Below are 71,745 nucleotides of genomic sequence, written 5' to 3'. Positions count from 1 at the left end.
AGAGATCGTGTATGAAAAGTTGCTGTAAAATGGCCCGACCTAAGGGAGAAGGGAGGAAGCCCACTTGCCAGGAGTCTCCTGTCCCCCTTGGCAGCCCCCGAGCTGTCCCCACCTCACAGCACATTGTGACAATGTGTCACGCTCCTCCTCCAGCCATCGGAATGTGCAACGAGAGCATCGGAAACCACACTGACCCCGAACGACGCTGCTTTACACCTTCACCCTGTCGCTTTCCGTTTGTGGGCTTAGACCCCCGGGAGAAGCCAGGTCCCCCGGCTCCCTGCAGGGCCTCTCACACGAGCCGGGCTGCGGCCATTTGATCTATGTACGCACATCCGACTTAGCTGATTCATCTCTGCTGTTTAATTTTTATGTTAACATAACAAGGTTATACAACTGAACACGAGAGGCCAGGGACAGAATTTATAATTTATAAGTGGCAGTTATGGTTTAAAAAAAATAGTTCCTGAAGGAAACTGGTAGAAAAGGCAAAATCTCAGACAAAGGTTTCTCGTATGCGCCCGGAAAGCTTTCAGCTTGATTTAAATATAAAATCAAAGCCATTGGCATTTAGCAACCTCTGTTTAAAAGTCAGGATTGACTTGTAAATAAGACCCGGGCTTGGGCAAAGGATTTCTCAGACTAAACACATCGCCCAGGCGTTATCGACGTGGGAAGGAAAGGCACACGTTCGTCAGGAGCTGGAGGGACAGAGGTCTCTGCTCTGGTGGACTTTCCACAGTGGACTGGCCTGTCCTGCCCCTCTGTCCTCTGATGCTTGCAGGTGGCGGTTTGTGGGGTTCTCAGCACCCTGGGCTCACAGAGCAGGCCGGACACTCCGGGTCTCCCTTCCCCTGGCACAGACAGAGGGACGCAGGTTCTCGTCCTGGCCGGGCCTGACCCCTGGGTCCTGGGGAGCTGCCTGCTGATTTGGGAGCTGGCTCAAGTCCTGTCACAAGCCCCCTGAGGGTCAACACTTGAGATGCCAAGAAGTGGCCTGAAGAGTGAGCCCTGGCTTTGACCTAGGTCAGTCAAAGGCTCTTACAGGGCCTCAGGCACCTCACTCCCCCTCGGGACCTTGGTTTTCCCAGTGGGAAATGAACCCTAAACTGACTTCCGTTCTCCCAATACTTTAAAAATTGTTTCTGTAATTTCGCTATGATGGAAGAAAGCTCAGCTTGGTCTGGAAAAGCATGGAAGTGTTGGCTCTAGGAGTGAGACCGAGCTTGGCTGCGTCCTAAGCTGTCCCCAGACCAGGGCAGGAGGCGAACTTGGCCCTTAGCTGGTAGTTGGATCAGGGGCTCCACATCCAGGAATGAGGATAAGGACAGTCCTCTTTTTCTCTCCCTCGCTGAAGCCACTTTGCAAAGAGTCCCCTGAGAAGCACCAGGCTGAAGAAGGCTGGTGTTTGAACGTTCCAGAGTGGGAGCGAGTGTTGTTATGGCAACAAATTGCTCTGAATCTCTGAAGAGGCCCAGCCCTGGAGAAACAAGGGAGGGGCAGGAGGTGCAGGCGACAATGTTTCAGAAAAGTCACCAGAAACAGAGGGAATCGCACATTTGCATTTGGCTGAGGGTCTGATGGGCTGAGCGGGACGGGGGGTGTTCGAGGCGGTACCTTTGGGGTGTCAGGGGACCTTGGCCGCCTGGACTCCCACGAACACACCTGGCACCGGCCTGCCCTCCTGCGGGCCTCAGGGTGGGGCCGCTTGGGGTGGCGTGTGGAGCTTTGCACCCCAAAATTCCCGGTGAGGAGGGGGTGGGCCGCAGGAGGCAGGGCCGGCCGAGCTCAGGGACGGGGCTCCATCCTTCACCCAGATTCTGCGGCCCTGAACCATCCCAGCGGCCGGCGCCCAAGAGAAAGAAAAAGAGGAAGTGACCACACCCCTCCCTCATGGAGTTACGAGAACACTGGAGGAATAAAAGCCTTTGCGTGTTTAATGGGAACAGGGCTTTGGGGGGGTGACACAACTGCTTTGGAACTTGGTAGAGGTGGTGCTTGTACAATACCATGAGTGTCCTCAATGCCACTGATTTATACACTTGAAAATGGTTCATTTTATGAAATGTGACTTCACCTCAAAATAAAAATTTAACTTAAGAGCCCGTGCAGCTGCGTGCCCGCCTGGTCTGCTCCGTGGCCCGGCTCTCCCGGCCTGTCCTCCCTGGGCCCCCCCGATGGGCCCTTCTCCCTCCCTCAGGCCCCACATCCCACCGTGTTCCCCAGGACCACCAAGAACCAGTCTCTGAACCTTCAGCAGCGTCCCCAGAGCGCCCCTCGCCGTGCTAAGGCTTCAGCGGGTGACTGGTGATCCTCGGCACTGTCCCAGGCTTGGGGTCAGCGCCACGCCCGCCCACGCTAGCTGCAGGGAGGTTAAGTGATGCGTGCATGGCAGGGGGCAGGTGGCACTCAGCTCAGGCTGCTCCTCTCCAGAATCTTCTCATTGCACAAGACCACGGTGCACCCCGTCCTGCCACAGCCTCCTGTGGCCACTGGACCCAGAGCAAAGTGGTTGAGTGTGGCCAGTTCCCTGTGCACTGAAGGGCGGCTGCCACACTTTGGGTGAAGACTCTGGGCTCTGCCGTGCCTGGGTGTGGGGTGCAGGGGGCAGAGCCAGGCCCGGCCGTCCTGGTGGCCACAGAGGGTCCGTCGGCACCTGGCCCAGCAGGAGTGAAGGGCCCAGGGTGCTGGACAGGCTCCAGAGGGAAGGGTCAGAGGGAGGAGGCGAGAAAGGAAGACCTACAGGGAAGGAAAGGATGAGAACGGACGGGGAAGGAGGGACCGGCGGTGGCCCCAGCATGGATGCTGCAGAAGCCCAGACAGCCCCGTCTGCCTTGTCTAGTCCAGCCCGAGGCTCGGGCAGACTGTGGGCTCAGCGCCTCTGTCTCATTGTCCTCACCTGTTCTGCAGCCGGCCCTGAAGCAAATCGGCACTAACAGACTCCGGGACAGCCACCTGGGGGGCCCTGCCCCGGAGCCCCCGGCCTGGGGGAGACAGCCCAGCCCTGCCCCCCTGGCCCTGGCTCTCTGGTGAGAAAACACACTGAGTTTCCCAGGGCTGCTGTGACAAGTTAACACACACCAGGGGCTTAAAACAACAGATGGTTATATTGTCTCACGGTTCCGGAGGCCAGAAGTCCACAGTCAAGGTGTCTGCAGGCCCATCTTCCCCTGGAAGCTCTGAGGGAGGATCCTACCGGCCCCTCCCAGCTTCTGGTGGCTCCAGCAGTCCCTGGTGTCCCTTGGCTCATGGCTGTGTCACGCCAGTCTCTGCCTGCCCCGTCACACGGCTTCTCCTCTTCCCCGTGTCTCTGTGTGTGTCTATGGGCCGTTCTGCTCCGTGTCTGTGTCCACATCTGCTCTGTTCTCGAGGACACCCGTCATCTGGTTGGGGCCCACCCTAATGACCTCATGTGAACCTGACTATACCTTCAAAGTCCCTATTTCCAAATAAGGTCCCGTCCGTCAGTTCTGGGCGTTAAGACTTGAATATATCTTTTGGAGGGTTTACATTTCAACCCACAACATAGGCCTTAATCAAAGAATACAAGATAATAACCACAAGTTTACACCTGAGAGAAGTGGGATGAGTACAGGCTGCCGGCAGAGAAACTGGCAGAATGGAAGCTTCCAACGGCCTGACCCCAGCGCAGGAGTTCGAGGGGTTCCCAGGAGGAAGGGGTATCTGGGTCTGAGCTGTGACCTGGAGGACCGGCAGGAGTCGGCCCTACGGAGTGGGGTGGGCAGAGTGGGGTGGGCTGAGCCCACCTGTCACGTTCCAGCTGGCGGGAGGGACGAGGAGGCCGAGGGCTGCGAGCCCTGCTCGGCTTTGGAGGAATGATCTGCACGTCCCACGTGGCTTCTCCCGTCTCACAGCCAGGACTGAGCCACCCGCCCCTGTCAAGGAGGAGGGATGTGGCCAGGTCCCCAGCTGGAACACGGAGGGTCCTCGGGGGAGAGAGGGCACAGGGGCAGCCAGCAGACCCCACTCAGTCACTGGGGGTGTCAGGCAGAGGGGCGGGGGGGCAGTGGGTGGGGACAGAGACATGGGGGGGGAATGGGCCCAGAATGGATGCAGGGAGCGGGAGTGCAGGGAGAGGGGACGCTAACTGGGTCCAGAGTGAAGAAGGACAGATGGCAGATCTGAGAGCCAAGGGGGCTGGGGGACTCCCAGCAGAGATGGGGGCCAGACGGTGTCCAGGGCAATGCTGGGCCTCCGCCCTGGAGTCTCTGGGAGGGGCCCAGACCCCTGAGATGTCAGCAAAGGGCCCAGTTTGGGGCTGCTCGGTGTCAGGCCAGGGAGGAAGTTCAGGACTCTGCATCTCCTTCCTCTGGACAGAAGCTTCCGGAGCTTTTGGACACACAACCTGCCCTCCAGGGCTCCCGTCCTCCAAATGCATCCTTGTCAGCGAGTTTAAGTCAAGGCCACCTCCAAGCCCCCAGTCCCCTAGGGCTGCAAGAGGGGACAAGGACAGGTAAGAGGGCAGCAATCCAACATGCAGGCGGTAATGCCCCTCTTTTAAATTTGGGGCAAACGTCTGCAGCGAACGCTCTGCCCTGACGGGCTCATCGCTGCTGTGCCACAGCGTTGACTCGCTCGGCACGTCAAGGCCTGGTGCACGGGGGCTCGTTCCTGCCGGGGAGCCACCCCGTGAGCTCGAACTCTGCCGCCCTCCACAACAGGCCGAGCCGCGGGCATCGAGCAGCCGTCGCCCGGAGAGCGTGACCAGGAGCAGCCGTGCTACCCGAGCCCTTTTCCTTTTATCTCTCCGCAAAGATCCATTCACGCTCATCGATCAGAAGAAACACAGCAGCGAGTTAGAGAAATCCAATAACTGGAGTGTAGCAGGCTGCAAACGAGTCCCTGTCCACTTCCCTCGGCGGTGTCAGTGGCATAATTAGGTTATTCCTGGGAGATGAGGGCTGGAGCGAGAGGGAGGGAGGCTGTGAGCACAGGCTCGGTCCCCGGGCACATGCTGGACACCCCCACACCCCGCTCTGTTCCCCCAGGGGCTGGGGTGGGGTCCTGGGGCTGTGGGTTTGGGGTCCTGTGGCTGTGGGTTTGGGGACCTCAGCTGCTGCATCCTCTCCCCACGTCCCACTCCTGGGGTGCTGACCACTGAGGCTGCTGCAGAGACAGACTGGGCTGTGTCCCCGGCCCCTACCAGTGGGAGGCTGGGGTCACCAGGTGCCAGGGGGACACCGGGCCAGGGAGGAGACCAGTGGACGGCTGTCACGGCCACCTGACTGTGCTCTCTGGGCTGCAGTCGGAAGGGGAGTCTGGCCCGGGGTCAGCACGACCCAGGGAACGTCAGAGCAGGGGCCCCACGTCTACTGCGGCAGACGACACTCGTGTTGGATGAGAGCCTCCTCCTGAGTCAGGTGCCAAGTGACAGCTCCAAGACCACAGCTTGGTTTATGCCCTTGTGATGATTTAGAAGCCAGTGAGGGTGCCCTCAGGGTGTGCTGTGAGTGATTTTCTGTGGCAACTTTCAAATTCTGAGTCTATGAATCCACCAACATTTCCCTGCTTCTTCCGCTCACCCCCAGGGCTTTTGACTTCTTTAATCAGCTTTAATTTTCAGAATTTGTTTACATTTTTAAAATCTATCTACCTGGCTAGAAAGTAAACTCCGTGGCAGCAGGGGCTTTGCTGGAGTTCGTGTCTCACAGCTCCAGGGTTTGGGAGGCCCAGGGCAGCTGCAGACTCATGTCTGGGAGGCCAGGTCTCTGCTTTGTGGGGGGTGGCTTCTCCCTGTAGCCTCACCTGGTGGACGGGGCCAGCCGGCTCCCTCGGCCCCTTCTATAACCCCGTTCACAGGGCTCTGCCCCCAGGACCCAGCCACCTCCCAGTACCATCACATCGGGAATTAGGTTCCGACATATTAACTGTGGGGGAGACACAAACGTTCGGACCATAGCAGAGTCTAATTCACCGCTTTGTGCCCAAGTTTCCACACCTGGAAATAGGGATAATTGTGCTTCACATATGTATATATTACATATACACACAGACACACATGCATACATACATATATACGCATACACATAGATGTATATACACACATACTTGTTAATTTATATGCAGATCTATGTAAAGTGAGAACATACTCAGCACTCAGCATGCGTGTGGGTTAGGATGATCTTTGCTGGGGGAGACCCGCTTCCTACCCACCATCTTCCATCCTTATCTGAAATACCTGTCAGGGAAAATATGCACAAAGTGAAACAAAATGAGTTTGAGGTTCTGCAATGGAGTTTGGGGTCAAAGACTCCACCAGTGGTGCTGAGTAGGCTGAACCTCAAAGGGACGTTTTCTCTCTGAGCGAGGTCGTCTCACATGGCCTAAGCCCCACGGAACAGGCGCCCAGTGCCCCGGGACACACCCTGTGTCCCCTCCTCGGAGTGGCTCCCACTTCCAGGGAGACATCACCCTTGACCTTTACCAACTGGAAGCGATGCTCTCCGCCTCGAATTCAATGTACCACCTTGTAAAAGCTTCTCTCTACTCTGCTCCATGGACTTGCAGTTTTCACCTCAAGACAGACGCTTAGAGCCATTTCTCAACATGCAGAAATCATGACGCGGTGACTCTTTCGGAAAATTTGTAAAATTTCAAACACATTTAGTCTCAGCAATAGTTCCTGGGGGCCATCACTGGCTCTGCTGCATGTCGAGACTTCGTTTTTCTTTTGCCTTTAATATCCTTCTCCATGTACAACACAACGTGGCCTCAAGCATATTTTAATTCTTTTGTGAGAGACTTTTTATAAAATCTGGTTTAAAGAACTCTGAAAATCTAAATTCTATCCACTGATTCCCTAAAAAACATGTGGCCCTGGGAAGCCCTAGAAGCAAAACAAAACAAAACCAAACCCCAGGCCCGGATCTTGGTTTCTAAATCCTGTTCCCCACTCACAGGGACCTGAGCTCGTTGGAGGAACGGCAGAGTCTGGGTCCAGGGCAGGGAGGACGTGGGGGCCCCGGCTTGTCCTGCTGCGCCCGACCACGCCAGTGAGTGGAGGGACACACAGCCGGCCTGACGGGGTCCTCCTGGCCAAACGTGGGACGACGCGAGCGCCAGAGAGAATGGGACGGTGATGGGTGATTAGACATTGAGATTAAAAAAGTCCCTCTGTCCATAAGGGTCCTCAAAAAGGTTTCTGGGAGGGGAGGTGGATGGACAGTTCTTTATAGAAACAGAGAGCTAGCAGGTGTCGGGGCAGCGAGGGGGTCAGAACCTGGCCATCTGCAGCCACTGCTGTGCCGCAAGACCCAAGCACGGCCGTCAACGGTGCTGAAGTCTCGGGGTAGAAGCTGAGGTTGTTATGGGCTAGACTGCGCTCCTGCCCCCAAATTCGTCTGTTGAAGCCCTGACCCTGCGACCCCAGAACGTGGCTATATTTAGAGACAGGGTCTTTAAAGAGGTGATTCAGCTAAACTGAGGCCATCAGGGTGGGCCCTAAGCCAATGTGACTGGTGTCCTCATACGAAGAGGAGATCGGGGACAAGGATGTGCAGACAGGGAAGACCCCGGGAGAACAGGGACAACTGCCTGTGGCCCCCAGGGGAACCAGCCCTCTGGCCCCTTGATCTTGGGCGTCCCCTTTCCAGCTATGTAAAAAAATAAGTATTAGCTGTTTAAGGCACCGAGTGTGTGTTATTGTCTATGCAGCTGCCCGAGCTGACGCACGGATGTCTCACTCTCGTGAAGTGCTGGCTTCCGGTGGCTGTGCTCACCGACAGCAAAGGTGCCCTTCGATGCAGTGGTAGGTGGGAGCCACTCTGACCGGTACTGGGACAACGTGACATCGCGAGCACTGGGAAGACTCAGTGTCTGGACAAAAACGCTTCACCTGAATTTAACGTTGGGAAAAATCAGACAGATCCAGTTGTGGGGCGTTCCACAAAACGGCTGTCTGTCCCGGATGCTTCAAAACGTCAGTCACTAACATAAATAAAATAAAAAACAGGGCAAGGAAGCTGTTCTGGACTAAACTAGACAAAGAGACCCGTTGACTAAATGCAACGCGTGATCTTGGATCAGAGCCTGGATTTCAAAAGTAAGCTGTAAAGGGCCTTAGGGGACAGACTGGGAAGCCTTAGATTAGGACTGTGTATAAGATTAATATTATTATGCTAATGCATAGAGTAAAAATGACAAATCAAAGCCAGTGCAGCTCTGGGTGGCCCTGGGTACTCCTGCTCAAACTCGAGTCACCTCCTCACACTCTGGCAGGCGGCATTTGCATAAGTGTTAATGACTCCACTGTTTATTTTAGGTTCTGCAACCTGCGGCTACAGAGGTGAGAACGTGCCTGTTACCTCCGCTGTCTCCTTGGGGACGGAGTCACCCACCCTCAGGCCAGCAGGGCATATCTCCAGGTTGTCACAAGGTGTCCTCGTGCTCAGTGGGGCTGCAGTTTCAAAACTCGAGGCAGATGGAGCCGACTGAAGCCGGTTAGTGCCACCGGCACCTCCAGAAGTGGGGGGTCCCCATCACATTCAGTGGGTGCAGTCCGGCCCACTGACCAGGGCCACAGACCTAATTCCCAGGGCTGCAGGGGACTGAATGCTTGTGTCCCGCAAATTCATATGCTGAAAGCCCAACCCCCAGGGGATGGTATTAGGAGGTGGGGCCTTTGGGGGTGATTAGGTCATGAGGGTGGAGCCCTCAGGAAAGGGATTAGTGTCCTTATAAAGGGGCCTCGAGGGAGCTGGCCAGCCCCGTCCACCACGTGAGGACGCAGGGAGAAGGCGCCGGCTGTGAACCAGGAAGGGGCCTCACCAGACCCCAACCTGCTGGCACCTGACCTTGGACTTGCAGCCTCCGGAACCGTGGAAATACATTCCTGTTGTCCATTAGCCAGCTCATCTATGGGACCTCGTTAGAGCAGGCAGAACAGGCTAAGACGAGGCCCGGTGCAAAAGGAAACCGCAGGGCCCTTTTTCCATCATTTTAAGAATTTCACAGTGGCCACAGCAGGGCAGTAAACCAGGGGCAGCTGCAGCCCTCTGAGCACGGGGCCCACAAGGGCGCAGATCTAGTGCCGTGGGGCCGGCTGCCACCCGTGAGCAGCTCCAGCCACACTCCTGGGCTGCTGGATCTCGTGACTTTGTCCCCACACCTCCCTGAGATGAGCTGGCAGCAGAGCAGTGTGTGGGGGGCTCGTTCCCTCCAGGGCTTTCCACCTTCCTGACCCTAAAGGTGTGAAGTGTGATAAGGAAAACAGTGACAAATAACAAGAGATGGAGAAAAGCCACTCAGCCTCCGACAGTGGCTGCTGGAGGACCCTCTGCGTCTCCTAAGAAACATCAGTTAACCTCCTCCTGCTACGGCGTCATTAGCTACCGCTCTCCCGAGGGAACCAGGAAAGCCTTGGAGACAGCTCTCCTCGGATGCCACGCTGGATCTAGACCATCGTCCCTGTGACAGCTTCGGCTGTGGGAAAGCACGTCCACGCTGAGGACGCCTGGTCCACGGGGGAGTTGGAGGAAGAGAGAGGGACAGCAGACAAATGGTGGCACTTTCACCTCCTGTGATTTGCATGTCATGAATATTCAGGCATCCCCTGAGCATTTATGCAGATGAGCAGAAGTGGGCGCCACACCCTGCAGAACTTGGGGGTAGCACAGAGACCCCTGGCTGCATGCGCAAGGTGTGCACTTCCCGATGTGCCACAGGTGCTCTGGGCTGACAGGTGCGTGCCCTCACCAGAGCTGCAACCTCACACTCTGGGACAGGTGGCCATTTGTTTTGTCAGTAAAGGAACATTTTCCTAAGTGAGTCCACACTGGACTCAGGTATTGACCAAGCAGTGTGGACCCTCGGAGGATCAGGCATTTCTTAACACGCGTGCTCCCGCTGGACATGCGTGTCTGTGACTCCCACGGCTGACCAGCCACGATGTCTGCATCTCCCAGCTCGGACTCCGGGGACAGCCTGGTGCTGGACGATGGCCAGGTGACCACCTTCAGATGCCTGCACCGAGGCAGGCAGGAGGGGCACAGGGCACATCTTGGGAAAGGCGAGGACAAGGAAGGCTGCCAGGACAGAGGGCGAACGTGCACAGCCCCCCCAGACGTTTCCATTCCAGGGAGCAGGGGCTTTGGGGCTTATCATGTCCGTGAGATGATGCTGACAGAAAAGACAGGAATTTAGAAAATATCTGAGATGAATTCATGGGTTATGAATTTATAATAAAATCGCAGGGAGACTAGGCCTTGTGTGGGGGCGAGGGGGACACGGCCTCAGTCTGGTGTTGATTTCAAAGAGCACAGCCTCAAATTCTCAAAACACTGCCCTTGCCTGGCTCTCGGAAGGAGAGCTGTGTTGATGTCGCGATCCTGCTATTTTTGCAGCCCTGAGCTGAGGGAGGTGTGAGAAAAACTATTGCAAACCAGCAAAACGTTCACACTCCGAGGACAGCCCCGGCTTCTGTGTGCTGTGGGGACAGAGGGCAGAGTGTGTGTCTTTAGCAAGGACCTGCAGACGTCTTGCTCATCAGGATCTGCCGGGCGCTGGTGATGGCGTGAATGCATCCGGCCCAGCCAGCCTGCTCTGCCCTCCGGGGTGGAGGCCCCTCTCCCCCGCCGCCCCCTACTCCTGCACAGTCGACATTTCTGGAAAAGGACGGAAGTGCTACAGAGGCCTGGACCACAGACGTGGCTCTGCCCAAGGTCTCTGTGTGCCCGGCTGGAAGGAGACCAACTTACTCCGAGGTCCTGTCGGAGCCCAGAGGGGCGTGTAGACCAGAGCTCTTCAACCCCGGTGCAGTTGACATTGGGGCAGGATGCCTCAGTCATGGGCGGTTGTCCTGTACGCTGTAGGATGTTTATCACCACCCCTGACCTCCCCTCGGTGTGACAAGCAAAAATGTCTCAGACACTGCCAAACTTCCCAGGGGCAGAAGCCGCTCTGGATGAGAGTTACAGCAGTAGACCAACAAGTCGCCTTCAAAATGGACTTAGAGGCAAAGGTACAGACTTTTTGTCCAGCCAAAAGGTGTGCCTTAGACAATCTAGAAGCTTCTGGGATTCCTCAGCAGTGGCACGACCACTTCTGATGTGTGGGAGCTCATCAGCCGGCCCATGGGTCCTGCGATGTGACAGAGGGTGAATGAGGACCACTGACCCTCCCACTCAGGCAAACAGTGAACCCAACTTCCTGACTCAGGCAGCACTTTAGTATCCGCCTGGTGAGGGGAAGAGAAGCCTGTGGTCCAGAGTGACCCCAGTCCCTGTTACTGGGAACCATGACTTCCCAAGTCTGTGTCTGTCCAGTCGAGAGGTCAGCCTTGCAGCTTCCCGGCCATCCTCTCGCCATCTTTCTCTCCTCAGACCTGCTCGATACCACCTGGCCCGTCAAGGTGCCTGAGTCCCCGAGGACACGTGGCGGCCCCTGCAGCCCCAGGCGGGTGGGATGGGGCAGATGCATGTCACAGGTAGTTAGTTGTCCCCGGCTCTGCTCTGCTGTCCGAGTGAGGCGGCCAGGCCGTGCTGACACGTGGAGACAAACAGCTGCAGCAGAGTCAGGTGGACACAGGTGACAGAGCTGCGGGATGCACAGTCCATGTGGCTGCAGGGACGGCAACCTCCCTGGGAGCCTCCTGTGGGGGCCACCGCCCTGGTCAGAGGTCAAGCAACACAGCTGTGGGGGGTCTGGGTGTGGAAGAGGAGAGCGCAGCCCTGTGTGGGGAGCTGTTCTGAGCGGAGTGGACAGGCTGCAGCCAGGGGTAGCCCCTGCCAATTTCCGTACAGCCTGTGGGCAGAGAATGGCTTTTACATTTTCAGATGGTTAAAAAAGAAACCACAAGAAAAATTCTTTCATGACACGTGAAAATCCTATGAAACTCCCGTCCCAGTGGCCGACACTGGAGTCCTGTTGGGACATGGCAGTGTCCATTCGTGGGCGAATGGTGGTGGCTTCCGAGCTCCAACGGCAGAGTTGAGTGGTGGCTGCAGCGGCCACGTAGCCTGAGCAGACGAGACCCTGGCGTTTGGTCCCTGGCGTGTGACCACCCTCAGCTGGAGGCAAGCAGCTGGCGGCGGAGGGAGGGCTCGGGAGGGCTGAGCAGGAGGACAGCGTGGGGAAGTTGAGTTGAGCTGCAAAGGCCAGGCCGTGTGTCCCCTGCAGTGGGAGGTGCTGGAGCCGCCTGGGCAGAGACGAGGAGGAAGCAGGGGTTTGGGGGGACCATGTGCCTGGAGGATGCAGATGTCTGACCAGAGCTGAGACTAGAGATGGGGAAACAGGCTAGGATTTGTCATTGCATTTCAGGGTGTCGATAGAGAAAACCCAAACTCTGTGAAATAATTGAAAGAGGTTCATTCTGGGGCGAATATGTGCAACTGCAGCGACTGTAGCGACTGTAGCAACGTGTGCAAATGTTGATGCAGCGTCAGGAGGTCGGGAGGAAATGGCCCAAGGGGGCTGGTTACAGTGGGTTTCGCACATTCATGGGGACGGGAATTCCAGGTAAAACCATAAGTCAACGCATGGGTGGCATATGTTGGTGTGGCCTCCAGACTTGGGGGCTTACAAGTCATTGTCGGTTTTAGAGACTCTTTAGTAGCAATTGATTGAAGAGTTGAGCTTCGTGTAAAGCCCTGGCGTCGGGAGAAGGGTGTGCGAGCCAGGGGCAGGGCTCTGCCAAGGGTTCTTGGCTCTGTCACATGCTGCCCCCAGAGTTAGGCCGGCAAGTCACCTCCATTCCACAGGGTTAACAAAAACCCGTTCAAGGAGAGTTTGTCTGTTGTAGGCAGGACTCACCAGGCCTCTTAGAAGGAAATTTGGGCAAGACAGAAAAACGGTCAGAGTCCTCAGGCTCCCCCTCCCCCCGCAGGCTCAGCATCTCCAGAGCCCTCCCCGGGGGTGGGGGGAGAGTGAAGACCCCCCAGGAGCACCTCCCCTGTGTCTGGGCTCTGGGGTCCCATCCACCTCCTACAGACTCACCTTCCCCTCCCTGTCCCGCGGGCTGCCGGCACAGACGAGTGAGGGAATGGACAGGTGCATAGACAGAGGGTCCCAGACCTGGGAGGTGAGCAGGAGAGTGACAGTGCCCCTGTCCCAGTCTTCCCTTTACAGCTGGGAAACGTGAGACTACAGTGGGCGGGAACTGGCCAGATGAACAGCCCGGATGTGCCCAACCTGGGCTTCTGACCCCAGCCCTGTGCTGCACCCCAACATCTCACCCCACTCTGTCTTTGGAAGGGCACACCCAGGCAACGCCTTCCTCTCCTGCACCCAGCCCTCCTCCCACCCACTCAGCTGCAGGTTGGGGGGCCCAGTGCTTCTCCCTTAGGATCCAGAGATGGGCGGGTGCCCCCTCCCCCTCCCCTTCCCCCTCCCCCCTCCCCCTCTCCCCCCCCTCCACAGCGCCTGCCTTGCTGGGCCGTGCTAATTGAACTTGATGAGGGGAGGGAGGCAGGTTTAACTATCTAGGCGCAATTTGCATATAAAGCTATGAAGCGAAGCAGGCAGACTTTCTATTACTCAGTCGATAAATGAGCTCTTTTCCCAGCAAAATGGCTTTCTGGATAAAAGCAATAGCCCGTGAGAGGAGGGGGAGCCGGCCTGGCTGCAGGGAGGCTGCTGGGAGGAGCTCTCCACGGTGCTGCCGCCCTGGGCAGGTGAAGGTGGCTCAGTCCTGAGGTGGGACTGGAGCAGGCGCCTCCCCACCCGTCCTCGGGAGCAGAAGGCCTGGCTCTGAGCCTGCAGCTGCAGCCTTTGTCGCCTCCGGGCATCCGGAGCTGAGAGGCACAAGAGTCTGTCCTGGAGGGGTCATTGCCTTGGGAACGAATCTAGAACCAGGACCCCTGTGATGGTCAGAGTTAAACCTCCACCCTGCAGACGAGGGGTCAGGGGAGTTCCCAAGGTCACGGATGGGTGTGTATGTGCCCTTGAGTGTGTGTGCGCACGGTGCCCAGCCTTCTCCTGGACAACCCCCAGACCAATCTGCCCCACCCCACGGCCGCAGGAGCCCAGCAGAGCCCCTGTGACTTGCGCAGAGGGTGGGCGTTGGGCTGAAGTCGCCCCAGTCTCTGCCTGTGTCTCCGTCTCACCCCCACGCTGTGCCGAGAGATGGCACCACGCGATGCCGTGAGTGGAGTGTTTCCGGCGGGCTGCCTGGAACATGCCTGAGTACTCTACACCGCGGGCTGTGGTCGGTTCCTGTTGGCCCAGCTACAGCACCCAGACTTAGAGGAAGTGGTGGCTGGGCCTTTGTCCTGAGGCTGCCAGCACAGTGCGGGCAGTGTCCCGGGAGGGACAGTGGCCCCAGGAGCAGAAGTGATGGCAGAGGCCACTGACTGGTCCAGCGATGACTGTGCCACCAAGGTAAAGGACAGAGTACTCTCAAGCCCCACCCCCAGCGTGGGACAAAGCTCTCTGCCACTCAGCATGTTACCCCAAAAAGGTATGTCCCCCTCCTAACCCTTGTGAGCCTGTGAAGGGGACTTTATTTGGAAAAAAGCTCTTTGCAAAGGACAATAGGTAAAGGACCTTGTTGTGGCATCATCTTGGATGTGGGCGGGTCCTAAGTCCCATGACGTGCATTCCAGGAAGACACCGAGACACAGAGGACACAGCCGTGTGATGACAGAGGCAGAGATTGCAGTGACACGGCCACAAGCCCAGAGATGCCCGGGGCCACCACAGCTGGAGGGGTCCGGAGGATCCTCCTCTGGGGCCTTCGGAGGGGGGCCCTGCTGACACCCGTATTTGGGCTTCAAGGATGAATTTAGTCTACAAACTCACATCCCAGCCAAACTCTGGCTGCAGCGTCCCAGATACCCTCTCCCTGCCCCTTCCTGCACGGCAGTTTCTCTGGACAAGGGGGTCAGCATCTTCTCCGTACCAGGCCGGAGAGCGAGCACTCTGGGCTCACCAGCCGCAGCCTCGTCCGCCGCCGCGGCACAAAAGCAGCCAGAGGCCATGTGGACGTGGACGATTGTGGCCGCGTTCCCGTGGAACTTCATTTGTGGATGCTAAAATTTGATTCTCATATCATTTTCACATACCACAAAATAACATCTATCTTTTGATTTTTTCCCAACTATTTAAAAATGTAAAAGCCATTCTTAGCTCGCAGGCTGCACAGAAGCAGGTGGTGGGCTTGATTTGGCCGCAGCCGCAATTTGCGACCCCTGAGCTAGAAGAACCACAAGACCAGAGTGTGTTCGACGGAGGGGACACCCCTGGCCCCGCTGCCTGCAGGGCCTGCCACACCTTGGCTTTAAATACAGAACATTTTTAATGTTGACGAGCTCAACGAGAAACAGCTTGAGAAGGGTTTGAAACAGCTTTGGATGGAGAAGTTGGGCATATTAATTGCCACTTCTGGCGAGCCGCCTTTTTTCCTCCGTCCACACAGTCAAAAGCCTTGTTGTTTTTAAATGTGAAGTGTTTTTCCCAAGGAAGGCTGCAGGCACCTGTCCTGACTCCGCTGTTTAGTGGCTGCAAGTGAGACGCGGAGGCTGCTCTGTGACATCCCAGGGCTCTGGCGCTGTCTGTCTGTCTGTGCGTGTTTTGGTGACAGGGCACCTGTCTGGGGACAGGGAGGGCAGTCGGTTACCAGGTAAGCTGGGAGGCAGCGGGCGCTCCTGCCTGGACCCAGGGGAAAGCAGAAGGTTAACCGTTGCTGCGTGAGTTGTGGCCCCACTGGGAGCCCAGGGATGGGGTCAGTTGCCGGAGGAGGAAGCTCACTGGGACGATCCTCAGCAAATGGTACCGTCTCTCCACCGAAGCGCAAGGCCGTCGGAAGCAGGAGCAGCCCCCACTGTTGCTTCTATTTGCAAGAAGCTGGCCACAAAAGTGAGCTCCGTGGCAGAGGGGAGACACTTGGAGCCCTTCCCAGACGCCTGCTCCAGGGAGGGCCCGGTCAGCTCTCTTAAGGAGAAAGTTCAGACACGGGTTATACGTGATGAGGGCGGATGCTGATGAAGACAGTCTAACAGGGTAGGGGAATCTACGAAGTGAGAAAGACAAGGCTAAATACTCTAAACTTTACCTGACACGGCATTAATCATTCGTCCTGAGAAACACACCGTGATCCAGGCAACGCCAAGCATGTTGCATTAATGCATTAATGAATCAGACCTCCGACCCCCGCCAAGGGCGAGCGCTGCGGCGTCCCCGGGCAGCTCTGCAGCGGACGGTTCCACGCGTCTATGTCAGTTCCTGAGCAGGAACGAAGGCTATTGCGCATGCGGGAAGCGCCGCGGGGATTCCTGTAGGCTGCCCACTGTGGCTCCCTCCGCTCATCGTCCACTTTGTGGGCTTAACCTGGACGCCGACCCTTGTGCCACAGCTGTCTGCAGGAGCCCGGCCTGGGCAGCGCTGGCTCCCCGGGAAACAGACGGCCTGTCCCTGCCAGGCTGGAGCTGACAGCTGCGCAAACCTTCAGGTCACGGGCGACCCCGCTGGGGAGTCGGCAAAGGCTCCCCGACATGGGAGGAGACGGGGCCGCCCAGATAAATCATCCTCGGCAGAGACATGCGTGACGGCCCCCCCCCACCAGGTGGCTAACGAGCCGACCCTGGTTTCTGGGACCAACACCACCCAGACCCCTGCAGGTGGAGGCCCCTCAGTGAGTCCTAGGGGAACAGCGGTGGAAACAAGAGATGGCAGTTGACAAAATTTCACCGACATCAGCTGCAAAGCACCGCAGTCTTTGCAAGAGTCAGTCGGCTGCTTCCCGCTGACTCAGCCGCCTGCTCTGGCTGGAATCGTCCCTCACATAGTCCCCAGGCTTCTCTGGTGACCTCTGTCCCTCCTTCTCACCCGATTTTCCTAGAGCTTCGTAAATGACCTCAACCTGCCTGGCCAGCCGCCCAGCCTTGCCCCTCGGGGATTCTCCCCCACGAGAACCGCAGTGGGCCCTTCCTACAGCGATACTGTCGCCCCCTCGAACTCCCCTCGGACCCGCACTCCATGCTGGTCTCCTGCAAAGGCTCTGTGACGCCTCCAGCAAAGGCACAGTCAGCCCTTTGCGCACGGCCGGTGACACTTGGTTACGGAGAATCACTGTGCAACACAGCAGGACGTGTCCTCGACAGGGGACTATAAACCCGGGGAGAAGAGATGGCGTCTCACTCTTTGAACTCTCTGTCCCAAGAGCCAGTGAATAGCTTGTCACCTGGGTCATCATTTGGTGATTTGAGAGTCTAGTTTGGGTTGAGAGAAAGGAAAGTCATCAGGAAATAGGGACATAGAAGATCCAGGGAAACAAACCCAATGTTTCCTTTTTGGAGAGAAGGAATGTTCTAAGGAGGAGCATGAAATTGGTTTGGGGGAGAAGTTTCAAATTAGAGGCACAAAGATGAGACACCCTCTGCCCCTGTTGCTGTGCGAGTCGGGTGGCCTAGTTTCCTCGTCCACATCCTGCTCGCCCTGACCAGGGTACCCGGATGTCACGTGTCTCTGCAGGACGCCCTTCAGACGGGAGGCTCCCAGCTGTTTGAAGAGGACTTGGTGCTGCGGCCAACATTACAGAGTTGAGCTGGGACAAACGACAAGCATCTTGGGGGCCAGGCACAGCCTCCCAGCTGGGGCTGCTGGAGGAAGGGGACCGGTGTGATTGACAGAGATGCACACAGGCGGTCAGCAGCCTGCCCACCGCACAGGCCGGAGCTGCCCGGGAATCTGCTGCATGTCTGACCCGTGTTCTGGCTGCCGTCGGGCTGAGCAGACACCGCTGTGTGGGCCAGGAAGGGTTGTGAGCTGAGCTGTCCCCCGAAGAGATGTGTTGGGGTCCTAACCCCCACCTCAGAATGTGACCCTATTTGGAAATAAGGTCTTTAAGAGGTAATCAAGTTAAAATGTGGTTATCAGAGTAGGCCCTGATCCAGTAGGACTGGGGTCCCTATGAAGGGGACATTGGGACACAGGCTCTGAAGGAAGACGCAGGGAGGAGACGGCCACCTCACCCGACTGTGGCATCTTGTCTACAGGCCAAAGGACCCCGAGTGCTGCTTCCCCTGACACTGGAGGGGGCAGGGGGGGATCTTCCCCTGGAGCTGTCAGAGCACGTGGCCCCACGGCAGCTGGGTTTCGGGGTTCTGGCCTCCAGGACGCTGGGAGAGCAAATTTCTGTTATTTTCAGCCTCCCAGTTGATGATAATTCGTTACAGCAGCCCCAGGACCCTAACACAGGTCGGTTCCAGCAGACTCTGGTCCCCAAACCAACAGCCGTGCCTGGGATGTGGTTGACATCCGGGGAAATACGGACAAGCTGGAAGAGGATGGTGCTGAACAGCAAAGAATGTCTCCAAGGACAACCCGGAGGAGAGAGCGCTCGGAGGAGGAGACCCGGAACTGCGCACGCGTGCAGAACCAGCTGGGGCAGACCACACTGGTCCTAAATAAGCTTCCCCAAGGCCTCAGGTGGCCACGCACAGCCCGGGGCTCTGATTTGCCGCTGACCCTGACCCCTGAGCTAGCGTATGAGGACTGTGCCTTCCAGGGAAGGAACACTGAGCTGAGAGGGTGGGGACACGTGGCCCGGAGGGTGAGTGGCCCCAAATCAGACCCTGACAATGAAAAATGAAATCTCCTACAAGTGTTACATTTAAATCTGGCTCTGGTGCCTCCACCTCCCACCTCCCACCTGAGCACCTTCCTGTGTTGCCAAACACCACGACCAGGTGTTCTCTGGAAGGGCCTCATTTCCTATTAAGAAGACTTTCATCGGCTGGGTTCAATGGGCGTTTCCCTCCTGCTGGAGCAGATGAGCCCCAGAGCGAGCCTGGCCCACATGGGGAGGAGGACAAAGGCAGGGCTGTGCTGCCTTTGGCATGAGGGGCCTCCGGAATGTGCCCAGTGGCCCTGGGCTGTGAAGATTCAGCACTGACGGCCCCATCCCAGGTGACCCTCGGCCATCAGCCCACCAGAGTCGGGCCCTCCTTCTCCACCACCAAGACCCCCCATCTCCAGCGCACGGAGCCCTTGTTCCCCCATAACGTTCACGGTTTGGTGACTGAGCCCTAAAACACCCCCTGCCATTTCTGTCAATGAATTCTGCAGCTCGTTGAGCATGAGGGAACTCTCTCTCGGTGCAAACTCAACACAAAAGAATTCTGAAACTCATTTTTAGCAAGAACTTTGAACTAACTCCTTCCTGAGTCTTTGGATCAAACCTGAATGTCACCTGCCCTTGCATTGAAGTGCCTCTTGCAGGCCCAGCGAAGGGTCATCTTGCCCTGGAGCATGAATATGCTGCCAGGCCTCTCTTCTGTTAGCACCTGATTTGCATCGAAAACTTGGCAGGTTGTTGGAAGGACAAACTCTGGAGCACATCAGTGTCACTTATAAAGGGAGGAAAAACTCTAGGCTTGTTTTTGCCAATCAGCTTATTTTGGAGGGAGCGAAGCTATGACCTGGATAAAAAAAACGAGTTGCCGGTGGGTTTAATGAGACCACGAGTCTTGGCGTAGTTCACAGTCTGTTGTCCCAGGCTACTGAGAGTCACGTGGGCAGGTGCTTGTCACCAGGTGACAGATGCCCCACTGGCTTAAGCAAGAACAGGACATCATCAGTTCATTCATTCATTCACGTACAATCACTGTGCTCCTACTATGTGCTGGGCATGATTCCAGGAGCTGTAGGCAGAGACGTGAGGAAAGCTGAGCCCTGTCTTCCCGGAGCCAGCACTGGAATCACAGCCTCATGATAGAAAATTCTAGACACGCTAGGTCAGGGGTTCAAATGGCATTGAAAGATTCTCAAATTTCCTCTCTCTCCCCTCAGTTCTCAGGTGCTGTTCTCTGGGTGGTTCACACAATGTGACAGAGTAGGGTCTTGTGGGGACCACTCAAGCTATAGCCCAACCCTGGGTCCCCCAAGGCCAGGAGTGGCGGTGAGAGGGGAAAAGGCTCTCATGGGCCAGTCTGGGCCACGTTTCCACGTGGAACCAGTGTCCACGGCTTGCAGGGGGTGAGTGTGCGGGTGCAGGGGAGTCAGCCGGCTGGGCAGGCTGGGCTCAGCCATCTGTGCCTGGAACCCAAGGCCCAGTCTTTGCACCCAAACACCGTGTCCCGAGGAGTGGGTTGGGGGGAGTAGCAAGTATGGAAGGGGTGGGCCGGGCTCCCAGCAAAGGAGGGATGGACACTGGCAGACAAAGTCAGCTGACTTCCCTTAGAATGGTTAATTTCACCTGTCAACTTGGCTGGGCTGTGGGGCCCAGCTGTTTGGTCAAACGACAGTCTAAGGGTTTGTGTGAAGGTATTTTGTAGATGAAATTAACATTGGAATCAGCAGACTTTGAGAAACTCCACTTGCCGTCCACAATGTGGTGGGCCTCGTCCAATCAGGGGATGGCATGAAGAGAAAGACTGAGTTTCCCCTGAAGAGGGGGGACCTGCTCCGAGGCAGCCTTCGATCTGGAGCTGCAATGTCAACTCTTCTCTGTGTCTCCTCCCTGCTGGATAGGAAGCCTCCACAGTCACGTGGGCCAGTTCCTTAATGTAAATCTCTCACTCCCTGGCTCAGCCACCATACAGGGCCACGCAGGACATATAGGCTGCCCAACTGCATTTAGGCTGCCATATAAGCAGCACCCTGCGGAGTCCTGCTGTGTGGATGTCCTGTCTGGTTCTGACCCCAAAGACACACCTTTGTAGGTTCGAGAAGATCTCATTTCCCTTCCAGGGTGACCTTCCCCCAAGCCCCGGGCTTCTGCTATATACTGTTAAATCTTCCTGCTGTTACCAGTTAGAATGGAAACAATTTACTGCTTAAATAATTTATCCAGATTCTGCACAGCCAGTCTTTTGCAGAGATTCATCAGCTAATAAAGAAAATTGATTTTAGAAGCCAAAGTCAATATGAGGTTAGGAAAACACTCGCCCATTTGCGTGCTCCTGCCCAGAGGTTCTCCGTGGCTCCCTCCAATGAGCGTGTGAGCGTGTGAGTGTGTGAGTGTGTGAGCGAGGGTACCCCCGCACTGCAAGGCTCCGTTAATTCCTTGTTTTTCAGGTACCCTTGCAACTCTTGGCCCAAAGTCGGAAGGGTAATAGATGTGGGAATTTTCTTAGCAATTTATCAGTAAGAATGAAGATTTCTTTCCTTCGGTGCCCACTCTAGGAGACTACTTGCTGGTTTGAGGGTGGAATGGCCTGAATTTTAGTGGGGTCCACATCGGAGGGTATTTTTTTGGGTCCCGTTCCAGCCTGAGCAATGCGCCGACTTGAGCATTCCAAGTGCGTTTCGGTGCATCTGCTCTGATAGTAAAGACTCATTTGTGATTAGAAGAAATGATTTGCATATAGACAATTAATGTAATAAGGTATCCAAAAACACTCTTTTCCCTCTGAATAGTTCCCTTGTAATTGTGTTCATTTAATTCATTTTCTCACTAGGCCCTTTGTTCACAGATAATGAAAAGGTGAATTTCAGCTGAACCAGGAGGAATTCGCAGCATTTTGATTACGAGGCTGCTCATGTTGGTTGTTCACCTTCCTCTGGCAAGTGTGCAGGCAGGGACCGGGCTCACGCCCAGGCTGGAGCAGGGAGTCTCAAGCAGGGACACCGTCAGGGTCACCTGGGAGCTCAGGAAAGCAGTTTCCCCACCTCCTCCCCGGAGCAGCTGCAGCGGCAGGGCTGGGGGCGGGTCATTCACATCTCCAGCCAGTTTCCAGGTGACGTCTGTGCTGCTGGCCCAGAGATCCCACTCTGGGAACCACACATTCTTCAAAGGCTGCCGGTGAAACCTCAGCCCTGGAGAGCGGATCCAAATGGATCAAGGGTAGTGACGGAGTCGTGGTGAGTTCCTCGCCCTGACGAAGCATCTATATGTGCTTAATCCTGCACAGGTGAAATAGAATTTAGAAAATCACAACTGAGCTTTCAGATTCGCTATTTAGTTTCTTGCTCTTGCATCTCCCGGTGTGTTCAGAAAAGCCGAGCAGGGATTCCCTGACTCCAGTCCTTAGTTAAGAGGGAAACACGGACTGGGCGGATGACACCTCACTTGTCCTTCCAGCCCATTTCCCCAGTTCTCGGCCCCTCCAGTCCCCACCGGCCACTGTCAACACTCTGGGAAGAAGCACCGCTGGTGCGGCTCGGCCGTCGGCTGTGGGAGCCCCGAGACACTAGCCGGGGAGAGAGGAAGCATTTTCGTGGGGGGTGGGGGGGAAACAGGAGGCCAAATGCCGTCCACTGTGGGCTGAAAATTAGGGTGAGGATGATGATCACGACACAAATTAAACCCGGTTAGCACAGGCAGCGCGGGGCTCCACGGACTGGGCTAGGATGTTTGCTCTGATTAGTCCCACACCCCTGGGGCAGATATTTGCCAAATGCTCTCGCAGAGCAAATGGCGAATTCCAAAACGAGCTCCTGTCTTCATCCGGCTCTCGGTGGCGTGGGGGCGGAGGGGCTGTGAGAGCAGAGGTGGCCTCGTCTGCCCAAGGCTGCATGCGGCGGGTGTTTCCAGCACAACCGCATTCCGCCCGGGATGGCCTCCCCCATCCAGGCTGCAAAACAGCGCGCATCCTCCCAGCATCGGCTTCAGGAAGTCTCTGCAGAACTGCCTGCTCCAGGACTCTCAAATCTGTCTGGAGCAGTGACTTAGGCCAGAGGCTGGCGAAGCATGATGCAGAGACAGCTGTTCATTGTGTAAATCACGTCTCCGTGGGGCGAGGACACGCCCGTCACTTACAGATTTTCTGGGCTGCTTTCATGTGACGGCAGCAGTGCTGAGCAGCGGCCACAGAGGGCATCTGGCCAGCAAAGATGAAAATATATACGATGTTTCCTTTCCAGAAAAAGTGTGCCGCCCTGTCTTAGACTACTCTGTCCTAGCGTGTCACCTGCCGTGGTGGTCTCTGGCTCACCCCAGGTCCCAAGCCCTTCGGGGCAGGGAGCATGCCTTGGTTGCCTTTTCACTCCCCATCTCCACGTGGTGCCAGGTGCCCAAAAGGCCTTACTAAATGTTTGCTGAGTCGAAGTTTGGAGCACCAGTGGGTGCCCGTCCTTGTTGTCTCCAGGTGTCTCTCTCAAGAGGGGCTGTTCTCTTCCGATTATGGGATGCGACAGAAGGGCTCTGCAGAGCCAGGCCCCATGCGTGGCTCCAGGACACATAGCCAAGGCCCCCAGAATCCAGCCTTGTTTGACGTTGGAACCTGAGGGAGGTCATCAGCTTGAGAACAGGGTGATCACCAAGACTGGGGGAACGGAGAACTGCCTGCCCAGGCCTCCCTGTACCCAAGGGTCTGGCGCTGGCTTCTGTGCTAGGCACCCCGCGCAGGTGCCTGAGGGATCGTCAGAGAAAGCAAAGATGAGGGCAATATTGACTTTACAGTTACTTCCTGCTATTCCAGTAGTTCTGTTCTGTGAAGCTGTCATGGACACTGAGTTGGCCAACATGGAGGGAAGAGCGGGCCCAGCTCCCAGCAGCCTCTGGTCATAATATTTTCATCAACCAAAGCATAACCTTGCCTTATGCGTTTCTCCTTAAGACAGCTGATTTAATAAATACTGTGGATTTATTAACACTGGACTCATGGCCCATGGCCAGCAGCGCTGTAACTCATGCCTGCACAGAGCTTCTCCAACGCATGATTTCCCCGCAAGGCACATCACAGGCTCCTCGGGCTGGGGGCGCTGGACAGTGCTTCAGCACTACGCTTAGGCCTTTTGAAACAGCAAAGCCACCAACAAAAAGCACAACAATGCAAAAAAGGTGATACTCAATAGCCTGCAAAAAGACACTTGTTTACATCTGAGAGCTGAAACCAGAGGACAAATGTTATTTTTTTCAACCTCAGCTGGGACATGCACACTGGGGGACTCGGAATTCTCACCACTCTGTGAACGAACATGATGCTGGGGTCACAGATAAATTTTGGAGAGTGGGCTGGTGTGCACACGTGGAATCCATGGATGATGAGGATTGACCGTGTAGGTTTTTAGCATCGAAAGAGGCATCATAAAGAAAAATGCAGACTTCGCTGGACTCCCTCGCATTTACTTGGAGGTTTAGTATCGTTTTCAGCAGGGGCTGCCCCGTGTCCCTGGGCAGGCTGCTGGGCTCCCCGATGACTGACGTGTGTTTCATGCAGGGAAATGGGGCAGGGTTACTGATCACTCTGGTTACTTTCCAGCCACAGGGATTTTAGAAAAGACGAATTAAGCAACAGTTATTGCAAAGTAAAGGTCACTGTCTACAATGCCGTTGTTAGTGTTGCCGTCCTTCAGAAAGCTTGGAAGATTGCCAAACTCCTATATTTCAGAAGAGCAGTCATTAAATTTTGGCTCTTGCTCCAATTTTCATGTAATTCAGTTGCTAAGTTTTGCATGTATTCTAGCTCCAAATCTGCCACAGGGACCAGCTCCAAGAACGAAGGAAAGCAGTGCCCAGCGCTGCTCAGTCATTCTGCACGGGAGTCTGGCAACAGGTGACAATACTGCATATGCAGTTACCTTGGGGCCTGAAGTCCCTCTTCTAGAAACTTACCCTGAAGTTGCCCCCCAACAATGTAAAAATAAATGTGCACAAGATTATATATTATAGGATTGTTTGCAATTGCCAAATATCAGAAACATCCTAAATGCCCACAGGTAGGGCAGGTTGAATAAACTGTTGCTCCACAGGATGGAGCAACATGCAGCTGTGAAAAGAATAAAGAGGCCAGGCCGGCGGCTCATGCCTGTAATCCCAGCACTCTGGGAAGCCAAGGCGGGAGGATCGCTTGAGTTCAGGAGTTCGACACCAGCCTGAGCAAAAGCAAGACCCCGTCTCTACTAAAAATAGGAAAATTAGCCTGGCATGGTGGCTTATGCCTGTAGTCCCAGCTTCTCGGGAGGCTGAGGCAGGAGGATCCCTTGAGCCCAGGATTTTTGAGGTTGCGGTGAGCTATGATGATGCCACTGCACTCTAGCTGGGGTGACGGAGCGAGACTGTCTCAAATAATTACCATCATCATCATTATAATAAAAAAGATGGTCATGGGCTACTGTGGAGCAATTTCCAGGAAAGATCACTTAGTATAAAAGAAACAATGTTGCAGATTGCTTAGTATAAAAGAAACAATGTCGCAGGGGCATGGACCGCATGCTAACACACACATGAAAGGAAAGAAGGGAATAGAAGGTAAACAAATAGGTGCCCAGAGGTGAATTGCCTAGAGGCTCTGATTCTAGGAGTGTGTGCTCTCGCTGGGGTCTCGGGTGGGCTCCCCACCTGGCCAGCTCACCTCACCTCGAGAGTGGCCGTGGAGGGGTGTGGCTGGCTCGTGGGTGCCATGGACCCGAGAGCATGAGTGGCACCAGTGTCATCTCCCCCTAGAGTCGCTGTGGGCCTGGCTTCCCTGTCACACCTGAGTCGTCCTGCTTGCACCTGACTAAGGAATGAGATGAAAGCCGCAAGTTTTACATCTGACCACAGGCTGGAGTGCAGGGCTGCCTGGCTGATGCACTGAAATGGGCTGACGGCAAAGCCCAGAAAGTTTAAAAATTCATGAAAAGTCCTGTGCCCTTTCGGGGGCCGTCTCTGGGAGAAGAGTGGCTCGTTCCTCTTGTTTGATAAGCAGACAGCCGGGTTGCCGCGGCTCCCAGCCCTCTGCAAACATCTTGTCTTATATCTCCCAGCCTGGGAGCCTGCGCACCCCCTGACTGATATGTCAGCGCAGGGGTGCGGCCGGCAGAGCCTCTGTGTGAGAGTGTGCACGTTCGGCCGCGATGGTGCGATCCCGGGCGTGCACACCCTCTCCCCACCCAGAGCCGCCGGGAGAAGGCCGGGGCCAGCGGACAGAGTCCCACCCACCTTCCCCCCTCGACTGGCGCCACACACTTAGCCCCCGCCCGGTGCCTGTGCCTGGTCTTCTCTGCTAATGCGCCAGCCCTCGGTGCCACAGCCGGTGAGCCGGGCACAGTGAGCACCGCTGTGCACAGTGAGCAGCAATGACTCGAAGGCAGCTCCTGCCTTTTTCTTTCCTTTCTGGAGTTGCCTTGGATTGGAAGGAATGTTTCCTAAGCCTTTTGGGGGTGCAGTGGGGGAAGCCAGAGTAAACGCAGGCCCCTCCTAATTGGAACCAACGAGGTGTTTGGGAGGCTGTGAAATGTGATTAAATTGTTGCCAATCAAAGTCACCTTGGCTCGTCAGCTCCACCAAGGCCAAATTCAGGAATCTGCCGCTGTGAAGGTGATTGATGACAGATTCTTGGGGATAAGGGGGTGACACTGCAAGAGGGACAGAATGAGAGTCAGTTTTCTCTCAGAGGCAGGGAGGGGCACTCAGGAGGGTCCGGGGGCCAAAGCCCTCGAGTGTCTCTGTAGCGGCGGGTGCAGCTCCCGCCAGAGATCTCAGCACCAGGCGCCACTCGGATCTCCGCTCCTCCCTCTGGTGAGGCGTTGGTGTCCGAGGGCCTGGAAAAGTGCCCTGTCCTGGCTGCCTGGCTGGAGCCTGACCAGGCAGGTGCCTGAGTCCTGCCCCCACCCCCGGGTTCATTCTCATTGCTGTCCCTATTGCCCGGCCCCAGGAAGCCCCCAAATGCGCATGGCTGACCCGGAGCCCCAGTGCGGATTCCTGGGTAAAGAAGGGTTCCAGGTTCTGCCAGCTGGGGAGGCCAGAAGGAGAAAGAAGACAAGAAGAAAAGAATCCGGGGAAACATCAGGCTGTGGGAAGACATTGGCCTGCCAGCTCAGGCACGCTCCTGAGAAAAGGGACAGACGGGAACGCCCGGCCAGGCTACTGGTTGTCCTCTTCTGAAGCCAAGCTGAGCAGCCCAGAACTGGTGTCTTCTGTCCCAAGCCCTGTGACTTCTGGGTTGTGCCCTTTATTTGTTTAAAGACACAGCGATTATGTATGCAAGTCACCAAAGATGCACGGAGTCTCCATGCTCAAAGACCCAGGAAAGCCCACAGTGGTGTGGGCTGCACGGTGGAGGCACAGAGGCCGCAGGGCCCCCTCCCAGCCCCCCAGGACCGTACACCTGTTACAGCCCTGCAGGGGGGCGGCGGCTTCGGGCTGCGCAGTGGTGGGGGCACATTCGGGAGCCCCGGGGACAGCGCGGGAAGAGCGTCACTCAATGAGCTAGTGCTGGGTCTTAGCAGGTTCCACGCTCGTTAGGTGTTTAAGGAGGATGCAGACACCTCTTTCGTGGTGGGAAAATACGGTTCTTAAAAAGGCGTGGGAAATCGTGGTGAGCTGTGCAGCGACGCAGAAACCCCTGCAAGGGTTTGAGCTTCTGGCGGTTTAGAAATGAACGGGCAGTGGCTTCTGCTATTGATTTCTCCCCTCAAGGGCTGCACGGGGGAGCTGTGGGCTCAGGGCGAGCCGTGAAAGGCGGGTGGAAAGGGTGAGGGTTTAAATCCTGAGTGGAAAACTAAGGGCGGCTCCGGAGCGGCGGTTGTGAGATTTGTAAGCAACAGCTGAAAACGGGCGTCTGGAAGGCATTTTCCAGAGAGCGGCTGTCGGGCAACACTGAATGTAAACGACTCGCTGCTCCAGACGCATCCAGAGCTCTTATTAGCAACTGCATATCGGGAAGCTATTTTTATAAATCACCTTTGAGCTCACAAATTTGCTCGCTAGCAGAAGTCAACCTTTGGTCCAAGGGTTATGATAAATCCAATATTCCGTGGGATGTTTGCAAAATACCCGCTTTGTGGAGTCCATTTTTTCATTTTGGCTGGCTCAGTCAAGGTGAAAGGTCACCCTCCCCGATGGGCAGGTACCTTGTGTGTCTCATTACGGATCCGTTCACTAAAATCGGAGGGAGCAAGGAAACAGAACGGCATTTGTAGCCGTACTTGGAGCATTTGTAACCTCAGGGCATCCTGAGGGCTCCCTTGTCTGTTAGTCCCCTGGGAGGGAGTAGGGACGGGTCAGGGCCATCCCAGGTCTGTCTGCCCATCCCGCAATCCCAGCGGGAGACAAACACTCAGAAGTGCAATCTGGCTACGGCCTCAGTTCAGAGAAACTACAGAAGATCTGATGTGACCCCCGGACAACACGACAGGCCAATTCCAAACAGGTTGCCTGTTACTGATCCAAGATGGGTCAACCTGAGACCCACGAGTGCTGGTCCTGGGGGCGAGGCAGGCCTGCCGCCTCACAGGCCTGCTCCGGGCGGGACTCAGGCCTTCCTCTCTGTGCCCCCGGAAGTCGCGTGCCTCGGTAGCTGAGGAGAGCTCACAGCAGCCGTGAGAAGGCCCCTGCGATGGTCAGTTTTATATGTGGGCTTGGCTAAGCCACAGTGCCCAGCTATTTTGTCAAACACTATTCCAGATGCGTCTGTGAAGTTATCTTTTGGATGGGATTAGCACTTAGATCAGTGGGATTTGAGTAAAGCACAGGACTCTCTATAATGTGAGCAGCCCTCATCCAATCAGGTGAAGGCTTTGAGAAAAAGATTAAAGTCTCCTCAGTAAGAAGCAATTCAGCCAGCAGATGGCCTTTGACCTTGGCCTGTGACATCAGCTCTCCCATGGGGCTCCAGCCCACCGGCCCACCCTGCAGATTTCAGACTTGCAGCCTCCGTAATCCTTAAAACCTCCCTCCACCTCTCTCTCTCTCTCTGTCTCTCTCCCTCCACACACACACACACACACCCTGTATTGGTTCTGTTTCTCTAGGGAACTCTAATGTCATCCCCTAGGCCTGTCGGAGTTTGAGTCATGAAAACAAAGCACCCAGGAGGACACAGTCTCACACGCTGTCTTCCCTGTGACTCACATGCAAGTGGACAATTTTCCTGTCACTTGAGAGCTCGGCGAGGCTCCTTCTGTGACCCGGTGAGTCAGCCCCAGCAGTGAGCTTCTCTGCTGGGCGAGGACTCGGGGCTCAGCGCCAGGACCCCCGGCAGACAGGTGTCACAGCAGCGCAGCTCGCTGGCCGAATGTTCTCGGGCGGGTTGCTTAGCCTCAGTCAGCCCCAATCTCCTCACCCAGGGGAAGCTGGAGTAGCAACTTCACAGTGGAGAAACCTGGCAGGTCCCCTGTGGGATGCAGATACAGACGCCTCCTTCCCAGAGCTCCTGGGACGTCCACCCAGGATCCTCTGTGCAAAGGACTTAGTGCAGTGACCTCTGATGTGGTGACGTGATTGTCCCCTCTGTGTGCTACTAAATTACCTTGCAGAAGTCTAACCAAGATAATTGCACTGGATCGTTTCAGAGTTTTCTTGTTTAAAATCAAAACGAGGCCCCTTTAGCGTAATTCCTCCGTGCGATGGTGCCTGGCTGGCAGCTGGACTGTTAAGGATGACAGAAGGGCTGGGCGTTTGTGGCCCGTCCCGCGTCCTAGGTGAGTCTCGCCCCTCGGGGCTCTGCCCTTCTGGGAAAAGATATCAGGACCAGGGCCCTCCTGAGGAAGGCGCTCGTTGGAAAACGTTGGTTTCAACTTCCAATCTGCATCTAAAACACAAAGATGCCAAAGGCATCCGGCAGCAGAAACCAAACAGGGAAAGTAAAGGGAATGCCAGAGAGGACGTTTGAGAAGCTTAGAAAACATTAGGAACCGTCCAATCTTTAACTGCAATATCAAACCCACAACTTTGGGATCCAGCACGACGGAGTCATAGCAATTGTTTGTGAGGGCTGGCGAAAGAAACCCATAAAAGTTGTTGCAAATTGTATCTGTTCCTTCTTTAGCCAGAAAAGTCTCATCTGTGAACACAAACTCATTAGCAGAGAGATGAGCAGGGCTTGCAACGCACAGAGCACTCGAGCTATCTTTAACTCCTCGTCTTGGACCGAAGCAGCGAGGCAGAAGGCAGAATATAGCGCCTCTTCCCTTCTGCTCAACTGACCGTGGAGAAGCTCCAGGGACTGCAAAATACCGGCTGCCCTGGGGGCGGGGGCTTGGAGAGCAACTCCTAGCTGCAGGGCGTGCGTGTCAGCAAGCGCTGTCCCAGCGTCAGGGACCAGGCACTGCAGCAAGACACATGCAACCTTGACTCAAGGACACGTCAGCAGATGTGGGGTACAAAAGGCAACGTCCTAAGCAAGGGCAGATGCCCTGAATCCTGACTTCATCCACTCGTAAAAGGACTATGTCCCTGAACGTGAGAAAACCCTCAGGTCCAATCCTGGTGCATGTGGACACTAGTTGTGGACACAGAGCACATCACTTAGCCTCTCTGAGCCTCAGTTTCCTCCCTGGTAAAAATGGCAGATGATGACTCACCTCATAAGGTCACTGTGAGATTGAATGCCCGGCACGTCGTCCCTGCCCGACCTGTGAGTTTCGTTCCTATGGAGAAAAGAATGTTGCATTTAACTCCAACCACACTGATGGTCTGATTACGGGACCTCGTGGCTCTGAGCTGGGCTCTGTGCTGTCCTAAGGTTTATTCAAGGATCACCCGGGGGAGGGGAGAAGTTGAAGCTCCCCCACCATGAGTTAGAACCCAAAGAGCTTCTCATTCATCCGTCTTCTCCCTTTCATGTGAGATTCCGTGTGGGGGACCACTCAGGGGTACCCTTTGACGTCCTCTTGCCTTGCAGAGGTGTGACCGGCCTTGTACAGCAGGCACACCCTCGTCCAGCAGATTGCAGGAGTAGAAGCCATGGGCAACACACTTCTTCGGCTCTCTGGGGGGAAACACTGTAGGTAGAAATGCAAAATAGTAGTACCCCATGAAGGAAAATTGGAAAAAAATCTAGCAAAATCCTATAAGCATTTACCCTTTGACCCAGGAATCCACCTCTGGAACAAACATGAAAAGACACGAGGGCAGGCGCATCCGGCACAGCACTGCTGGAAAGCACAGAAGACAGGTCACGGTCCCCAAGTCTACACTGGACACTGACTGAATGGCCCGAGGTACATCGGACCAGCAGTCATGCTGCAGCTGTAAAGTGGGGTGAAGGCATTTCTTTGAGTAGCTCTGAAGCAATCTCCAGACACAGAGTTAAGTGAAAACAGCAAGGTGGTAAGTGAAACAGAAAAAAAAATATTTTTTCTTGCATTAAAAAAAATTATATATATGTTTGCATATCAAAAGGACATAGGAATCAACCTGAAAGGGCTATCAAAGCTGGAACAATTTGAGCAACAAAATGACAGTATTAGATTATAATCCAAACAATAAAACTGATATCTGGGTCCATACTGATATAAATAAACGATTACATCAACTGATCAATCAATTGATGGTAGAGAAGGGGCAGATCTTCCTTACAGAAAAACCCAGTTAGTAAATACAGACACCCCCCCTTCCAGGAGGTGGGGATTAATTTCCCCCTCCTTGGGGGTGGGCTAGGCTTAGTGACTCACTTCCAAAAAATAGAGGATGGAAGGAGAAAATCGTGACTTTACGGTGGAGAAACTTGATAGATTTTGTCTCAGCCAAGGTCCGAGGTTAATATCGGCAGTGTTGAGTCACGTTAGCGTCATGCACCTCTGACACAATGTGATCACATTACCTCTATGATCTTCTTCTCCAAACTCAGCTCAGTGTAATGGTAGGACAAGCACAGATGGAGAGGCCTTCTAGAAAATTCCTGACCAGGGCACTTCAAAAGCTCCAAGGTCATAAAGACCGAGGAGAGGCTGAGGAACTACGTGGTCTCCCGTAGACGACTAAGGAGACAGGACAACCAAACGCAGCATGGTGTCCCTGACTGGGTCCTGGAACAGAAAAAGGATATTAGTGGGAAAAGGTGGCCACCTCCAAATACAGTCTATAGTTTAATTAGCAGTATTTTCTAGTGTTAGTTCCTTAATTGTGAAAGATGTGTCCTGGTTAAGTAAGACGTTAATACGAGAAGAAGCTGGACACAAGAACTCTCTGTACTGTCTTCACAAATTTCTATCTAAAATTGTCCCAAAATAAAATATTTTTAAAAGATTTATATTTGTTTTTTTTTATTTTAAAACATCATAGAAAGATAAGACTTAAAACACAAGTTGGTGCTCTATAGAGACATTGAAGCAATAGGTTAAAGAGAAGAGGGATGGAACCAGGTGTCTGAATACGCATTGTTTTGTAGATTTGATTTTGGAAGCTGGTAAATATTTTATGGAAGTTAAAATTAAGTAAAAGCATAATGAGCATGTTTAACTGGTTATCCACATGCAAAAGAATGAAGTTGCACCTCTACCTCCCACCATATAGAAACCTTAAAGTGGATCAAATATCCAAAGCAGTCCATAGATATAAAGGAAAAATAAGAATGAACTGAGCTATATATTCAGTTGGGTTTCATAACCACAGAAAAGAGCTAGTTTAAAAGACTTTAAACGAATTGGATTATACAACTCTGGTGAGATATACTCTAAGGTAAAATGTAGAGACACTTGTGCAGTTTTCATAAATCACGTTTTTGGTGGTTGTGCTATTTTTCTGAGATGGTTCTGTGTGGGCTGTGGATGAAGAGAGTGAGCAGGCATTAATATGTTGGTATCAGCAAAATAGAATTTTAATTGTGGAGGAATATGATACAGATGTAAGATGATGATGTTTAGTAAATAGGGCATAGTTCCTACTTTAAATTGAAAACATCCATATAAACTAATGATATATTTTCTTATTAATTAAAAAATGTTTCCTAAGCATCCATGATTCTATACTATGCACTAAAAGAGGTAGAAATACTGACACGCCCAGTAGCAGTGAGCAGTCCTGGCCCTCAGACCATGGTCTCTAAATTCCATTAGGGAAATGAGGGCTCCTTAAATAAACAGCTGATTTCAAATATGAGGCAGAAGATGAACAAGCTGTGCCCAAACCACCTCACCACATCACAACAAAAGGGAGCAAGGAAGCTGCTGAAGACTAGTAGAGGCACATAATAATAATAGAGGTAGTGATTGCGATAATAATATTAATAATAAACAACAAACCTCAACAGCCAACTAGAAGAGATTTCCACTGTCCATAAACGGAGCAATTTGATCATCATCAAGAATAATGGTGGTAATCAACCGAAACACATCAAAGATGTTTAAATTCATGAGTTCACAGTGACACAAAGAACAAACAAAAACTAAAATGGCGAAACAGATGAATCTAAAACTCATTGTCACCTTTGGAAAATGTTAGTGAACTGAATCATTATTTTGAAAACTGTTAATCAAGGGAAAGAATCAGGGTTTCTTTTCACTATTATTGCAATGAGGGGAAGTTTCTTTTTATAGAAGTATTCCAGCTAATCGATAAACAAGGAAGGAACAATATAGACTATTACCATTTTTCAGCCCCCTCATGAAACAATGGATCCCGTCACCAATGGCCTCTGAGGTCACAAAGGAAAGATGGTGGCATTTTCCCAGTGCAAACACACAGCATGGCGATGGGATGCTGCAGCCCGAAGAATCAAACCCGGATTTGATCAAACTCCTGCATCTAACTAACGTTTTACAAGACACAAGGGGACGAATGACATGTTAAACAACCTCATGCAGGTGCAGCCAGCAAGACCCAGGCTGCAGGAAACCATGCAGAAAAACTCGGGTTGGGAGGGGGAGAGGGAAAGGGAGGGGACCGCAGGAGACACACCGATCAGCTGAAATGGGTGAGTCTACTTGGATTTTAATTCAAACAAACAAAAACTCTGAAAAAGGAAAAAAATATGTGACAATAGGATAGATAATTTGAACAATAACTGACTATTTGGTGATATTATGAATTATTGTTGAGTTCTACATATAATGATGATATGGTTACATGGATTTTTAAATGAGTCCTTATCTTTTGAAGATACAAGTCAAAAAATTTACAGAAGAGATGATGTCATGCCCGAAATTTGTTTCAAAATAACCCGAGGGGAGGCAGGATAATTGTAGCTGGATGGTGGGAACGTGGGGTTCAGTACACTATTCATTCGAGTTTTGTGTGTGCTTGAAATTTTCCATAGTAAAAATATTTTAAGGACTTAAAACACTTTATGCAGCAGTTGACACTGCCAATCAGATTTGGAAGCATGTTTGGGGCCTGTTCCACACAGCCTGATCCATCCTCTTCTAAAGCAGAAGTCTGGGATCTCTCCATCACGTTGTCTTGGAAAACATTTATTTACTAATGTCACAGGCCCTAAGTGTGACGACCTCTATGTCAGGTGCAGGTGATGGAGAAGGGAACAGTCAGGCTCTATCTTTAAACCCTAGAATTGAGAAAGAAATAACAGGAAGTAGATCACAGGGACCAAAACGTGGCTCCCACATGGTGGCTGTGTGAGCACAGGGGTGCGGTGGGCTTAGCGGGGAGGCACAGGGACAGTTCTGTGCTGAGCCATGGGGGAGTCCTTCATGAGCCTGGTGATTAAAAGTGCAAGGTCCCAGGGGCTGACCGAGCAGCAGTTCGGAAGCTGCTGTCCTGGGGCTCACATCTGTGGGGAGGACAGAGACCATGCACACGTCACAAAACAACACAATCTCAGTGTGTGATGCGTGGGGCCAAGGGAATAGAGCGAACATGGTCACGGAGCTGACTGTGCTCCTGGAAGTCCTCTCTGAGGAGGGCAACCTGAGCTGAGAGCAGACACAAGAAGGGGCAGCCTTGCAAAGGGATGGATGGTCCTTGAGCTCACCACATGTGCACAGGGCTCCCGGCCTCTGCGCCTGCCGCTCCTCTTCTCCGGGAACCTGGAGGACTTGCTCCCTCCCTTCCTCAAGGCTCCACTCAGCTGCCATGTTGTCACCAGAGCAGCCCTCCCTGGTGGCCACCTTGGGAGCACTCCCCTTCCCCTGCCTGGCGTTACCCCTCCGTGGCATCTCCCACCACATGACACGTCACGTGTTTACCTGCTGGTTTTCCCTTCCCACCAGGACAGGTTTAGCTCCAGGAAGGCCAGGATTGAGTCCGTTTGGGAAACTTGTGTAGTCCCTGGAGTAGGGTCTGCCCTACAGAGAGGATGTGAGAGATATTTCTTGAACAAATGAACAATGATAAGAACACGGCAGAAGAAAACATTTCAATTCCATATATCAGCAATGAAAATGAAATGGAATTTATGCTTTTATTGCTTTTGTAAATGGAAACTAAAAACAGTTTTAAAAAATCTAATAGAAGATATACAGGAATTTTATGGAGAAAATTACAAGAGATTTATTTTAAAACTCTACAAGAAACATGATCAGTGTGCCACATTTTATAACAATTAAAATTGTCTTCAAATTAATCTATAATGTCACACAATTCCAATCAAAATCCTAGTCCTTTATATAAAGAAAATTGATGTGCAGATTCTACAATTTAAATGCAAGAGCAAAAGGATGAAAATGGCCCAGACCACTGTGAGGAAGTTAAACGAGGTGACGGGGCGTGCGGGGAGGCTGCCCTGTCAGACGTCAGAACATACAAAGTTACGGTGGGAAAGCGACAGTGGTAACAAGACCAGCTGAACTGAGTACGGTGCCCAGAAACATTCATGCGTGTATGGAAGATTAAAATATGAGAAAAGTGCTATTTTAGGCCAGTGGTAAAACAATGGACTAATCAATACGTGGAGCTGGAACAATTGATTAGCCACATAGGAAATAAAATAAAATTAAGTCTCTATCTCACTGTCTCATGCCACATCCAATATTCAATTCCACTTGTGTAAAGATCTGAATGAGAAAAGCAAAATAATTTAATTTAGGAAAAAAAGTATGGATTATCTTCAAAATTTCACAATTAGGATGCATTTTTTTTGAGACATTTGCTCTGTTACGCCAGCTAGAGTGCAGTGGTGTCATCAGAGCTCACAGCAATCTCAAATTCCTGGGCTCAAGTGATCCTCCTGCCTCAGCCTCCCGAGTAGCTGGGACTACAGGCACATGCCAGCATGCCTGGCTAATTTTTCTATTTTTTTAGTAGAGATGGGGTCTCACTCTTGCTCAGATTGGTCTCGCTCAAACTTCTGACCTCAAGCGATCCTCCCGCCTTGGCCTCCCGGAATGCTAGGATTACAGATGTGAGCCACCGCACCCAGCCCAGATGAATTTTTAAAGGAAGATTAAAAAGCCAAAGCTACAAAGGAAATAATTGCTAAATTCAACTACACTAAATTAAAAAAAAACAAACCTTTCTATCATCAGAAGACACTATTGTAAAAATGCAAAGATAACCATAGGTTAGAGCAATTAGGCAAAAAAAAAAAAAAGAAAAGAAAAAGAAAAAAAAGAAGAAAAGAAAAAGAAATAAATAGCATCCACACTGGAAAGGAAGAAGTAAAACCATCTCTAGTTTTAGATGACGTGATTTTGTACATAGAATATTCTATAGAATCCACAAAAAACTATTAGAACTAATAAAGAAGAATACAAGATCAATCCATAAACATCTATTGTATTTATATACACCAGCAATGAACAATCTAAAAATAAAATTAATAAAACCATACCATTTATAATAGTATAAAAAGAATAAAAGACTTAGGAATAAATTTAACAAAAGAAGTGTAAGTCTTGTACATTGAAAATTATAAAATATCGTTGAAAGAAAACAAAAACCTACAAATGAAAAGATACCCTATGTGCATGGATTGGAAGGCTTACTATAGTTAAGATGGCAAAATTCCTAAATTGATCTTCAGATTCATATGCAATCGCTACAAAAATATGAGGTGGCTTATTTTTTTAATTTTTTGAAGAGATTGACAAGGTAATCTAAAAAGTCATATGAAAATTCAAGGCACTCAGAATACCCAAAACAACCTAGAAAAGTTTCAAAACCTGCTACAGAACTACCAATTCTAAAACTTACTACAGAGCTGCGGTAGTTAAGACTGTGTGGTACTAATAGACAAGAGCAATAGTATTGACAGTCCAGAAATAAACCCATACGTTCACGGGGAACTGATTTTCAGCCACAGTGACAAGACAGTTCAATTGGGGACATAATACTATTTTTAACAAACAGTCCTGCTACAACTGGGTATCCACATACAAAAGACAGAAGTTGGATGCCAACCTCACACCACATGCAAAGGTTAACTCCAAGTGGATCAAAGGCCTAAATGTAAGGGCTAAATTGTAAAACTCTTAGAGGAAACCACAAGCATGAGTCTTGGACTAGGCAATGGTAGCTCAGACATGACACCTAAAGCACAAGCAACAAAAAAAAAACCAATAAACGAATTGGACTTCATCACAATTAAAAACTTCCGCACTTCAAAGGACACAAGAAAGTGAAAAGATGGCTCAGAGATTGTGAAGAAAATTTCACATCATGTATCTGAGCAGGTTCTATTGTTCAGTACATATAAATAACTCTTACGGCTTAACAACCCAATTTAAAAAATGAGCCAAGGATTTAAATTGACATTTCTCCAAAGGAGATATACACAGGGCCTACAAGCACCTGAAAAGATGCATAACATTGTTCACGTTTAGGGAAAGTGATTCAAGATCAACGTGAGATGCCACTTCACGCCCACTATGATGCTATAATCAAATCAAACCAAATCAAAAAGGCAGATATATAAGTGCCGGTGAGGATGTGGAGAAGTTGGAACCCTCGAAACCTGCTGGTGGGAATGCAAAATGGTACAGCCACTTTGGAATAGAACTTGCGGCAGTTCCTCAAAAATTTAAACACAGAGTTCCCCTATGACCCAGGACAGCGGGCTGAATGGCGGCCCCCACAGATGCCCACGTCCTGAACCTGGCACCTGTAAGTGTGTTACCCTATGTGCCCAAGAGACTTTGCAGATGTGATTAGATTAAGTTAAAAATCTTGAGAGGGGAAATCATCCTGGATTACCCATGGGGCCCCTGTGTAGTGAGAAGTGTCTTTGTAAGAGGCAGGAAGGAGGGAGAAGCGGCGACAGAGGGTGCAGAGGTCAGCAAGGAGAGAGGACCTGGCTGCCAGCTGTGAAGACGGAGCATAAGCAGCCACGAGGAGCAGGCAAGGCAGTGACAGGTCCCTCCCAGAACATCCAGAAAGGAGCACAGCCCTTCTGACACCCGGGTTTTTGTCCAGTGGACTGATTGGGATTTCGGATCTCTAGAACTGCAGGGTGATACACTTGACTTGTTTATGCCACTAAATTTGTGCTGATTTGTTACAACAGGAATAAGGAACTAATGCACTCACTATTCCCTTCCTAGGCACATACCCAAGAGAATTGCAAACACTACGTCCACACAAAAGTGTGTACACAAATGTTCACAGCGACATTATTCTTTGTAGCTAAAAAGTGGAAATAACCCAAATGTCTGTAAATTGATAAATGAATAAACAAAATGCAATGTATTCATACGCTGGAATATTATTCAGCCACAAGCAGACAAGAAGCACTGACATGTGCTACAACACAGATAAATCTCAAAAATACTATGGCGAGTGAAAGAGACTAGATGGAAAGGCCACACAGTGCAGGATTCCATTAGTATGAAATGTCCAGAACTGGCCAATCCATAGAAATAAAAAGTAGACTAGTGGTCCCTAGGGCTGGGGGGGCGGGGAATAGGATTAACCACCAATGGGTGGGGGATCTCATTTGGGGTTGGTGAATGTTCTGGAATTAGACAGTGGTGTTGGTTGCACACCTTGTGAGTGTTCACTTCAAAGGGGTGGATTTTATGTGGCTATGCACACACACGCTCCAGACTGAGCAAAGATACTTGTGACACAGTTAACAGCAAAGGAATGGTATTTAGGACACTTACGTAACTTTGAAACATGAATAGAATAAGAAAATGGACAAAATGTATGAATGGACAAGTCAATAAAAAGAAAATACAGGTGGCCAATAAATACGTGCTATAAAACAATAACAGGAACTCTCCTGTACTGCCGGCCGGAGGCAGATCTTATAACCGCTGGGAACAATGTATCCATCCCGGTGAGATGGGAGATACTTACTCTAAGGCCCAGTGATTCTGTTCCTACCTATGAGCCCATAGAGACTCTCCTATATGTTCAAAAGAAGACAAGTAAAAGAGTTCATAGCAATTTTGCTTGCAATAGGGAAAAAAAAATCAGAGAAATAGCTAAAATGCCCAACCATAGAAAAAAATATATATTTATTATCACAGGATATTATATTGATGAGTAGAAATGACCAAGAGCTATAATTTTCATGAGAGGTACGTCTCACAATTGTGTTGAGAAAAAAATATTTTAAATTTTAAGAAATGAGAAATACAAGTTGCCAAAGAATGTGCCACAAGATGCTGCTTATACGAAGGTCAAAAGCACACACAGCAACACGTATGGGTGTGCATACAAGAAGTGCAAGGAATAGAGATGCGTGTTGTGCCAAAAACCAAACTTAGAATCGTGTTACCTCCTGGGGAGAGCAAGAGGCATGTGGCGAGGAGGGGCGGCCAGGGGCCGGTTATGTGGATAACATTTTCCTCTGTGACCTCAGTGACAGGTACAGAGCATATACTGTTTTATTCGCTACATCTATTGCATATCTCGAATATCACATAGGAATTTCTAAAAGAAAAAAATAGAAAATAGAATTTTGAAAATCTCTTATTCAGAACATCAAAATATAAGATACCTATGGTACAAATATAAAATATGTGAATGAACTAATCTATAAACTCAATTAATAAGATTCCAAAAGACCAACAAGTTATTTCATGAAAGTTAAAAACTCTTATCTCTCACAAAAATCAACTCACAGTGGATAACAGACTTGAACCTAAGGGATGAAACCATAAGAATTCTAGAAGAAAACATTGGAAAAACTCTTATAGACATCAGCCCAGGCAAAGGATTTATGAAGAAAACCCCCCAAACAATCATAGCAACAACAAAAATAAATAAATGGAACCTGATCGAATTTAAAAGCTTCTGTACAAAGGAACTATCACTAGAGTGAATAGACAACCTATAGAATGGGAGAAAATATTTGCGTTCTACACATCTGATAAAGAGCGGATAACAAGAATCTATACAGAACTCAGGAAAATCAGCAAGAAAAAAATCAAACAACCCTATCAAAAAGTATGTAAAGGACATGAACCGAAACTTTTCAAAAGAAGACAAACTAGTTGCCAACACACATGAAAAACTGCTCAACATCTCTAATCATCAGGGAAATGCAAATCAAAACCACAGTGAGGTATCACTTAACTCCAGTGAGAATGGCTTTTATACAAAAGTCCCCAAACAACAAATGCTGGTGTGGATGCAGAGAGATAGAAACACTCATACACTGCTGGTGGGACTGCAAACTAATACAACCTCTGTGGAAAGTAATATGGAGATACCTCAAGGGACTAAAAGTAGAACTACCATTTGATCCAGCAATCCCACTACTGGGTATCTACCCAAAGACACAAAAGACATTCTATAAAAAAGACATCTGCACTCAAATGTTTATAGGAGCATAATTCACAATTGCAAAGATGTGGAAACAACCCAAGTGCCCATCAATACATGAGTGGATTAATAAAATGTGGTGTATATACACCATGGAGTACTACTCAGCTATAAGAAACAATGGTGATCTAGCTCCTCTTGTATTTTCCTAGATAGAGGTGGAGCCCATTCTACTAAGTGAAGTATCACAAGAATGGTAAAACAAGCTCCACATGCACTCACCATCAAATGGGTACTAATTGATCAACACTTCTATGCACACATGGAAATAACATTCATCAGAAATCAAACAGATTGTGGGAAGGAGGGGATGGGTAAATCCACACCTAACAGGTGTGGTGCATGCTGTCTGGGGGATGGGCACACTTATAGCTCTGACTCGGTTGGTGCAAAGGCAATTTATGTAACCAAAGCGTTTGTACCCCCGGAATACTCTGAAAAAAAAAATAAATAAAAGAACTGACTATTGAAATTATATGGAAGAATAAATATTTAAAAATAGCCAAGGAAATTTTGAAAAAGCTGCACAAACGTGTGTGACTGGCCCTATCATACATCCAAGTTCATTACAAAATTACAGAAATAAAAACTGCCATTGGCATGGCGATTAGAAATTAATGTGATGGAACAAATCAGAGGCCAGGAGTGGACAGGCACACACACCGACATAATCCTGGTTTTGACAGAGGCGTCATTAAATTCATGGTAGGAAAATTGAATTTGTACCTCAAAACCACATACACACAATGAAGTGCAGGTGAATTAATGTTTTTAAGTGTGGAAAATAAAGCTTTAACAGTTTAAAAGAAATGAGAAAGGATGTCTGTATCACAGGGGGACAGGGAGGGTTTCTTAACCAAGCAGAAAAGCAGCAATTGTAAAGGATCCTATCAGCCCCCAAAAGTCTGCGCGAAGGAGCTTGACGTTGCTGGATGTTGGGGCGCAGTGACAATGGGGCCATGTTCTCAGAAGTGGGTCCTCAGGTGACTTCTCATTGTGCGGACACCTCAGGTGCACTCGGGTAGGCCTGGACGTCACAGCCTGTGGCCTGCCCTCTGTGCCGTGTAAGGTTTGGAATCAGTGGAGACAGATGCTGTGTGGCTTTTTACCCAGTCCGTGCCACAGCGCCCAGGGACTGGGTCTGCCCAGAGAAGGACAGAGGACAGTCAACATCAGGACACGAAGCTGAAGGGTGAGGAGGTCCCGACAGCAAACTGGGACATGCCATATGGGATGGGCATGTGTGGCTCAGGAGGCGGGTGGCAGGTTCTGTGAAAGTGGACGCCATGACATAGTGAGTCCGTTTTAGGTTCTATCCTAGAGAGATGCTTGCACAGAGGCCAGGGGTGGGTGCCTAGGCTTTATTGGCAATAGTGACATTGTAAACCCCCAAATTACTCTTCTAGGTGGAAATGGAAAAATGGTGGTGTATTCAGGTGCAGGAAGTGTGTGCTGAGGTCATGTATCTATATCTGTATCTGCATCTACTTACACCAATCTGCATCTACTTATACCTATGTCTGTACATACACGTAGATCTACCTATATCTATCTACACCTATATCTAGACTTGCACCTGTCCTTTTACCTGCACCAATACCTATATGTCATGGGTTGAACTGTGTCCCCCCCCAATTCATAGGTTGTAGTCCTCACCCCCAGAATGTGACCTTATTTGGAAATAGGGTCTTTGCTGATTAGTCAGGATGAGGTCATCCTGGGATACAGTGGGCCCCTAATCCAATGTGACCAGTGTTCTTATTAAAAGGGGAACTTTGGACACTGAGTGGGGAGGACACTGTGTGAGGATGAGGGCAGAAGTGGGGGTGACGCTTTCACAAGTGAAAGAATAACAAATGTCACAACAAACACCAGCAGGGGAGAGGCACAGAACACATTCTCCCTCAGAGCCTCGGGAGGAACCAGCCCTACCAACGCCTGACCTTGTGCTAGAGGCCTCCGGAGCTGTGAGGGAGCAGGTTCCTGCGGTTTGAGTCACAAGCTCACGGCAACTTGTGACGGCAGCCCTAGCGACAGAGTGCACCATGTTTATGTCATCTGCATCTATCTCTCTCCCTGTTCCTGCACCTGCACCTCCGACTATTGCTGCCTCCACTGAAGCATCTCCAGACAAAGTGTTAAGTGATCAAAGGCAGCTGTAGCATGAGTTATGCTTCAATAATGCAACTCGTGTAAAGTCAATAGTTCCTAGGAAGTTGACAGAAATGTCCCGTTTCTACTTCCTTAGGCTAACAGAGCATGTCACCCTTAATTCTTTTCTTTCCCACGTCCCACATCTGCCCTGGAGGGACATCCTGCAGTGCCTTGAGACACACACGGACTTCGGTCACCCTCACCACTTACCCACTCCACCTGGTTATTAAAATAGAAGCCATAGCAATCCTGTTCAACCCAGGCTCAGGCCTCTTCTTTCATGGTCCAAGAATAAAAGATACATGGTCCTTTCATGCTGGACAGAGAATGACAGGACAGGAGCCCAGAGCCACCTGGCTGTGCTCCCTGTCCCTCCTCCCTCACTCTCTCCTCCCTTCATGGAAGAAGCCCTTCTGCAGAAGAGGAGACAGCAGCGGAGAGAACGAGGACAGGAGACAGACAGACAAAGAGAAACAGAGAAAGAAAGACAGAGGGACAGAAATAGAGAGACAGAAGAGACTGAGACAGAGACAGAGACAGACAGAGACAGAGAGAGAGAAGGCGAATTTGAGAGTGTAAGGACAGCTGGACACCTGACCACAGTGTGGGGACGCCTGAGACCACCTCTGCCCTTGGCCATCTCAGCCACAGGAGCCAATAAATCCTATTTTAGCTGCGGCTATTTTGAGTTGTGTTTCTGGCACTTGTCCCTGAAAGCACCCAGTATGTGGCTGCTGCTGGCCCCCTGTCAACGCACGAAAGTATTTGCAGACTTGAGTTGCACTTGCTGTTTCCAAAGACAGTGACAATGAAGGGACTGACACTTATTTACCAAGCGATCGTCCTGGCGCTGTGGGTTGGCAAGTGCTACACCATGAGGGTCCATCTCATCCTTGTCTCCAAAGGACCTAGAAGACTTTTCCCAACTTCCTGGCCATTTTGGGTTCCTCCCCTGTGGAACAGGGCTGCCGTGACGACCAGCGATCTCACAGCCCCCAGAGACCCAAGCAGTGCGGATGTGCTCGGGAACAGACGTGCCCTGTTCAGGCCTTTCCTCCTGTTGCTGAAGCGGCTTGAAACTCAGCAGGATAAAGAACGGATGACCTGACTTAGGTGTCCACGTGTGTGGGGCGTGGGGAGGGGGCTCCGTGTGGGAAACAGTGAGCAGAGCGGCGGGGACAGGACTCTCCTGTGTGCCTCAGTTATCCGAATCCGTCCCGGAGGCCCATGAGGGCCAGCACACCTGCCCAGACTGCATGACTCATGGTCAGTTGGGGGAAGCCTGAGCCCATTGCTGTCCCGGAATCCTCCCTCTGTCCCGGGATGCGTCATCTTCTCTCTCAGAACCCCCTTGCTACACGGATGTTCCCCCTCACAGCGGGACCGCTGTGTGCTGATCCAACGCCTCTGACCTTGTTCCCCATCTCTGCCATGGCCACAGTGACCAGCAGCCAGAACGGGTCCTCCTGCTGTCCCCAGCCCGGCTGGCCGAGTTTCCCCACCGTGCTGCTGGCTGGTGAGTAGCAGCTCCTGGGGCTGTAGTGATGGCAACAAGGTCGTTCCTGGCGGGCAGCCAGGCAGCGGAAAGGTCCGCACGTCCCCCCAGGCGGGAGAGACTGAAGCTCTGGCCACCTGGAGACACGCTCCTGCAGAACCGCAGCCCTCGTGCCGCCCAGGCAGCCGAGGAAGGCGCGCAGAGGCCAGGGCAGGCGACGGAGGCAGCCACAGCGGCGGTGACCAGGCAGGCACATCTGCAGGGCGTCCCACTGGCAAAGCTCTCTCGCGCTTGTCACCAAGAACGGAGGTCATCTCCTGCTGTCTGCAACTTCGAAAAGAGGCCCAGTCAATCCATGTGGTCCAAGGGTGGTGGGGAGTGGGGAGAGGGTAAAATGTATCTTTTTTTGCCTTAAATACCAGGCACCATGTGGGGCACAGAGAGGCCAGTGTTGGATGTGGAGGGAATGTGGGAAAGGCAAACATTCTGCACCTTAGTTCAAAGGTGGACAGCAGAGAAGTAAGGCGGGGGCGGAATCCGGTGTCAGCGCTTGGACAGGGTCATGGTGGGTTAGAGCTGAATCTTGCAGTGTTGTCCTCCAGAGGAGGAGGTGGGGGGCAGTTATTAAACATTCTGAGAAATCAAGACGGCTGCTATAAAATCATCTGAATAATGACTTCATTACATTAAAGCAAACAATAGAAGGGCTTTGTTGTGTTGCTTCCAAACGTTTTGCACACACAGCCGTCTTTCGTCTGCACATCGGAACACGCCTTGTGGATAACGGCTGTTACAAACATGACAAATTGCCTAGGTGGGTTCTTTAAAAAAAAAAAAAATGAAAGGAAAGATCATTCTTAGACATTTCCTTGAAGGACACCACAGCACAAAAATGACAACTGGTTCTCCAACTTTGCCAGTTGTTTTTTCCCTCCTTTTCTATCTGGTTTTATTTTGTTTCTGAAGGAAAATGTTCACAAGCACCAACATCTCTAGATTTGCAGAAAATTAATTCTGTAGATGATGTGGAAACGATAGCCTATAAAGTTAATGAGATATTACTGAAGACTGGATAAACAATTAGCAGTATTAGCTGCAAAGATAAACCGGGACCTGTTGCCATCGAACAGAACTGCAACTAATTAAATTGAGAATTACAGCACAGGCGTGCGAGAACAAAGGCAAATTGAATGGGGCAGGGGGAGAATTAATGGAGCTAATATTGCAAAGGCAACACCGTTATTAAAAATGAGCAGGAGGGAGGTGGGATTAAAGCCATCCATTCCCCTCCCGCAAGCTCTGCTGGGTTCTGTTTTAATCACGGCATTTCTCCACTGTCCTCACCGTCCCGCTGTGTCTGGCCGCTCTGCAGGTCTCCCGAGATTCTAAGTTTGCAACATCTCACGTACACCCCCACAGAGAGTCGTGCACTCACGTGAAGGAGTCGGTTCCTGACCCCACAGACTGTCCGCGATTCCCTGAAGCATGAAATTGGCTTCCTTGTTTCTGAGCATGAGGAGCTACAGGCCTTCCTGGGGAAAACTGGCTGCATCTCAGGTCTCAGCATTTTGTGTTCGATTTGAGAACCCCCCAGCCTGTCTCTCGGGGGCAGAGAGCTTTCTTTATCCTTTTTTAAAAAATTGACAGTCTTCCTGTTTCATAGCTTTGCCTCCCTCCTAACCTTGTCTTGGGGAGCTTGGAGCACCCCAGGGAGGCTGGTGGAAGTGGGACCAGAGTGACGCTAGTGGCCGGTAGACCCTTCTATCGGGCAGAGACCTGGGTGGGATCGGTGGCCTGGCTGCTGCTCTGGCCCCGTCCCCAAGCCAGTGGGGAGGCCTGTGAGAAGCAGATGTCCCTGTGAGAGCCCAGGTTGGCTGTAGCAAACACAGGAGAGAACACACAAAAAAGGGAGGGGGGCACTTTACCCACTTTTTGGAGCATATCCAGGTGTTCTGAGGGCTCTGCAATCTTCTACACCTGTGTTTGCTGAACAGTCCCATGTGGTCACCTCACTTCCATGACAGCCAGAGAATCGGCTGCAGGTGCTGCGCTCCTGGCAGAGGAAAAGCCGGCCCTGGCGGGGAACGGTCACCGCACGGCTCCGAGTGGCCAGCGGAGGAGGGGCAGGACACGGAGGGTCTTCCGGGAAGTCCTTGCAGGGCCAGAGTTGGGAGGGGTGCGCGTCCTTCACGATCCTTTACAAACGGCAGCATCGGAGGGAACTGAAGGGCGTTGAGTCCCACCAAAGCCTAAAGCGTGACCCGCATGAACAGGTGAACTCGCCCCAGTGGTCCGAGGACGAATGCTCCACGTTCGAGAACATCTCTGCCGCCACAGGATTTCCTGGGACCCGAACCCGAGATGCTAAACTCCCAACAGGGCTTCTCCTCCCAGCGGCCGGGCTGTCTACACTCGTCCTGTCTAACCCGACAGAGTCCCTCACTCGGCCCGAGGGCTCTTTCTCCACCACCGTGAGAGGGAGACGCGGGGTGAGGACGGCTTTCTCTGGTCCCGCAGCCCTGGACGTGGCCCACTCAGCTTTCCCCTTATTCTCTTCTCTTTTGTTCTCTAACTGGACACGTCACAGAGCTCAAGGGTGGCCGTCAACACTTATTTAACTCTGTGACATTGAGCTCTGTTGAGCTCTGTCTCCTGGCGCTGCTCTGTTCAAGAGAAAGCAGGCCCAGGGGCCCCTAGAGCCTCTGCCTCTCTGCAGGGTCATCCCTGCTGCCGATCGCGGTTTTCTGTCTTGCTCTGTCATTAGAGGAAGGTCGCTATCGACACTTCAGCTGGAGAAGCAGCCTTATCAAAGAGGCCGACACACGGGCCGCCAGGTGTGATGTCACGGACTCTGACAGGTCACAGCGTGGAGGCCCGTGCTCCAGGCCCGGGCTCTCACGTCTGGCTGGATTGGCCACGGGGAAGTAGAGCTTGTTTGGGGAAAGCTGGAGGTGCATTCGGTGCTCAGCAGTGACCCACAAGATGGGCAGCTACCTCCGCCCTCGCCAGTGGTGAATGACTGAGTAAAGGTGCCATAAGGGCCACTCAACTGGGCGTTTTGGTGCCATCAGGCAAGGACTCAGGGGACCTGCTGTGAAGGTCCAACTCCCAGTGGGGCTCCTAGGGTCCCACGAAGAACTGGGAATTGCTGTTAATTGAGCCTCAGCCTAAGTTGTCCTGCACCGGAAGGGAGCTGGGGGCTGGGTTTTCAAGACTTGACCCAACCTTTTTCGGCCACACTGCACGTGGGGAGGGTGACCCCTTAACCCTCATTAGTGACTTCTCTATGCACAGACAGAGGCTCCAAAGACACCCACCAACCAAGACTTGTTACACAGATTTCATCATTTCAGGTGAAAATAATCATCCCCATGTCGGAAAGTGCTAGACTTGAGCACCTTCCAACAATGTATCACACATGAGAATGGAGCTTCAGAACAGACTTTCGTGTAAATGCTGCAATTCTGCCAGTAATTAAATAACCTTAAACTGACTCATTATCTTCAGAGGAACATGTTAATAGTTTGACTGGCAAACACTTCATAATTTAATTCTGAAAAGACTTAAGCGTAGATAGATTTAATTAATTCCATATTTACACCAGTTTTTGTGCTTTTAACTTCAAATGATTTTGGGGAAAGTCGAGGAGTGCATAGACACGTTGCATGAATGGAGAAGTGACATTGTCATCCTGGCATCGCTGGGAAGAGAAACTCCATGAGGCAGAAGAGGCTGAAGGCAGACGGCACTCTCCACGCAGCTCCAGCCGTGCTGCATCACGCTTGGGCCAGGGAGGGGCCCTCTGATGGGGAAATTAAGTATCTGTGGTCTTCCTGACCCCTTAGCTCACTTCAACATCGGCAAATGTGCCGGCTGATAGGATGCCTCCTGGCGCTTCCGCCGTAGGCCCGTGTCCTAGACAAGCTGTGTGTGTGTCAGTAAACCACATCCAGACTGATTCACGGCATTCAGGGTAAAACGTTACAGTGGACCTTTGCCCTTTTCTCAGAAAGGCATTCCTTCACTGTGTAGTCTCCAACTAGCCCCGCTTCAGCATGACCTACTTTGGACCCTGGAGAGAGAACAAGTGCAGCTTGAATTGTTATTTCAGGATGTACCTGCTGGATTATTAACATTTCACCTGCTCTATTATTGACGTTTGAGTCCAGCCTCCATGGGAGGACATGAAACAACCAAAACTCCTCATCCGCAAACTCTCTCAACAGATTTTTCAGCGAAAAATCCTCCGGCAAAACTTATAAGTTGGGGACTTATGCCTCTGTGCTCTGGCTTTTTTTTTTTTTTTTTTTGAGATAGAGTCTCACTCTGTTGTCCGGGTTAGAGTGAGTGCCGTGGCGTCAGCCTAGCTCACAGCAATCTCACACTCCTGGGCTCACGCAATCCTCCTGCCTCAGCCTCCCAAGTAGCTGGGACTACAGGGATATACCACCATGCCCGGCTAATTTTTTCTGTATATATATGTTTTTAGCTCTCCATATAATTTCTTTCTATTTTTTAGTAGAGATGGGGTCTCACTCTTGCTCAGGCTGGTCTCGAACTCCTAAGCTCAAACAATCCGCCCACCTCGGCCTCCCAGAGTGCTAGGATTACAGGCGTGAGCCACCACGCCCGGACTGGCTTTAATATTAATATTTAAAAGTATTTATTAATATTTCACCTAAGTGCTTTCAGCACTGGGTCCTCTGGACAGCTCCACCGCAGCACAAATGTTCCTCTCTGGGAGGAGACAACCCGCTTCTCCAAAAGCTGATTCCATCATCCCCTTCCTGATCCCCAGAGTGAGCCCTGCTGGGACTCGAAGGTGGGGGGTTCCCGCCTTTCTCCTCCTGGTCTCGTCAGAGAAACATCCACCCTGCGAGCTGGACCACGGTCGCCTCTCCCCCGCCACGCTGCTAAGTAGGCGTGTGATCATCCGTCCTTTCATCTCATCTCTTGTCTTCATTTGTTTTAAGAAAGATAGATACTGGCTCCTAATTAACCCATCTAACCCTCCAGTTTCAAATGTCTTTGCTTTAGTGAAATTTTGGGCTAAGGTTAATGACTCAACTCAGCTTTTAAGCATGTCCTTTCGGAAGGCAACTCACGCACACGAGAGGACGGGAATGAGGGCATAACACGCTTGGGCTGCAGGGGCAGGGCGACTTGAGGCAACCTTTATCAAGGAAGAGGGGTGGAGGTTGGGTCAGATTCTCAGCTAATTACTGACACTGTATTCCGGGGCTGATTAACATTCGGAGTCAGGGCCAAAGCTGTCGAGGAGAAAGAACACGGTGGGAAGAGGCTTGTGAACTGAGTCTTCAGATGTCTGGTGTGTACAAGGAAGTCTCATGCTTAGGGGTGAATCCAGCCTTGACTCTGTTTTTCCTCCGTGAGCTTTAGGAATTAACCTTTTCATTTAGAGCCCAGGAGTGAGCCCTGTTGAAGGGGAAGAATGTCACCAAGCAGCAAATGAGGAAAAGACGGCCCCGGGTGTGTGGTTTAGCTGCTTTCCCTGAGGGGCTGGGGAGATGGTGGCTCTCCACCTACACCCCCCACTTAGAAACTCCCCGCCGTTCTCAACAATACTGAACCCCATTGCAGACACGAGCATCATTTCTTGGCCGTGTTAATTTTTAATAAGCTGGTTGCCTCCAATCTAATCATGCCATTGAGGGTAGTTTTTATATTTTATAAGCACAAATAAATCCCTTTCCAATCTGCAAGCTCCTTGGTGGCGGTGTGCAAAGGCCTTGGTGCCTTAAACCTTCATCTTCTTAGGCATCCCTGACTTGTAAGTACCTCTGGAAGATTCATTGTTGCTTAAATAATTGAATCTATTTAAAGAAATGAAGCCAATTAACTTTTCAGTTTATGACCAAGAAATAATTTCACTGCGTGCGGTCAGATTCTGCTAAGTATCTCGGGGATCAATTATTGTTTAGAGCTCAGGAAAGTCCAAAGAGGACCCTAAACCACGTCAGACGGCCCGTTCCGCTGCATTCAGCAGGTGACCTTCCAGTCCAGCCCCGACGCCAAGACAGCAAACAAGTAGAACTCCTCATCCGCAAACTCTCTCAACAGACTTTTCAGCCAAAATCCACAGACAAAACTTGTAATTTGGGACTTGTGCCTCTGGCTCTGGCTTCCACACGGTTTGTGTTTTTCCCACCTGGTAATCTTCCCTTCCTTCCGTGAGAAACCCAGGGCCCATCTCGGTCTGTCTCCGATCGTACATTTTTCTCTTAGGCTCTATATGCACATTAAGGTGTAAGGAATGGATGATAGGTTAAAAAAAGTGAATTTTCTTATAGCAATTTGCATTTTCAATAGATGTCATCTGATAATAGAATAAAATACTGGCAGTATTAGACTTTGTTAGAGGCTGAGAAGAGCTCTGGGGACCCCTTGGTCCTCTGCGGGTGCCGGATCTGCTCCGTATGGGCTGAACGTGCAGCTTTTCCTCCTCCCCCCACAGGGGCTCACAGCGCGGGCTCCCAAGGGGATGTGACCGAGATCTCAGACTGTTCACTCCTTGAAGCAGAGCTCATCCGCCAGGGTCAGCAATGCACGCTCTCTTTGGCGATGCCGTGAGGAGGGAAATGCCAAACCTATGTAAGGTTTCTTTGATGAGCCCCTGAAGACCTGCTTTGACCCGAGCTGCTCACCTTCTGGTTGCTTCATGTTTCCCGGGGTCACTGCCCCCCAACATGGCAACCCCCACACTTCCTCTCCTTCCAGCTGTTCAACTGTCAACGTCTGCTGAGTAACTTCTGGGTCACAGGCGCAGTGAGAAGTGCAGGGGATGGAGAACTGAGCAATGGCAGGTGCCTCTCAACCCCGGGGGACCGTCCTGCAGAAGAGAAGACGACGCTGCTCACCCATCGCCCTCCTCCCTGCTCTCTCTGGCCGCCCTCGGTCCGTCTCCTCAGGATGCTCCTGTGGTCTGTCCACACCGCCAACGTCCGTGTGCAGGGTCCCCACTCTCCCCTCTCCGGGCTCCCTGCCTAGGTGGCACGGCTTCTTCCCTCAGACGCTGGAGGCTGACACTTTCATCTCTGCACCAGTCCCGTGCCGGTGACTCCCACCCCTGTGCCTGGTTCACCCTGTCACTCAAACTCCAGATGTTTCCAAAACTTTGACACCCATTTGCAGGCCCACTTGCTTGAGACTAAATATGCCCAAACTCAACTCCGCCACTTAACAAACATGCTGCCACCATGACCCTGCTGTCCAAACCTGGGACTTGGGTATCCCCAGGTCTCTTCCCACTCACCCATCTTGCACAGGTGACCGACCACAAGGGGTGTCACATTCACCTCCTATGTCTCTCTGACACTTAGCTTCGTCCATCCTTGTTCCTTGCTAGGTGTTTTTCTCTCTGCCTTGCTTTGCGTTACTCCTTCATCTTTTCTCATCTGCCCTCCCCTAAGTCATCCAACAGCCTTCACAAGGGCACCTCCTCCATGAAGCCTTCCCGGAATCTCCACCCCCAGTCACCATCCCTCCCTCTGGACCTATCATCTGCTCCTCTTCTTGTGGCATATGTCCTCAGCAGGTGCCCTTCACCAGAATTGTCTGGGCACCTGTTTTGACCCACCTCCTATACTCTTGATAAGGACCACGCCTCATTCATCTCTGTCCTTCCCTCCCCTGGAACAGCCGCCGGCCCATCCCTGCTATGTGAACACCAGACAGCCCAGGCTAAGACCAAGATCTGGAGAAATCTTGGAGGATGGGCCGGGAGCTGCCCGGTGTTCCCAAGAGAGACTGAGGGCAAAGCCGGCGTTCTGGGGGTGGCGCGGGTGCTGCCTTGCCTCTCGCCACTGCGACCTGCCCCCCAGATGGAGAGCGGAAGGTGCAGGCTGGGAAATCGAGGCCCAGGTCTCTCCAGGCTGTCTTGTTGCTGTAAAGATGGCCCTGGAGCATGACTGGATTTGATGTCACCAGGGACCATGTGGTGACCTGCAAAATCCCCTGCCAGGGTGAATGCTTTTAACCGTGGCTCAGACGGACCGGGGGAGAGTGAGACCCTTGGGAAGCAGTCCCCACGCAGCTGCCTAGGGGGTGGGACGGCTGCCACGCCACAAGACAGGCTGCAGCCGGGGGCTCCAAGCTGTGGAGGCAACATCGTGGTCCACGTTGGGGTCCCTTCCTGCCCTGCCTCTAGGTCTCCAGGACCGGGGTGCACACTGTCCAAGACGGATAACCACGGGCTGCCTTTGCCACCCCGGCGAGCTGGAGACCACGCTGGGCATTTCCCGTGGCCCCTCTCCTGCAAGGCGAACTTGAGGAAGGGGCCTGTTTGGAAGTGTTTTCCGGAACAGCGTGTTTCACAATGACAGATGCACTTGGGTGGCTGGGGCTTCGGGTGCGACACATTGAAGGGGTCGGGTGACGGGTCCCGGAGCTCACACGGGAACAGCGAGGAGCATTTCCCTGACCCGGGATTCGCGCAGCGTTCCCTCCTCCTGGAGCAGAGTCCCTGCCACGTGGTGAAATTATTTCTTGGTCATAAACTGGGAGTTAATTGGCTCCATTTCATTAAGTGGCGCTAATTATTTAAACCCCAGCAAAGGTTGTGGAGAGAGTTACTAACGAGGGTCCTCTTAGCCATGCCCGGCCTCGGGGACCCCGCGGCACCCTGGTGTCCTGCACGAGTCGGCTCAGCTTCTACGCTGTGGCCGAGCGGCCCTGGGGTGCTGGGCTGGGAGAGAAAGGTCCGGCAGAACCGCAGCCTCGGGGGCAAATGGCCTCGATTGCCACATTCAAATCCCCCACAAATGGATTAGAAATGAGTCTGGAACTTTGTGCAGCAGCGTAAACAGTGTCAAGTGGGTTTAGTTACGGGAAAGCGAAGGGCCGTGGCCAAGACAGGAGGCGGAGCCACTGCTGGGCAGCGCAGGCGGGCAGCCGGCCTTCAGCCCGACCGACGCTTCTGGGCGTTGGCAAGGTTGGCTGCACCCCAGGGCAGGGCACCGGGCAGCGCCCTGGAGGCCACTTGTCTTTCCTTTATGCTATGGGATGACCACCCGTAAGCCTCAGAATGAATAAAATGAGTCACTGAGAATTAAACAACTGCTCTCAAATTCCTCCTGCACGGAAGAGGATTCATTTATTTCCCGAGGTCGGTTGCCCATGTTGCTCGGTGAAATAATACGCTGACGTTAAATTTTCAGTCCTGAAATTAGTTATGCAAATTCCAAATTTCGATTTATCCTTAATCCCTCACTCCTGAGTCCAGTTGGCGATGCCTCAATTAGGTAAGCACTTTAAATATTTTATTTTTGTACAATTTGAGGTGGATTTAGGAGTCTGTCACGTAGACGTTGGAGGGGGTGGCACGTGTGTGTCCTTGCATCTCAGTGGCCACAACGACTATTTTTACAAAATTAAAAGAGCTAGTGCACAAACGAGGACGATGACGACACCAGCTCGGGGCACCTCCGGGCACCCCACCCCGGCTGCGCCTGTCTCCCCCGCCCTGGGCTCTGACCAGGCGGAGAGTAAAACTAAGCAGCGCCGGCCGACGGGGGGTGAAATGTGAGTGTCACTATTGGCAGAGGCCAGTGTGGATGGCGCAGCTCCAGCGCCAGCGCCCTGCTGCTCCGTGGTGGGCCCTGCCGCAGCGGGGGGCACGCGCTCTTTCAGACACAGTCTCCACTTTTTCTCCCCCTATTTGTCAGCGAGAGAGGTCACTCCGCTGCCTGGGGGAGAGAAGACAGCGGAGGGGCGGAGGGGGGCCAGGACAGGCAGACTGAAGACCATGCACTGGAGGAAACGTTCCGGGAGGGGGCGGGGAGGTCCGTGGAAGCCAGCTTCCCCCCAGGGGCTGTGTCACCGCCGCCCCTCCATCTTGTGTAATCTTTGCAATGACCTACACGCAAGCACTGCCAGTCCCGTTCTAGAGATGGATGGTGATGGTGTGAACAGGAGTTAGACGGCTCAGCCCAGCCCACACAGCTCGTACGTGACCGGGTACGGATTAAACTCAGGGATTTAAGACCGTGAGCCTTTCCAGAGCTTGAGGGTTTACCTGAACATTGTGCAGAGATGAGATTCTCGAAACGTGACCGAAGACTCCTGGAGTTCCCTAGACGCGGAGTGTGGGGGGCAACGGGGTCTTCAACGTCAAAATGATTTTCAGCCAGATGCTACGATGTTATCTGCCCTCTGCATTCTCGTTCCCTCAGGGTGTGCAGTGGAGTTTCCCAGAAGCCGTGTGACCTGTAGTATCACAAGTGGTTGGACAGAGAAGGAGCTATGAGTTCATGTCTTCTATGAAACCAGAGATTCAAGAGGTTTGTAAAGTTTTTGAAATAAAGCCACTCTTTTCACTAGTTTTTTCATTTCATAAAATATAGTCATTTTTTATTAAAATATTTTATTTATATTAATCGGTATAAAGTGTATTATTTTTTAAAAAAGAATAAATATTTTTAGATGTCTCAGTTTTCATTTCTAACTTGATAAATACAAGTAGATATAAATCAAAGCTCTTTGGGATCCTCAATATTTTCTTAAGTACATAAAGGGATCCAGAGACTGAAAACTTTGAGAACTGCGTAGCCCCTCAGCGGGCAGGAGAAAACCTATGGCCCTTCTTGGGCTTTCGCTGTTGGTGGCTGAACTACTCCAGAGGACTGGTTTAGCCAGCAGCCGACCAAAAGCAGATTTCTAAGCCTGGATTTCAAGGAAAAGGTGGAGAAATGAATCTGGAATTTCACTCAGTTTGTGATTCTCATAAGTACTCAGGAAAATCTTAACAAACATTGAATTTTTCTTTTTTTCCCTTAAAAAATATGAGCTCTTGCAAAGACACAGGCCCAAACCAGGGAAGCCCCAGTGTGGAATGAAACACACGCTTGGGAAGCCTACTCTCTGCCTTCTCCACCTTTACTCCGGTACATGGGATTCAGGACTCAGGGTTTGCTCAGCTCACTGTGGCCTCAGCAGGTCAAGCCACCAAGCTGTCCAGCTGGTGGTAAGGACAAGATCTTTGGAGCAGAGCCCGGGCGCCCATCCCCTACCTGGGACCCGGCGAGCCCTCAGCCACTCCCTTTGCTCCTCAGGCAGCCGTGAGCGGTGACGCAATTGTCCCGGCGGAGAGACTGTACGTAGCTCACACAAAACAAAACAAGACTCCTGTGTTTGGCCAAACCAGCTGCCCTTTTGAAGCTTCTCAGTGCGGAAGGTTAGAGCTGAGGGGCCCTGGGATACTGGCTTGGCCCAAGATACTCATTTTCCTGGGGAACAAACAGCACCCACAGGAGAATAGCGCCATGCCTGGGTCTCCACCCACCGCCGCTTGGAATAGCGCTTGTGAATGCCAGGGAAGTGGGGGTGCTCAGAGAGCCTTGGGGTTTCGCACCCGCACAGGCAAGCTTCCTGTGGCCCAGCAGGCACGTCCTGCCTGGAAGGAGGGTCACAGCAAGGTCCCGGCAAGGTCTGTTCTCTGCACTCACAGACTGTGTCCTCCCTCTGGTCAACCTTCCCTTGCAGCACACAACCTTGCAACCAGCTTACTAAGTACTTGCTTAACCCCACACTCCTTTACTGGCCTGGGAGTTTCTCAGACTCTCAAATAATCTAGTTTTCCAACATCTGGCATGAAGTTCTTAGCACACCGCCAACACTTAACCCATGTTTATTGAATGAAAAAATGAATGAGGGAATGAATGCACAAATAACTTGACAGCAGGTCGGGAGCTGTTCTTCAATCAGGCGGGTCAGGACAGTGTCACCAAAACATCCGGCCCTCGTAATGAGCACCAAAACGGCTCGCGCCCCGTCTGGGAGATGTGTTCCCTGCACGGTAGATGGCAGGCACGCTCACAACTGCACCAGTTCCTGCCAGGACTTACAGAACGGGACAGATTGTCCTCAGGGGGTTAGATTTTCACTACTTGAAGGCACCAGGAATTAGGACCAACCAAACAAAGGCTCTTCCCTAAGTTCCAGGATTCTGTGTCCTGAATCCATTTCATTCAGCAACACCTGTTGGGCGCCAGATCCTACGAGAGACCTGGGAGCACGAGGACAAACCAAGTGAAGCCCCCGCGCTCAGAGCTCAGGTGCTCTTGGGACAGCTGAATGAGCTATGGCAATGGAATGGGGCAAGTGCAGGACAGTGATGGAGCCAGAGGAGGGACGGGCTGGAGCACCACGTCATGCAGAGAGCTGAGGGGCAGGTGCTCATTAGCTGGGGAATGCAGTGGGGTGTTGGGAGGAGGCACGGCTCGGGTGAGGCCACCAGGAAATGGCACCTCGCCACATTCAAGGACACTGGCTGGAGTTGGGGCTCTGTCCAGCGTGGCAGATGGCCACCTTAGCAACTCTGTGGCATTTGTCAGATCTCTGAGATGGCACAGCACGAGAGGGCTAGGTGGGCAGGGGGATGCATGAAAACTCTTCCACCTGCACAGACCTTCCTGGGCAATGTCCCCAGTGCCAAACATCCTCCACCCCATCTGTCCCTGACTCCCAAAGTCAGAGGGAAGAGTTAAGCAGGATGGCACACAGCTGCAGGGATGGCCAGGGTGGAGCTCTGACTCTCTAGCCAGGCGAGCCGGCGTCCCCAGCCCCTGCTACGCCAGCGGCTGGCATGAAAGCTACAGTTTCCTGCCAGAGTCCCATATATCAGGGACAGGACAGCTCTGATGGTTGTGAGAACGTATGAAAGTGCCACTGGATGATATTAAATGGAGCAAAGTAGGTCAATATTGCCCGGAATAATGAACTTGAGTTTCATCAACATATCATAAGCAAAATTATGTGGAAAGGCATAGTAAGTTATTATTGCTGTATTTGGTTATTTGACTATTTAATCTTCTAATATATGCACATAATAATAAAATAATTTTACTGTGGATAGAACTTGTTGTGCAATCATGCAAGTGTATTTAATACCATGTTAATAATGCATCGTGCCACGTTTGTGGGGAAACGTTTTTACAGTTGTGGCTGTTGGGTGACAGTGGGTGCCCCGTACTCTGACACAGGCAGCATGGTGGTCTTGTCCACACAGCAGATGCTTAATAAAAAGGGGTAGAATTAAGTTCCAGGGTGTGACTGTGTCCCAGATCAATAGCTGTGCGTGGACCCAGGAAGGGGGTTTGATGGGTGCTGTGTGGCTGTTCTATGGCACGCAACAACCTCAAAAATTTGAAGGCAGTTCTGTCAACCTCAGGAAAAACAAAATGTGGATCCTGTGCTTTCAAGAGGTGACACTTGCCAAGCTAGATTCTCTCCTCGGTCCCAGTAACTGCTGCAAACCTCGCAAGAAGAATCTGGGCAGGGAGGAGCACGTGGGAAGGGCCGGGGCTCCCAGGCGGGAGGCAGGGCAAGTGCTGATGCTCAGGAACGAGCCGGCACGGGGGTCCCAGCGCTGCCCCTCCTAGCGGGGTGGCTTCAGGCAGGTTATTGCCCCGGCTGAGGTTTGGCCCCTCCCCACAAGGCAGTGGAGGGCTCAGTGGAGTTACTCCTGTTAAGCGAGTACCTGGTGCAGGTAAGAGCCTTCCACAAACACTGCTCCTGCAGCTTTGCTATTTTTCTTATTGTCATTGTCGTTGTCAACACCCTTGTCACCGTCACTGTACTGTTAGTGCCAGAGAGGAGGCACCAACGTAGAAGGTGCATTTGACCCATGACCCTGATGTACTTTCTTTGGCCCAAACTAAACACACTGGCGGGGCAGCTCTGTCCTGACCCTGCTGGGTTGGAGTCTGGCACCCACTGCCAGGTGGGCTCTGGCCTTCCTTATGCTCTCCTGTTTCTTACCCATCGCCCTGTCAGGTGCCCGGGGATCTGTGACTCCCGGCAGCAGGGAAGACAAGGAATGACCCATTCTGGGGAGTCAGGGCATCGTTCTGGCCCCGGGGTGTTGGGGTCCCTGCCCGTGGTTGGCATTGCCAGCCAAGCCCAGGTCAGAAGGAAGGGGCTGGGCCCAGGGTCACCTAGCCCTTGCTGCTCTGCCTTCCTTGTGAAAGTGACCTTCAGAGCTTAATCAGCTGGTGGCAGAGAGCCAGAATGCCTCCTAGCAAAGCATAGCTTAAGACCAGTTTCAGGAATTTTCTGGGTGTTTTTATCTTTGCAGTGAAGCCATAAATGCCCTCGCAGCAGCTGGGCAGGCTGCAGAGCTGATGCTTCCGAGCGGCTCATTAGAGGGTAATGGCATTTCTGAGAGCTACGCGCATCCCAGCAGCGGGCAGGAAGCCCGTGCCGCGGCGCCGTGGTGGATGTTCCTCAGCACGGGGGCGCTGGCTGGTGCGCCGCGGGCGGTGCTGAGACTCGACAGCAGCTCGGGGGTTTAAAAGGGGGCTGACGGTGCTGCTCTCCGGGGGGGAGGGCGTCTGGATGTGCAGGTGCAGACGAGGGGCTTGCAGGGCCTGAGCAGGGTTAGACGACAGTGATAGCACCAGGGAGGGCTATGAAGCCCTCCCTCCAGTTCGGGCTGAGCAGTGAATTCCGACACTAACGCGACTATTGTATCCGGCAGGACATTCTGGGGGAGAAGCTGTCTCCAAATCAGGGAAACTCCGGTTTCAGTCTCAACCTTTTAATAATCTTGTGGCCTCAGAGAAGTGAATCGTTTTGAGCTGACTTTCTTTGTTAGTACAACCAGGACGAACAAGCAGTCTCATTGTTATTTGCTGTGTAGCAGGCCACCCCAGAACCTAGAGGTTTAGCGTGATTTAATGTTATCTCAGAGTCTGGGGGGCTGCACTTAGAGGGGTGGTTTTCATTTGGATTTTCTCCCGGTTACTTCAGGTGTCGGCTGCATCCGGAGTCACCCAGAGGTCTGACGGGGCTGGAAGGGCCAACCGGCTTCTTTGCTCACGTCTTGGGCAGGGACGCTGGGTGGCAGGAAGGACAGGTGCAGGCGGGCAGCCCTCCCTCCCGTGGGCTCCCTCCCGGCTGGCCTGGGCTTCCTCTCAGCGGCGTGGTGGGGTTGATTCCGAGCAGCTGGTTCCTTACACGGCAAACGTCTTCCCAAAGAGCCTTCGGAGACAGCCAGGTGGAGGCCGCCAGTGTCTGAAGGCCTGGCCCGGGTGGTGTAGACTCACTCCTGCCATCGTCGACTGCACAAACAGGCCCAGAGCCCACCCAGATGCCAGCGGACGGGGGAGGATTCCACCTCTCCATGGGAGGAGGAAAAAAGAATGTTTTTTGGCCACATTTAATCTTTCTCTGCGTTGAGAAGATGATGTTTGCCTCCAAGCACCGCTGGAAGAGCTAAATGAAGGAAAATATTACAGCATCTTGCTGAGCGCCTGACACATACAGACGTCCAATAAATGCCCATCTCCTTCTCCTTCCACCCTTTATCCCTGGCACTGAGCTAGTTAGTCCAGCAGCAGAGCCAGGGGGCCGGGTGTCTCTGCTCTTCCCTCCGGCTGGGCAGGCGATGGGAAAAGTGGACCAGGTGGTTTAGGTTGGGGTGGCTGCTCTCAGCCCCAGCTGCGTGTTAGAAACTCATGGGAAATTCTAACCAACGCCAGTTCTTTCTCCTACCGGCAGCGTCTCTGGCCAGGGTGTTGGATATGGGCTCCCTTTCGCCTCTAAGCCTCCTCCCCTGCTCACTGCAGTCCAGCAATGAGAGAGTTAAGCACCCAGAGTCCAAGACATGCACCTTCAGCTGTGCAAATACATCGTCACAGGGAGAGAACCTACGTGGGGAACCGTGACGGGGACCCCAAGGGAACGTGAGTAATCCACAAACCAAACCCCAATGAGGCCACTGGTTCTGATCACCAGGCGGTGCCGGGAGCCAGTGGAGGACGTTGACAAAGTCACGCCAAGGTGGCTCTCTCCCATCCCCTGCCTCCTCCGGTGAGCACGGAATGAACTTTCCTGCTCTGAAGATTTAACACCCCCACTCATAAAAATAAAATGGCTACAGGAGACCCCTGCTACAGAGAACGCCAGCTGCGCTTGGTTCCCATCAGGCCAGCGCGGGCCATGATGGATATAGATAGTTGGCTTTTAAGAGGAAACTGCTGAGCAGGTACAATATCGCCCGCACCTTGGAGGCGTCTGCTGAGCCTTAGGATTCCTGGGTAATTGGGGTTACGGGCAGCTGCTCTCGCAGGGAGGGCGAGTGGGCGTCCCCTTCCCAAGCACGGAGACTCGGCCATCAGCCGGTTAACCCTTCCTGTGCCCGGCAGGGAGGGTGTCCCCTGACCTCCGCAGCTTCCCTCCACCTCAGTAACCTCCCCTCCGTCTCAAACGGGGAGGACCCTGGACCGGAACCCGCGGCAAAGACTGAGGAAGGGGCTGCAGATGCCGTTTTGGGGAGCAGAAGGCAGAGGGAGAGTGGGGCGCTGTGGCTGGTTTCTGACCGGTAGACGCATAGCTGGTCTGAACTTCCGCACTCACCAATTGCTTTCCAGGTCGGAGCAGGGTCAGGGAGCCGGGGCACTAAGCCAGGTGACTGGACCTTCCACGCACATCTTGTCGCCAGCTCCAGCATGGTGGGCTGACGTGGTAGCACGAATAGAAAGCTGTCGGAGGAACTGCCCCTTGTCCAGGACTCTCCTCTCTCCCAGGAGCTTCTTGTCCGCCTTCGCCGTCTGGACCGACAAGTCAGTTCAGCAAGGACCGGCTCCGAGGCCTCCGGGAGCGTGGCGGGATCCCCCGGAGGAGACGACACCCCCACGTCTCCCCAGCGTCAACGTCAGTCTTTGCGACGTGCTCCAACTCACACACAGTCTCGTCAAGCACCTAATCCCTTTGTAAAGGCCTGATTTTGGGCGCTGCTAGGTTATATTGGTTTTGATCGTCCACCTGTGAGCAGCTAAGTTGTTACCGGCTGTGCGACCTCCCATGGGCCTTAGCGGCGGGGACAGGGAAGGAACGTGGACGCAGGTGTAAGCCCTCCCGGGTCAGCCTGGGCTGCTGCGACACAGCACGGCAGACGGCGCCGTGGACAGCAGAGACTGAGTCTCCCACAGTCCCGGAGGCTGCAAGTCCCAGACCAGTGTCCCACGGCTGGTGTCCCCGAGGCCTCTCCTGGGCTTGCAGATGCCATCTCCCCCCTGTGTCCTCACAGGGCTGTCCCTCTGCGTGTCTGTGTCCTCATCTCTCCTATAGAGACGAGAGCAGATTGGATTAAGGCCACCCCAGTGGCCTCGTTTTATTAATAACTTAATGACTTCTGTGAAGACTCTATCCCCGAATACAGTCACTTTCAGAGACACTGAGGATTAGGACTTCAGCATGTGAACTTGAGGGGACACAGTTCAGCCCAGAGCAGCGCCACGGCCAGCCCCAGCCCTGCCGCCACTGCCACTCCTTGGGGCCTCTGTGAGGACCCCATGTCCCCGATCTCCTGCGGCTCTGGCCGTTGCTGCTGGCTCGGTTCTGGAAGGCGACACACCTCATGGTAACGACCTTTGCTGCCTCGCCTCTCGGTTATTTAATACGGCAGCTTTCCTCTCCGCCTCCCGCGCCATCAGCGAAGACAGATTGCTCCGCTCACGTTTAAGGGCTTTTGAATATAGAGCAGCATCGATTTATGTACGGGAACGAGCGTCCCCTGCACACGCCAGCATGAGCTTGCGCTTGGTGGCAAAGCCCCTCGCTCAGCGATTCCTCCTCCCAGCCCAGGGACATCGCACATGAACCTGCTCCCCCACGGAGGTGAGTGCACAGCAGAGTTAAACTCTTGCCCCAGTGGGTCTGACTCAAAATTCTATTTTCTTAATCATTTATCAAAGATCCATTGCCTCTCAATGAGACACAAAAACCCGTTTACTTCACTGCTTCTCCGACGTCGTGTGTCTCGGTCTGCTTTGCAAGTGTGTCTCTTACTCAGGAACCTGCAGTGGCTCCCCATTGCCTCTGGGATCATGTCCAAATTCCTGCCCCTCTCCAGCACTCCGTTTCCCTCTCCTGCCGCACAGAGGAACTTTCTCCTCTGAGCAGACCAGCTACTCACCATCCACACGCCCCCCAACTGGGAGCTCACCGTCCCACCTCCCCACTGTGCGCCAGCTGCCTCCTGCTGCAGGGTCCTCCTGCCCCGTTAGCCTGACCCTGGAGGTCAGAGCCGGGTAAAGCTGCACTTGCCGCATGTATTGACACAGGAGCCGAAGCGAGACTCAAGCTGAAGCTGCAGAAGGCGGGGAGGGAAGGAACGGCTCTACCGCTCCCTGAGCGATGTCAGGGTTGGGCCTGGACAAGGTGGAACTGTTTTCAGCCCACGGCGTTGTGTTCTTACCGATCTCTCCAGCAGTGGCTTTGAAATAAAGGCATTATTTGTTCATCAGAATGCTCCAAGTAGTTTAATATTCGGGCTTTTTACCTCTGTGGGACTCACTTCTGTTCCCTTAAACAAAGGTGCTCTGAGGCAGTTCTTGTCCTTTCTCTCCTGTGGCCTGTGGGCAGGGAGTGTCCTGCACTGGTGCAGAAAGGAGAGACTCCTTGTCACCTGACTGTCTGAGTGACACCCTGTTGTTTCTGATTAAACTGTGGGCTTAGCGAACAGCTTCATGAACTCTCTGCAGATTTCTCTGGGTTCTGCCTTTCCTGTACCTTTTTTGGACTTGTTTTTGCAAATGGCTGTGCACCCTAGGGCACAGAATCTTGAGCGAGATGGCCGCGGTTCAAATCCTGACCCTGCCAATTACTAGCTGTGTGACTTTGGGCACGTTACTTAACCTCTCTGTGCCTTCTTTTAGCAGTAAAATGGGGACCTATACTAGCACCTGCCACAAAAGATTGTTGAAGTGGTTGAGGACTACGCTGCACACAGCCCCACAGCTTAAGTACCGGGCCCAAAGCGAAGGCACTCGCCCCGCTGCAGCAGCACTGTTTGTGCCAAGGACTCCTTGCCCAGGAAGATAAAGTGGTAACAGAGTGAGTCCCTGAATTATTAGCTTCAGCAACACCCAAAACCTACTTAGCTGAACAGTAGTCGGCTCATCTGGGCAAACGGCCTCATTTGAGGACAATAGGCGGCTCCCTGCGCCAGGCGACTCATTTATCAAGCAATTGTTTACTCATCGAAATTCGGTCCAAGACCCTCACCTGGCCGGTTACGTCCACCCACCCTAAATTATTGCACCACAAACATCCCAGTCAGAGCTACACATTGAAAACCTCACATTAAACGAGCAAACCCAGACTCCCAGACCCGTCTGTCCCCGGCTCGCCCTCCCCGTGGTCTTGCCGAGGTGGCGTCATCCCCCTCACCCCCACCCCGACTGCCCTGCGCCAACCTGAGCCACGGACTGGGCTCTGTGGCAGTGACAGCTGTTCCGCTGTTGTCCAGGGGACATGGCGGTTGACAAGATTGACTGGGTTCTTCACTTGTGACATCTAAGGAGCCCTTAAACCGTGCTCGGCGACCCAGGCGGGGGAGGTTAGTTACTCTTCTTACGCTCCACTGCCTGCAAAGGTAATTTTGGTGTATAGAAACATTTTTTTTTTACACTCCTTGTGTCCTATAAATGCTTAAAAAGAGCTCTAGGTGAAAAAGTGAAGGTAAAGAAATGTCACTGGCGGAGAAAATCAAGGCATGTGGCAGAACCGCAGGTGGACTGGGGCCGTCTTTGGGACCTTCTCAGGAGAGGTGAGACTCAACGGCAGCTCCTGTCTCTGCCGCCGCTGCCACCAGCACGAGCCGCTCTGAGCAGCGACCATCGTGCTCACGACTGAGGTGATTCTCGGGACCCCGTGGGAGAGGAGGGGCCCCCAGGCCAGGCCACCCCAACGCAGGGCAGGAGGACTGTGCAGTGAACGCTTCCTGGTCCCTCCCCACCCCCGGGAGATCTTGATACCCCGTCCCAGCCCCACGTGGTGCCCTCATGGTGGGAGACTCAGTAGGGCTCACGGCACCTCCGCTCCCCCTCATTCGCTGCTTTCTATGAGAGCTGATGTCAACGGCAGTTTTGCCACCCTGGGTACTTTTCATAGCGTGACCTTCATGGCAGTGATGGGTGGCGAAATCCACGGAGCCGTCCACAGGACGAGGTTGCAGAAGGGACCCGCTGGAAAGGGAGGTGTGCATGACTTCCAGAGTGTTCGCTTCTTCCGACTTTTCTAATCTATTCCATCTGGCTGCCAATTTCTTTTGGTGAAGGGCATCCCAGGGACAGTTCTTGAGAAATGACAAGGCATGAAAAGCATAACATTGCCTGTGCACGGACACACACGCCTTCCCGGCACTTTGTGACACTTTCCACAGTTTGACCGACAACACTGATTTTTGTCTGTGCTGCTGTTTGATGCTTTTAGGTCTGACCTGGTGCCGCAGGAGTTGGAGGGGGACCGGGAGGTGGCCCTGCCGCAGAAGCCCGTCTGCCAGGAGGGTGATCGGTGACAGAGAGAAGCCTCCGAGACTCACTCCAGGGGCTGATGCTTCTAAACCAAACGCCCTGTGAGTACGGGAGGGAGCGAGAGACCCCTCCTCTAATGGGCGACCCCAGCTCCATTTGGAGGGGTGTTTGGAACTGCTTTTCGGATGTGTTGGGCTTAGCTTTTTTTCCCCTTCTCTTTTGTTCTAGTCAACACAACTAAATTATCTTTTTCCCCTCTGAAGCAGATTTCATTGGGAAAATGCATCTACTTCCATCCCCTCACACGCCCTTCCCTGACACACAAGCTGTGGAACTTCTTTCCAAATTTTTTAACGTGGGACACTCTGCCGTGTCAATAAGCCACAGGGAGAGCAGAAATGTGGACGCCAGCTGCAGCACCAGGTCCCACAGGCATTTCAACTTAAGGCCACCAAGAGCCATCTGGTTCCCCTCCCTGTGTCTGCCAGGAGAAGACCCTTGGGAGGGCCACAGCGGAAGTGAGATTTGCTCCCAGCGTGCAAAGTTCTCCTCTAACTCATTTGCCAGGAGACCAGCGAAGACTCTTTTATAAGGATGCTGCTAATCTAAACTGACAACGTTCCAGAGAGGGACGGGACACAGTGAATGGAAGGTTCGGCCAAACAAATTTCCAACGCAGGCTAGATTGCAGGAGGGAGGTTGAACTTCTTATAGTTAGTAGCCCGTTTCCAGGGACCAGGGGACCCCGCTGATATGATCTGTAATTGATTTGCCAATTACCAGTCTGTCTTCTCTGGGTTTCCTCTAGACCCTAAGGCGGGACATCACATAGGCTGGAACTGGCACGGCGCTTAATGCTCACAGACATTTGCTGGTTGAAGAAATGAATATTTTTTTAATCAAAATAAGCACTCAAGAGAAAATGCTTAATTTCGGTGATTTAACATGCTATTTGACTAATTCATCTCCATTTCTTTCTAAACCTGCTTCATTTTAGACTCTACATTAATCTAGATTGGTGGTTCCCAATAGGAATAAGTTTGCCCCCCTCAACCCCCCAGAAACATTCGGCAGCATCTGGAGATATTTCTGGTTGTCACAAATGGAAGTGGGCAGGGTTGTCCTGGTGTTTTGAGAGGGTGAAGACCAGGACTCTGCTGTGTGTCCCACACCGCACATGGCAGCCCCCTACGCGGGTGCTATCTGGCCACACCTGTCCACCATGCTGAGCTTGGGGACCCTGACGAGGGGGCTCCTCAGCTCGCTGGGGCAAGGGAGCCGCTGTGCTCGTATTCCTACGGCTTCCACTGTGGCTCTTGGAGTATGTTGACATTTCTGTTTCCTGTCCGTCACCTCAGGTTCAAGAGGCTCTGTGGGACAGCAGAGTAGGGGACAGCTGTGCATCACGGTTCCCAAACAGACGATCAGGCCTGGGGGGCAGGGGCAGCCTTCACCGTCTGTGAGTTCATGCGTCCAGGGAGGAAGCTCATTTGTGCCACCAGGTGGGTTTCCTCAGGGAAGTGGTAGCTGAGAGGTGTTTTTCAGGGCCGTTCCGCTCTGGTGCAAATCAGGGATTAATGCTCAGGCTGGAAAAAAGGTCCTGAAATGGCTCCTACGTAAGGCGTGAAGCAGGTGCCCTGGCCAATCCGGTGGTTTAGTAAACGGTCCCCTCCTGCAGACTGGGCGTCGTTAGGTTGTGCCATCTTCTCCCGCCCGTTTGGCCACGAGTTTCACGGAGTGCAGCTCTGTGGCCGTGAAAGTGTGGGTGGACGCCATGCCCAGGCTGTGGCTTGGAGCTCATCACCAGCAGGTCCCACCTTCTCCAGGGGGCCGGCACCAGCCCACCCTCCGCCGCCCGTTCCCGCCCTCTGCTCACGGGCAGTGGTGCTGCTGGGGAGTCAGCGCCGACATCGTGTTGGGTTTTCCCGGGAGTTTGCCCAGCTGAGCGGTCAAGGGCGTGGTTCTGGAGTGAGGTGGGACTGAGCCATGTCCTAGCTCCCTGTGTGTTATCTGTATCACACGGGAGCCACTTTGGCTTGGCACATGCCAGTGCCCTCATGTACGGGATTAGGGTAACAAGCCTGGCCTTCCGGGTTGTCATGGTGATGGATGTAAAGTGGGTACAACGCTCATCCCAGTGTCCCTCACGAGGACGGTCTCCACACTGGTGGCTGCAAACCCCTGGAGGCAGCATCACCTGAAAGGGGCATTACCAGGTATCATGTGGAAATAGTGTGCTGTGTTCAGAAAGGGCTGGGAAATGCGGAGTCAAAGGTAAGTAGGACTCCTCAGAGTCACAAATATGCTAATGTCAGTGAGGCTCTCCATAAGAGATAAATGGTGGGCAGCATTTTCCAAACCTATTTTATTCATTTCACCCATAATCATTACATGCATATATGTGCAAAGCACAGTCCAGGTGCTCGGGCTGGTGGGGTAGTCAGCAGATAGGTCTGCTGTCCTGTGGGTCTCAGGGTAGCGAGCAGAGAGGAGGAAGGGAGGAGGGAGGGGAGTGAGGGGAGGGCCGTGCAGAGAAGCAAAGTGACTGCCAGAGAAGGGGCGGCCACCTCAGCTGGGAGGTTAAGGCAGGACGCCCAGGAGACTAGCTGAGGACTCAGTGACAGAGATGCCACTAAGTGACAACCAGGGCAAAGGACCTCCCAGGTACCTGGAAGAGCTCCTGCCAATGCTCTGTGGTGAGAATAGGCATGATGTCTTCTGGGAACAGAGAGAGAACGGGAACGGCAGGCGTGGGACAGGAGGGGACAGTTGCAGGAAATGGGGCACGAGGGCAGGAAGGACCCGATTCTGCAGGATTTGCTGTGGGTTTGGAAAGGATCCCCTGGCTGCTTTGTGGTGAATAACACAGCAGGGGCCAAGGTGGAAGCAGAGTGACCATCAAGGGCCACTGCAGAAATCCAGGAGGAGGTGACAGGGGCTTGGGATGGAGTGACAACCATGGAGGTGGTGAGCAGTGGGCACATCCTCAGTGCATGTTATTGCTGTTTTGCATAAATACCGTCTGCGTGAATGTTATTCACGTAGAATCGTGCGCAGACTGTACACGCACAGCTCGGTGAAGTATCAGGGACTGGACGTGAACACATGTCCAGCACCCAGGTCTCTCGCACCTGTCTGTCCCCAACCACGCCGGCTGCTTGCCAAGGGTACCCAACAGACAGAGTTCTGAAGCCAGAGGTTTGCCTGTGTTTGAATTCATATAATGGAATCATACAATACGTATTCTTCTGCATGTGGCTCCTTTTGCTCAGCATCACGAATGGCTCATCCAGTGGTTGATTAGAGCGAGCATTCACTAGTTTCTGTTGCAGTGTGAGCTGCGTTGTTCCAATTTACCACGACACCCTCATGCCTTTGGCGGCTAATGGACCTTTGAGCTGAGTCCCATTTTGGCCACTATGAGTCATGCTGCTAGTGCAGTCTAACGTGCAGTTCTGGTTAGTATACACCTGGGAGTGGGATTTCCAGGTCATAGGATATGCATGGCTTGAACTTCAGTAAATATTATCAAACACTTTTTAAAAGTGGTTGTACTATTTTACACTCCCACCAGCAGGATAAGAAGGTTTCAGGGTCTCCCCTCTTGCTACTGTGACATTTTAATTGTAGCTGTTCTGGTCAGTCTGCAGTGGCATCCTCTTGTTACTTTAATTTTCACTCCCTTGATGATTAATGAGGTTGAGGATGTTTTCATGTTTAATGGGCCACTTTGTAGATCCTCGGTCGTGAAGTGCCTGTTTAAACCTTTTGCCCATTTTTCACTGCATTTGTCTTTTTAAGTGCTTAATATGTGGGTGTTTATTTTTTTTAAGTTCTAGAATTTCTTTTTGATTTATTTTTACAGTTTCTAATTCTCTGCCAAAATTCCATATCTTGTTCTTAAATTTCCTGAACATATTAATCACAGTTACTTTAAAGTTCGTGTCTGAAATCTCAACATCTGTGAATCGCTGTGGGTTCATTTCTATTATCTGTTTTTCTCTAGGTTTTCATTTAATTCTTGAATTCTGCTTACGCAATAGGACATCAAGAGCCAGGTGTATCTCAAGGCTGGAAGGTCCTGAACTTGAATTTTATCTTCCCAACACCGTGGAATTACCAAGAGCTATGCTCAGCTTCTCTGCTTCCAACAACCATTTGCTCCCAGATTTTCAGCCTCCAGACTTCTGCTAATAAACCAGGAGCCAACTGCATGGACAGAGCTGACCTGGGCCCTCCCTACGCTGCTCCTCTGTCTGGAGGTGGGGAGAGAGATGACCTAATCCAGGCAGCAACCAAGTTGTTTGAGGTTGTGACTTATGGTTTTGTTGCTGTTGTTCCTCCTCCCCACTTTTATCCTTTTTCTGGGGCTGGGAGGAGGCTACTTCTATTATGGTCTGCTCTCACGCCTAGGTCACAGCCCTTCCTGGTCCAAAGTTGATGCCAGCATGTCTGCAAGAGCCCGTCCCTCCTGGCAGCCTGCAACGCCTTTCACCCCCAACCCTGTGAGATGCACAAAGCTCCGCTGTAGCTTCTTGGTCTCTCAGCCTCCTTTTGTAGAGTCAGCAAATGATTCACGTAGCAAAGTCACGCCAAATCCTGGCTCTGCTTCCCGATGCCTGCCACCTTGGTTGCCCTCAGATGTCTTCAAATAGATGTTTTTCTTCTTAAAGATATTTCTCCTGAATTTTCTATACAAAAGACGTTCTGTATATAAAATTTCCTATACCAAAGTGGTTCTGTACAAAGAGATTTTCCCAAACAAGCCTGCCTGTCGTACCCAGAGGTGGAGACCTGGATGTATATTGAAGGGAGAGCCGACACGGTAACCTGGGAGCTTGCACATGGGGGACGGGAGGAAGAGGGGGTCAAGGATGACTAGGGTTTGGAAGAAACTGGAAGGATGGAGTTGCCATTCCTTGGGGAAAATTGGAGTGAGATTAGGAGTTAAAATTTGCACATGTTGAATTTGAAATATTAGGAGTTTGGGTGAAATATTGTGGCTGAATTTGCAGATGTGCAGACATTAAGCAGGCAGTGGGTAAATGAATCTGGACTTTGTGAGAAGGTCTTGCCTGAAGATGTAAATATGGAATCACTGGCAGATGATGTTATTTGAAACCATCAAATCTGACCATCTCTGGAGAGTGAAAATGTGTGACGAGAGAAGTGCACCCAGGCTGAGCTCTCTGGCTCCCCAAATTGAAGCAGCTGCAGAGAGGAAGAGAAAGCTCAAAGCAGGTGAGGAGGAACAAGGACTGACGCAGGGAAAACCAAGAGCACTTGCTGTGTTGGAAGCCAAGATATTACTGGCTTCCAAGTGGAGGTTTTCCCAAGTTCTTGGTGATTGCCAGGAAAAGAATTTCAGGACGCACCACGTAAGCCAAGCAAGCGACAGCTTGTTATTGAAAGTGAAAGTGCACTCAGGAGAGAGAGCAGGCTCGAAAGAGAGCAGCTGCCCTGGGAGGATGGGGTTTCAGATCTTTTGTAGTTTTACTGATTGAAGGGAGGAATATTCAAGACCAACATGTTGGCTTTTACTAAAAATTTAGGTAGTAACTCCTAGAATTGGGTTCCCTCCCATTTTTGTAATTCATATGGTTGTCTCAGAACTGTCATGGTGATTTCAAGGGTGGAGAAATTTTAAAACCACAATGTAAATGATATTGTCATTGGCCAAAGGTCGTGTGAGGTGACAGAGAGAGCTGACAAGCTGGTTGAAGCTGGTTCTTGCCTGTGTTATCAGCCCTTCTAGTTAGCTTCTGCCTGGGGGTTGCTTATTTTAACACCTGCACCCACTCTGCAAGCCCCGTGTCCTTTCAGCCCTGTATCCTAGCCCCCTGCTCTAACAAAGAGAAGAAAACCACCAATGAAGAAAAAGAAACCTAATTTTACAAAAGGTGGCATCAAATAGTGAGAATGTGTAGTTAATTTCTGGGACCTTCCAACATGTACCGTTCAGTGAAAGGGGCAGGAGCATGCAGAGGCAGAGCTTCCAGTGAGGCAGGAGACAGACTAGAAGAGAGTAGGGTCACAAAAGACAAGAGGAGACGTGCTCAAGAAGGAGGAAATGCCAAATGAGCCAAATGCTGCTGAAAGCTCAAGTAAGAGCAGCATAGAAGCCACCATGGTCTTTGGCAGTTTGGAGGTGACTGGTGACTCTGGCAAGAGCAGGCTCAGTAGGACAGATGCTACTACCTAGGACTCCTCCTCCACTACCTGTTCCCTCTGCCTTCAGCCCACACTTCGGCTGCACAGGTTCTTTACTTGGGGGCACATTCCAATCCTTCACCCCTGAGGGACCCGAGACCGTGGTGGGACGGCCTGTGAACAACAGCTCTAATTTCCTTAACTGCCACCACTGGGCTTCAAGGCACCAGGAGGCAGCAGGGGATGCCCTAAATTCCCTAAATTCCGAGGATTCCTTCCCGGCATGTTTATCAGTATGTCCCTTTCTTGGTCAATGTCCATCGCTTGAGCCAACATCATAGCCTTTTCCCCAGTGGCTTAAGGAACACAAACCATCCTCCCGAATGGCTGCTTGTTTCCACTCAGCCCTTCGCAGCACCACAGCTCTGACTTCATGGATCAGTAGGACAAGGTGGGGATTTTGCCTCTTGGTGACCTATTTCTTCCAAATAGAAAAGCACTCAGAAACTAGACTGGTCGAGGTTCCCCTGGGCCACACCTCCAGAGTGGGGACCAGCACAAAACTCCATGTGTCCCCTGCTACCCACAATCCTCCACTCCAACAGGAACCCAGAATCACCTGCTACCCACAATCCTCCACTCCAACAGGAACTGATTCACCTGCTACCCATAATCCTCCACTCCAACAGGAATCCAGAATTACCTTCTACCCACAGTCCTCCACTTCAACAGGAACCCAGAATCACCTGCTACCCGCAATCCTCCACTCCAGCAGGAACCCAGAATCACCTGCTACCCACAATCCTCCACTCCAACAGGAACCCAGAATCACAGGGAGCATGACCCATTTCCAACAGTCCCTGAAGGTCTGAGCATGTCCCTTTTCCCAGTGCATAACTGACTTGCTGAAAGGCTGCTGGCTCCTTTTAGAGAGAGCTGCATACTGCACACTTGTGAGTTTGTCCCCAGATCCACTCTCAGGAGTGTGGAGCCGACTCTTCATTCCAGAGACCCTGGGTCTGTCGGCTGACTGAGGCCAGGCGGTTTGGTGAGGCGCTGAGAGTGCATCACGATGGCTCATTTACACTGTGTTCGTCAGCTCCATACAAATCAAATCGGATCTTCAGTGCTGTCTATTTTGTTCCTGGGGTTCCCAGCATCAACGATCTACCCCCCGTGACTTATGTGCAGCAGAGCAGTCAATGACATTTCTGGCACCTAGGACAGACTACATCTGCTTTGTCCACTCACTTTGCCTGGAGGGCAAAGTGCTGCCAGGTCCTCTGGCTCTCAGAATCCTAGAATTCCTACGTAGATAAGAGAGCCCGATTCAACTGCAGCACCGCATGCATCTCCAGCCTAAAGACAGCTGCTACCACAGCTCTTTTTAGAGGTTCAGGCACTTCCTTCAACAAAGCATTTCTTAATGACTTAGGGAAGGGTGTGCTCTGAGCCCTGATGTAGGA

Source organism: Lemur catta, chromosome 3 (assembly GCF_020740605.2).
Source record: "Lemur catta isolate mLemCat1 chromosome 3, mLemCat1.pri, whole genome shotgun sequence".
Taxonomy (NCBI): Eukaryota; Metazoa; Chordata; class Mammalia; order Primates; family Lemuridae; genus Lemur; species Lemur catta.
This window is presented reverse-complemented; position numbering follows the sequence as displayed.